Here is a 72,089-nt window from a genome sequence, read left to right as displayed (position 1 = left end):
AGTTCTTCTCCCTTCTAATAAGTGAAAGTAGGGGTCTAAAGCTTGGAGTATCTTAGTTCGCCCTAGGTGTGTGGTCTGGTGTAATTGGTGGAGGAGAGTCCTTCCAAGGGCCGTGAGAGCCCAATTTTTCCATCTGGGGTCGTCCACCACCCCTGTTGGTTCCTAGTGGCTCCCTTATCTTGAAAATATATGTTCTCTTCCACCATATAGGTTGGAGACGGAGGTAGTTCTGGGTAAGGGACAACAGTCAGTAGATGTGATAGGGGCCCCACTGGCCTTGTGGCCGCTGTTCTTGTCTCTGCATCGGCTTGTCGGTTTCCCTCAGCCTCAGGACTATTCCCTTTTTGATGCCCTTTACAAAGAACAATAGCAAGAGTCTTAGGCATCTATATGGCTTCAGGTAAGGCTAAGATCTCCCCCTTGTTCTTGATGTCCTTCCCAGCTGAAGTCAGAAGCCCTCTTTCCTTGTAGATGGCTCCATATACATGTGCAGTGGCAAAGGCGTATCGGCTGTCAGTGTATATTGTGACTGCCTTATCCTTTCCCCACTTAGTGCCTCAGTGAGGGCGATGAGTTCTGCCTTTTGAGCAGAAGTCCTATGGGGAAGAGCTTGTGACCAGATGGTGCCAGTTAGAGTTACGACCACTGCCCCAGCATACCTTCTTCCTTCCTGCATGAAGCTGCTCCCGTCCATGAACAGAACTTCATCGACCTCAGGCAGAGGGGAGTATTTGAGGTCTGGCCGCGAGGAACACAAAGCATCAGTGAAATCTATGCAGTCATGAATGGCGGTCTCGGGTTCTGGGTCTGGCAACAGATTGGCTGGGTTGATGACAGTAGCTTTGGATTTTAGGCATATATTTGGGGTCATCCGGTGCCTCCCTGTTGTTGAACACCTTCTGAGCTATCTCAACAAGTTGGGACAAGTTCATCCCTGCAAAACCTTCTAATTTTTGTAATTTACACTGGATATCAGGGGCTGCCTGAGTAACAAAGGCTATATTAATTGCTTGTTGGTTCTCAGGGGCCTCAGGATCAGTGGGAGTGTATACCTGGTATGCCTCATTCAAGAAATGCTTTAGGAGATTCCTGATGTCCCTCCCTGTATAACTTCAGTTACCTTAGAAAGGTTAGTTGGCTGAGGAGCAGCCATCCTAATTCCCCCAATTAGAATCTGGTGGTACCGATCTAACGCCATTCTCCCTGCCTAAGAATTGTGTCCCCAGTCTGGGCGGGTGGAGGGAAATTCCTCCTTGATCTGTTCCCCTGCTTCCTCAACTCTCCTCCCTCCCACAGCTATCTTTTATGTTTCAGTCTGAATGCGCCCGCGTTCTTCCTCTGTGAAGAGAGTAAAGTTGTTGGCAATCGTCCCAGGTGAGGCAGTGAGTCTGAAAGACACTTTCTAAGAGTCCCGTTAACGCTTAGGGTTTCTCAGAGAAAGGTGGATTTTGTGCCTTCCCATTGTACAGGTAACTAGTCGAGAAAGGCATGTAAACTATCAAGGGCCTGTCTGTGTGATGCCCCTGGGGTGGTGTTATTGGCTGGTGCCCCACCATGAGCGGGAGCAGGAGGCTCATAGGGGTTACCTGCCCGCTTCTGAGGAGCTGAGCCGGTGCTATTTGGCCTCTGTTGTCCTGGATTATAGGATGGGGGAAGGTCACTGTCCTCCAGTGGAGATTGGAGGACTGAGGGACTGGGCTGTCTTGGAAATTCAGTTGCTGCATGTTTCGGGGGGCCCACAACTAAGACTCGCGCCCCTACAGAAAGGGCACACCGGGGGTGTCTCAACAAGGTTTAACCATTGATTGATGTAGGGAAACTGATCAGGATGTCCTGGGTCTCCCGTGACAATCTTCCAAACATTCCTTACTAAACTCCTGTCAAAAGAACCCTCCAGAGACTAGTTTATATCAAAAAACAGCCACTCAACTTTACACAATGTTTTTAGTCTGCCTGGAGAAAACTTTATGCCATAGTCGGCTCCTTCTACAAATCCTTCTTTGAAATGTCTCAGGAGACAGCCCAAGGGTGTCTTCTGTGAACTCAGGCTTCTCCCCATTACTTGCGCAGCAAACACAAAACAGACACTCAGACAAGAACAATTAGACACTCAGACAAGAACAATTACTGGGGTGTAGGTGGACCCAGAGAAGTCCGCTACTTACAACCTAGACAAGACCAGAGACAATAAACAGAACCTGACAACAGGGCACAGGAGGCGGCATCCCGCTGCCTGGCCATGGTCTGGGAGAGATGACTGCGTCCAGTCTCTCCACAGACCCCCCACTGACCGGTCAACAGAAACAGGAAGGTAGCTTTTATCCAGACACCGAGGCCTCGGAGATTCCAGATTCGCATCGGGACCAGGAACAAAGAGCGTGTCCTAAAGGTTGCGTCCTTGACAATTGTACTGACCCGTCACAGCATTCAAGGGCCCTGGAACGTCTCAGGTTGGCCACCCCTTTGAATCCGTAACAGGGACGGCAACCGCTTCAGAGGCCCGTCCGGTCTTAGATCCCTGGGCCACTCCCTGAGATCTCGCTGGGGCCTCCAAATGTAGCCGCCAGCTCCCGAAAGACACACGGACCACCAGAAATCAGTGAGTTATAGGAAACACACTCTTTATTCAGCCAGCTGGGTCTGCCAGGGGTACGCAGACCCCAAATTAAGCAGCCCCGAAATGTAGAAGTACAGAGTTGTTAAGCCCTAAATCCCATTCCTCATTCTGTCTTAAACACAAAGGTCTATTTTTCTCCTATTCACTACCTGTCAACCCACAGGTCAGTTGTGCAAGCCGGGGTACAGAAGCAGAAAGCTTATTGTTAGAATGTTATATTCTCATGGGTGATAGCCTATGTTCCTATGGGCGATAGCCAAGCAGTAATTTTCCAGCCAGCACAAAGCAAAGCAGGGAAATCTCTGAGACTGGATAAAAAGTAAAACTGAGAAACACATATGTCTTTTACATTGGTGAGTACAAGATAGTTAATTAACATTTACGGCACTCAGAGATGGCATGTAGGCAACAAGATAACAGTGAGGTGTTCTGTGGTCTTCTGCTCTGGAGGGAGGCTGTGCCCTGAGGGGTCTGGATAAAGATTACTCTGACGTTTCAAATGTATGTTATCTTAGATGCAAAAAGACAATAGACAGGCTCACTTAACATAAAGAAGAACCTTTGTCAAGGAAGCTACAGGGCCATGACTTGCTTTTAGTTAAAAATTTTTGTGTTCAAATCATCCTACATGGTGTGATGACGCACTACTGAAAAGGTCACAGAAATGTGAAAGGGTTAAAGGATAATTAAAACCTGAAACTGGACAAAGGAAGTCTATACCTTAGGCCTAGTTTCTGGAACCCCTAACCGCATTCTGTTAATCATGAAACTTGTAACAATGAGCTCATACGCTAACTGCCAATTTTAGCCTGTGTAACCCTGCTTGCTTGTGTGGCATGAAAAATAATCAATTGTATATAAGCTGAAAATTACTGTTTGGCCATCGCCCGTGGGAACACTGGCTATTGCCCATGGGAACATAGGCAATCACCCATAGGAACATAACATTCTAACAACAAGCTTTCTGCTTCTGTACTCCCCGCTTGCACACCTGACCAGTGGGTTGACAGGTAGTGAATAGGAGAAAGATAGACCTTTGTGTTTAAGACAGAATGAGGAATGGGATTTAGGGCTTAAAAACCTTGTATCTTGGCATTTCGGGGCTGCTCCTTTGGAAGGACAGCCGCCGGCTAATAAACTGCCTCTATAATCAAAGCACTCAGGTTGAGTCTGGTTATTCCGGTCACAACAATGGTTACTTTTGGTCTTTGAGTTTGTAAGACTCACTATGCAGGCCTCTCCTGAGCTTGTCAGATTTATTATGTGGCTCCTTTTTTGCCCACATTAAAAATTCTGCATGGTTGGTCACTGCATTCATATTGTATTTTAAGTGGAAAATGGTCTCAATTGTTATATGAAATCCTCTCTTTTATACACTCATAAAAGTTGCTGCCCGGATTCCCAGGAGGGTGAGCAAATATTTAATGGTCCTTGTGTGACTTCCCTATATCCTTTTAGATTAAAAAAAAGTGGAAGAGACAAATAGAAATCATCCAGAACACAAATTTCCCAGTGAAAAATAGGAAAATATAATATTTTCCCAGGTCTAAGTGACAGTTATAAAAATTGGCTTTTTCTGCACTCAAGATTGCTTCTTGTCTAACCTATTTCACAATGAATCTTGGGTCTTCTTTCCTTTGTTGGATGACCTCAGCACAGATAGTGCTGGCCAAAATTTTGAAGTAGGCCATGTTTGTGTTTGGTAATCTTGCTCTTTCTTTTTTGAATCTGATTTTTGTTTATCTTTTAAACATTTCCTCCCACCCCTTTCAGGAAACCAGTTACCTCTTGTTTTTTCCTTTGACATCCTCATTACATCTTAGAGTGAATATAGACCATTTCACATTTTTTTCACTAGGCTTAATGCACTTTATAGGGAAACAAAATTTGCCACCCAAAAATATGTCTCCCTGGCATGAGGATTATTTTATTTTCAAGAAACAAAAGACTCAGGAAGAATCATTGTGCTTACCCAAAAAGTCCTAAAAGAATTTAAGATAAAAGGCCTGTCCCAGGAAGAACTACCATAATAAATAATAAATATGAACTAGGTATGGTAGACAGAGAGGAAGTTAGTAGGCCCCTTGCGATCAAAATCCCCTCAGTGACTCATTGTCTCAAGATGATCCAGGAAACAATCGTTTACTAAACATTAACTCTTTTCAACTCCTTGTGAATTGCTTATTTCCCTTTGAAGTCCTATACTGTTATCTCCTTCTCCTTAGTCTAGACTGACATGTAATGCCTCATTTTGCCTTAATGTTTGGAATTTTCATGCGTATGTGAATTCTCTGTGCATATGTATTAAAACTTGATTTTCTCCTGTTAATCTGCCTTTTGTCATTTTAATTATTCTACCAGCCATAAGAACCAAGATAAGAAGAGGGAGAATGTCCCCTTCCCCCACAACTTCTGAATGTGGAATGTAAGACTTTGTTCCATGTTAAAGGAATTTCAGTCATCAACAAGGAGTTGGAGATATAACGTTTTTCTGATTACAAAAGTAATACATGTTCATGGTAGACATTGTGGGGGTTCAGAACCAGCCACTTTAAGATGTGTCTCAGTGGTATGCAGAGTATTTTGAGCTAAAGGCAACTGCATTTGCAGGCTCTAAAGAAACTTCTGCCCCTCCCTTTACCTAAAAGAACTTGAAGAGGCTTTACTCACAATAAGCTATTATCAGAGATAACTTCTTTTAACTTATCTATAGAGCTGGGCAAACTTCTATTTACAAAACATGTATTCTTCTGTATCATCCTTGTAATGATCCTTTGAAGGTCCATTACCTCATCTCTAGCTCAGGAGGTCTTATGTTACTTAATCACTCTTTATATTTCTGAATCTTTCCTGCAAGTGGGGTCTCTGATTCAGTTATTTTCTCTTGCTAATCTGTCCCATGTCTATTTTATTATTAGCCCAGCCAGAAGAACCTTGAAGGTAGAGGAAAGTTTGTTCTTTTTTTCATTTATTAAAAATTTGTTTTAAATAGTGGTAAAATACCTATAACATAAACTTACTATCTTAACCATATTAAATGTACAGTTCTATAGTTTTAAGTATATTCATATTATTGTACGACCAATTTCCAGAACTTTTTCATCTTACAATACTGAACCTCTATACCCACTAAACAATTACTCCTCATCTCTCCCTCCCTCCCTCCAGCCCCTGACAACCACCATTTTATTTTTCATTTCTATGGCTTTAATCATTCTAGATCATAAATTTTTTTTAAGTCTTTATTTTTAACTGATACAGAAGAAAAAAATGAATATTTAAAAATATTAGGTGTGGCTCCATAGCGTAGTGGTTAGCATGTCCGCTTTACACCCAGAAGGTCCTGGGTTCGCTCCCCAGGTGGAGCCACGAACCACACCCCAGGTGTGCCAGGCCCCCCCCAAGTGCAATGGGGATGCCAGGCCCAGGGTGCAGGCCTCGAGCCTGTGGGAGGAGACTCCCTGCCTTCAGAGATCCAATTCTTAAGCGGAGACGGTAACATCTGTAGATCAGGGGTGGAAGTTGGAGGATGGTAATTAAAGAGGGGAAAAAAATTAAATATTCTACCACGTAATTTCAAATGGCTGCTTAATGTTCTATTCTGTAAACATATCACAACTTATTTAATCAATGCCCTAGTGATAGGCATTGAGATTGTTTCAATTTTTTTGCCATTATAACTATATTGCTTTAAAAATACTCATAGTCAACCCTGGAATCAGTTCAATTTCTAAGTCAGACCCAGCCTGACTCCAGCAGTTTCTAGACCCTGTCTGGAAAAAGAAATGCTCAAATAAAGATTGGAAGTTCATAATGCAAAAGCTGCAGAGCTATAAGGGTCTTACCCACCCCCTCCTGTGGCAGCGAGAAAAGAAGGAGCGCAAGGGTTCAGAAGTCCTTGGTAGATACGTGACTTTTCAAAAGCTGTTGTAGTTCAGAGGTAAGATGGAGAGGCTGCACACCTGAAAAGATGATGACCCAGGTACAAATGGAAGGTGGAGCTCCTTCGTATGAGAATAAGAAGATGGCAGAGCTCAAGGCCTCAGATACGGTTAGAGTTAGCCAAAAGAGGAATTTGTACAAGAATGGAAGATGGAAATATAGCGGAAGCCATTTTGCTCTCAGAAGTTTGTGGCTTTCAGAAAAATATACATACCAGAAGGGAGTGGGGGAAGGGGAATGGAGAAAATAAAAAAATAAAATGTTAAAAAAAAAAAGAAAAATATACAGATGCCTGGCATTCTCTAGCTTCCGGATCATCTTCCCCAGTACCAATCTAGTCAAACAACAGTGGCCTCAAGCACTAGAATACATTTTCTATAGGAGATGACAGATTTTAAAGTGGGTCCACTTTAGCAGCCAGAAAAATTACAGCTGCAGAAATTTTCCTGCAAGCTCTGAGTTGCCCAATCAAGTCAATGTGCTGACTGTGATGGAGAGTAACTTTCTACATTTCTCAAATTCCTATCTCCCAGACCTCAACTTCTCCAGCAATAATTTCCCTTCTCCATAATGGTTTTAACTCTCTCTTTTCCTGACTGAACATTGACTATATAATTAGTATTTTAATAATATATAATGATACTAGATTTATTATATATGTGGTTATGCTATGAAGTAATTTCTATATGAACCATCATCATCATGTGCATCAGTCGTGAAATGCAATGGATAATAAAGCTGTGCCCTAAAAGTGGTCACCAATCAAAAACACACTTGTTGGCAAGTAGAAAAATATATTGTTAATGTAAATTATATCTATATTTTATAGATTATGATTTTCTTAGTGACATCCTGCAAATATCAACTACATTATTAACAATTGATTGACATTTAAAAATCCACTAGTAAACCTTTTACTACTTTTACAAATGCTATATAATTCCAGATTTTTTTTTCTAGTCATATCAAAGGTGTATCAGTTTGAAGGCAAAATTTTCATTTCCAAGGTTGTGAATTATGATAAAATTCAATGGTAGATTTTACTTACTCATAAGCTCTATTTCTAATTCTTTTGAATGTTTGAAAATCACCCTACCACCACCATCTGACTATTCAATAGAAGAGTCGCTAAAAAAAGAAAAGCATTAACTATTTCTGCAATAAACAAATAAGCAAACAAGAAAAAAAATCCTCAGAGAAATCCTGCTTACATTCATAATTACTTTTCTTTTTCTAAGATGAATTACTAGAAGTAGAATTGCTGAGTCAAAGAGAATGCCCATTTTTAAGGTCTGTGTTACTTATTTCCAAATTGGCCAACCAAATTATAGAAAGGTTTTATCAGTTTATATTATCAGTAGTATCCATTTTTTTTTCTCATCTTAACATTAGGAGCATTTTTAAAAAATATCTATTTTATATATAAAAATAGTAATTCACTGTTCCTTAATTTGCATTTCTTTGATTGCTATTTGCCTTGAGCTTCAAAATATTATTGTATTTTTCTTTTAAAAGTCCTTGATGTGTTTAGGATATTAAATGTTTTCATGTTTTCTGTTTTGTTTGTTATATATGTTGTAAAAATTTTAAAACAGATTTAAGAAAATATTTTTTAACAGCATGAAAAGTTTTATGAAATAGACCTATGTTGTCTAAAGCAGTAGACACTAGCCACATTAAATTTAGGCACTTGAAATGTAGCTAATATAACTAAGGGATTGAATTCTTAATCTTATTTCCTTTTAAATTTTTCTTGCAGTTTTAAAAATCTTTATTGAGATATATTTTACATGTGTCCCTTTCAGGTGTAAAATACAATGTGTGTTTTTTTTTTTTTTGTAACTTCACTGACTATTGCAACCATCACCATAAGACAGTTTTAGGACATTTTCACGCCCCGATTTTATTTGCTTTAAATTTCAATTTGAAAACTGATACTTGATTCAGTTATTGGAAATCTTTACTTATACAAGCTTAATATGGTTTTCTTTTGGCTTTTCAGGATTTATTAGAAGGGAAGGGACTTAAATTGTCTCTCATTGTTTGAATCTCCAATTCGAATGTATGCTACCATGTAACTTACATTTTTTTTGTGATATTATTGTCCTAATTCATTATTTGCTCACATTCCCCAAATTTACCGTTCTTCGACCCCCTGCTATTCTGTTGTTACCACTCCCCGGAAGGGAATGGTAGTCAGGGTTCTTTTGACAATAAGGAAGTGAACAAGAGAGTAAATTCTGAGGTTTTAGGTTTCTGAATATAAATTGAGATGACTAAAAGGCAGCATTCTGGGGTAGAGTTGTGGAACAAGTTAACAAAAGATAAGAGGTACTCTATTGGAAATGTTCCTCAGACATTAAGAGAAGTTTCCAAAATTGCATATAAAAAAGGCCCTGAGTAAATTGTATAATGGTCAGTCATGTGAAAGATAATTACTACATGAAATATAATTTCATATTTGAAAGAATCTGGGCCAGGCAGGCCATATAGTATTTTATAACATTTAGAGTTTTGCTCAAAAGGTCAATTTCTACCATAATAGTAAAATAAACACTAATTATGAAATGTAAGACTTGTCAACTGAAAAGCACTTTGTAACTTGTACAAAGATTAGCATTATAAAAAAATTACCACAGGATAAAATCTTGCACTTCAGAGCCAGAAGGAGAACAGATGGTAAGTGTGTTAAAGAAGGCTTAACCTATAAGAAACCAGATTTAGGTCATTGCTAAGATGAAAATTAGAAGAGAAGCAAAGCATACAAAGAAAAAGGTGGAGAAAAATATTTTATAGGAGGGGGAAAAAAGAAATTGAGGAAATAAGAAATAAGAAGTCTTTTTAATTAAGTCACTTATTTTCACAATATCTCTTTGAAGGGGCTGGGGCCTCTATTATATAGATCTCAAAACATTGTATATTATTTGTAGTAGCACTTAATACAATTTATTAAACAATTGATGGAGTAACTATTTATTTAATATTTAACTCTGTTCTGAAGGTCAGGGGCCATGTCTATTTTGTTTACTTCTATGTTCTTGTAACCTGGCATAGTACTTGGTACAATGCTCAACATATAGCATGTATTTCATAAATATTTAATAAATGGGTAGGATTTTTCCACCTGGGCAAACCTTATATTATTAATAATTGTATAATGGGTACATGTACACACTCTAAAATCAGACCTCCTAATGTCAGAATATTAGCTCCATCAAAAACTATATGCACCACCTTGGGCAAATTACTTCATTGTGCTTTAGTTCCCTCATTTTTAAAATGGGATAATAAAATATCTAATGAACTAATTAGTTTTTAAGCTCCAAGTTTTGGTTACTAAGAAAAAGAAATAAATGCTAGTATTGTCCAAAGCTCTTATGCCTTGCTGAAGGCTGTTTCGAGAAATTCTGGTAACATCTAGTCAATTTTTAGCATTCCCAGGTACAGTTATACAGGCCATGCATAGATCACTGGCCCCAAACTATCGATTGATAGGAATATTTAATACTTCCAGAAAGGAGTCTACTTTTCCATTTAAGAGTCATTGAAATGGTTAAAAAACAAAATTCAACTGAGTAAATCTGAAGATCTAATTGGCTTTGTTAAACAATTCGTGAATTGGGCAGCATCCCATCTAACAACTAAAAGGGCACAGGGAGGAGTTGTACAAAATGGAAAGTTTTTATAGTAAGAAGGGTGGGCAAGGGAGCTATTAACCAAAAGAAAATAAGAGATAATATTTAGGCCAAACATCTTTTCTTTAGAGGAAGAGAGGGAAGGGTTTTTATCATGCAGATTTTCTCTTCTTTCCATGGGGGATGGGAGAGGAACCATGTGACAGATTACCTTACTGGTGCTTGACTAGGAAATTCCATGCTGGTTGATTGATATTATGTTTCTAGGAGAGGTTGAAATTCCAATTAGATCAGGTGTTAAATCTAAATTTGCTATCATGAGCTTTTAGCATAAGTGATACCATTTTGGGCCTGTGGATTTCTCTGTAACAAGAAAATAATACTGAAAAACCAGAAACAACCTCAATGTCCATGAACAGAGGATTGGTTTTTAAAAAAATTATCTTGTCCATAGATTTTGATGCTGTTATAAATCAGGATGAGGTTGATCTTTACATATCAATATAGACAAAAATGTACTATATAACTAACTTTAAAGATTATAGATTACGATACTATTTAAATAAAAATAAACCCCTATATATATATTTTTAAATCTGTAAAGACCTATACCAAATTGTTAAGAATGGGCGTTTTTGAAGGAGGGCTCATCCGGAAACTTTCAGTTTTTCTGTATTTCAAATTTTTACGATAATCACTTTATCAGGAAAAAAACTGAATGGGATATTTCTATTTGGAAAGCTTTAAAATGAGAGGAGAAAAAAAGAAAAAACACTAGAAGGTGCACAGCCAACCAAAGTGACCAATATATTTATTAGCAGCAGTATGTAAAATATACTTTGGAGAATTTGTACTCTAGAAACCAGATCACCAATAATCTATTGACTGGACGCTGTATTCCAAATTCCCCTACTATTTTAACTACTGCCAAGGCTTTGGGGGATGAAAAGAGACATGGTATAATAAAATATTATGTCAGATAGCTAGTCAAACAATCTATCAAATGTTGTGATTCACACACATACACCAAACTCAAAATAGTGTCCATAAATAAAAGGATTACAGAATAAAACTGTGCTATATTGTTTTAGGGCCAATAATGACTATGAAATGAGTTTGAGAAGGAATGTGAAGCTTCAGGCCTCGAACTATGTTATATTCAGTTTTGTGATGTTTAGGTCAGTGTCTTGAGTATATAAATCACTTAAAGTGTATGTTGATTGAATAAGCAATTGAATGAAGCATCATATATATTCCTTAAAAGAATTAATTGGGACTTGAGTTGGATTTTAAAGAATGGTTGGACTATGGGGAAAGAATAGCAGTGTGGCCTGTTGGAGTGAGGACTATAGGGATGATTAAGTGTAGGGTCTTGTAAAGGGGATAACACTGATAGGTAAGAGAGGCCAGTCAGGAAAGAGGTGTGAATGAAACAAAGAAAAAGACTGAAATAGAGAGATATTTTAGTTATTTTATTGTGGGAGTCACAAGATAAAAATGAATGCTTTCGGATGATTACCATAACAGCAGTTTGCAAGATCAGCTTGGGGGGAAGATTAAATGTGGGAGAAACAGGATGCAGTAAAAGAGTAAGGGCCTTGAAAGCGGTGTGTAATATCTTTATCATGTTATTGTCCAGGTAAAATATGGTTGCCTGTAGTAGATACATTGTAAACAATCAGAAAAGTCTCCAAATTAGTGTGAAGAAGTATAGTGTTGGGTAAATTAGAGAGCTCTGTGAGGTTTTAACTAAGTGTTTTGTCTGGGTTCATCAAAGACCACCTCCTCACACTTCAGTGGAAGGTGCTTATGTCATCCTTGGATGATGGAGGATGCAGAGGGAGAGAGGCGATGATGATTGTACCAGTAAAGTCTTATTTGACTTGTTGAATGGATAAAGTAGATGGCTAGGTAGGCTGAGGTTATGTAGGGTGATAGATATTGAAGGCAGTATTCAGCTAATAACTTAGGTAAAAAGTAAATGAGGCATTTCACAGCTGTTAACTGCTGTTTTTCTTCTCCTTTTCAACAAATGGCTTGGATTTGGGAGGAGGTAAGGTAGCAGGGGGCACTTTATCCCAATAATACCTCCAAGCACATAAAGCTTTCTTCAAGAAGTATTGCTTCTTGAATTAGAAACAAAATTTCAGTTTCGTTGTTTTCAGTTCTTTGTTTAGCCTTAGGTAAAGAGTTTCCTTACCTCTTCTCCCACTCCCGCTCCATTACTGGAGTCTGACTCATGGCTTTCTAATTATACACAGCCACCCAATAGAAGTATTCAACTTTAAAACTGAGAGGTTGTTTAAAGTAGGAAGAAGAGATCAAGGGAACATCCCACTCTCCATCTCATCCACCAAAGGTTATAGAACCTTAAAACCAGATAATCATAAATGTTTATCATCAATATGCTATTTAGTATTCTGACTTGTATTATGATATTTCTGCACTGGTTTTCTCACCTTTAGTAAGTTCTAATTTACTTGATGGAGGAACTGGTTGTTAATTATTCTTGTATCCTCCACCTCCACCCCAGTTAACATAGGGGTGAACTATTGGAAACATAAATAAGTAGTTCATGACAAAGATCATGCAATTAAACTGATTTCTGGTAAAATGAAAATAAGTAGTTTTCATTAACATTTTATAAACTTTTTTCTATGAGAACGAGTAATAAAACATTTAAGGTGTTTATTGTTGGTTACTTAAGTCAAGAATTACAGGTCAACCAAGCCTCTGGGTCCTTCTGAGTAAGTGCTATATAAAATATATAATAAAGAAAAGACGGTCTACCTGTTTGTCCTGAGAAAATAGTAATTTCCCCTATAAATAACTTAATGATTAATTTAATACAAAAGACACTTTCTGTTTAAGGCCCTGTGATATGTAATAAGCAAGGGGAATACTGAGAGGAATAAGAATGAAACTCTGCCATCAAAAAACTTACCACCCAAGAGGGAGAAGGGATGAGTGTAAAATTAACCAGTGCTATGAGGTAGTTTTAAGTAAACTGTAATGTGGCAACTGAGCTGAGCTTTAAGCTCATAGAGGATATTTTCCCTCTGATTATTTGTTCAAAGTTGACAATTTGGAAATATAGAAAAGTACAAGGAAGTGGGGCGGGGGGGAGCACATGCCCCACAAGGAGAAAACCACTATTGACATTTTAGTATATTTCTTCTTACATGCTTTTCATTTTTGCTTTTTAAATTAGTCTAAAGCAACACATGCATGCATATGGCAAAAAATTCAGTGTAGAAAGGCATACTATTGAAAACGTTTGTCAACCACAGTTCTCTGGCTCTAATCCAATGCCAACAGAAGTCCCCAGTTTGAGGTTTGGTAAAGGGAGACTTTATTCAAGTGAAGCAGCTTAAGTGTTAACCTAAGGTATTATAGCCCAAATAGGGGAAAAGCAGCTGAAAGTGTATGCCTCACCAAGACTGAGGGGAGGCTGGTTTATATAAAGAGGTGCCTGCCTCTTGGTCTATTTCTATGCAAATGAGAACTCCAAATCCAAATGTTTGATTGGCCCAATTAGCACTGAACTGATTGGTTGGAATTACCCATTCTGATTGGTCATTATGGAGCTGCTCTAACTAGTGTGTAAAGATGAAAATGAGAATATAGCTATGTAGCTCTGATTGGACAGAGAAAATCTCAGTCATTCGTCCAAATATAATACCAGGAGCTTCTTTATAAGGGTGGACTCATATGGCAGGAACACAGTGCAAGAGAGTTGGCAGCTCAAACGGTGGCTTTTCTATGAAATGCAGTGTGTGTGAGAGGCCCCTAGTAAATAATGGCTGCTAGACTTTTATTATAAACTTGGGCCCAGTTAACCATGAGTCCTTTTTGATAGGTACATTCCTTCTTGGGGTCAACATGGTAAAAGTTTCACTCCCCAAAAGTATATTGAAATAAATTTCTAGGCTCCAGATAGAACCATTCCTGCCAGGTGAACTGAATTTCCATGTTCCTGTGAAAGCTCTACTTGACTAGAAACGCAGTATATCCAGTCATCCAATTACCAAACACCTTGCCAACTATGGGCTCTATACTTCCTTCCTTATTCCTTGATCTTTCTAAATAAGGTCAGGTAACTAACCCCAGGCAATCATGCTATTTCTGCTTTGCTGTTTCAAACACTGTAAAAGTCTCTCTTGCCGGAAATCTCTCAAGAAGAGTGCTCCACTGCCTGTGAGGCACTATCCTCCTCCAATCCATGGATTGTTTTCCCTTGAAGGACATCAAACTCATTAAGAAATGGTTTAAGTTTTGTCATTTGACAGGTAACTGCATGCTTCCTTTTGAATCAGTAATTCAGAACTAATTTAAAACTAATGCATAAAACTACATTCACATATATATATATAGCCCTTAAAATGTATACAGATAAAATTACATTATTTAGTGTTCTGCACCTTGGTTTCCCTGACAGCACAGAGAAATTTCCCTCATTGTTAGTACAGTGTCGTGGCCGCCAACCTCCAATAGACACACGGACCACCAGAAACCAGTGAGTTATAGGAAGCACATTCTTTATTCAGCCAGCTGGGTCTGCCAGGGGTACGCAGACCCCAAATTAAGCAGCCCTGAAATGTAGAGGTACAGAGTTGTTAAGCCCTAAATCCCATTCCTCATTCTGTCTTAACATGAAAGTCTATTTTTCTTCTATTTACTAACTGTCAACCCACAGGTAGGTTGTGCAAACTGGGGTACAGAAGCAGAAAGCTTATTGTTAGAATGTTATGTTCCCATGGGTGATAACTATGTTCCAATGGGTGATAGCCTATGTTCCCATGGGCGATAGCCAAGCAGTAATTTTCCAGCCAGCACATTCCCCACTGGCCTTAGCAAAAAATCAAATCCTTGATTCTTCATGCAGAATTTGCTCATAGCCTTTATTTCGTAATACTAAAAGTTTAATAGAATTAATTCTCTTCTTTATATATGCAAACAAGAAATTAAAGAAACATGGGCCAAAAGTTAATGAGAGGAGGAGGAGGATTAAAGGTCTAGCTACAGCAGATAGGAGGTTTCTTAGCTATGGTGACCAATTGAACATCCTATGAAACCAGTTATCTGATTCTAGTTTTTGTTTTTCCCTGGCATCTAAATTTCTCTGTACTAGTAATAAACTTTCTCTAATTATTCCAGAGTTTTTGGCATAGAAGCAACAGGTTTCACCTAGAGCCATACATAATCTGTCTTGTTCTAAGAATAATAAATCTAAATCTCTTCTATTTTGGAGGACTACTTCTGCTAGTGAATCGACTTGAAGTTCTAGCCTGCTGAGGTCAGTTAAGTTTAGGGGAGCTCCTACCCTGACATAGTAAGGGGGTTTTGGGTTTAGGCACAATCAGCAATCTTGTCTTATGTCTGGGGTGGTCTTATTTAAGACCTTGTGTATTGTCGTTAGCAAAGTTATTAATGCTCCTTCTGGTTTTGGTTGTGGCTGGTCGAATGCCTGGGCTAAAGAGGAAAAAAGGAAGAAACAGAGGGTTAGACTTATGTATGCTTGAGTCTTAGTTTTAAGGGCCCGTCTTCCTGAGCTGTCCACTCTCGTGCTGCCTTCACGTGGGAGTGATGAATCCATGATGGGATGCCGTCTACTTTAACTGCAGTGGACGTCGTCAGGTTGACAGTGAAGAGTTCTTTCCATTTGGGTTCTAGTCCCTTGGAAGAGAACTTCTGGATCCACACAGAGTCCCCAGGCTGAAACTAATGGGGAAGTCCGTCCCCGGGGCCGAGTGGGCAGCACGAATCCGGGACTAAATCTCCTTCTGTACACTTTGAAGGGCCTGTAGAGACTTAAGTGAGACAAGGTTACATAGTTCTGCCTTTTTCTTATCTTCTATTCTAAGTACTAAAGGTGGGGGTTTTCTAAAGAAACTTTCAAATGGGGTGAATCCATTAATATATGGAGTATACCTGGCTCGGAGAAGAGCAAAGGGGAGAAGTTCTATCCAGGTCCCACAAATTTCTAATCCTAACTTGACTAATGTCTCTTTTAGGGTCCGATTCATTTGCTGTACTTGGCCTGAACTTTGGGGCCGGTAGGCTCAGTGGAGTTTCCATTGCAAATTTAGGTAGCTAGGCAATTGTTATGATATGTTTACTACGAAGGCTGGCCCATCATCCGACCCTAAAGTTCTGGGGAGACCAAATCAAGGGAGAATTTCATTTAGTAGTTTCTTAGTAACTACTAAGGCAGTCTCTTTCCTGGGAGGGAAGGCCTCTACCCATCCTGAAAATGTGTCTATAAAAACAAGTAAATATTTGTAGCCCCCCACTTCAGTGAAATCTACTTCCCAGTGGTCCCCGGATAAGTTTCTCTTTCCCTATGCCTAGGTTCTTCTATCTTCTCCTTCTTTGGATTAACTTGGGCACAAGCTGGGCATCGTGAGGCAATCTCCTCTGCAGTTCTTCTCCCTTCTAATAAGTGAAAGTAGGAGTCTAAAGCTTGGAGCATTTTAGTTCGCCCTAGTTGTGTGGTCTGGTGTAGTTGGTGGAGAAGAGTCCTTCCAAGGGCCGTGAGAGCCCAATTTTTCCATCTGGGGTCGTCCACCACCCCTGTTGGTTCCTAGTGGCTCCCTTATCTTGAAAATATATGTTCTTTTCCACCGTATAGGTCGGAGATGGAGGCAGTTCTGGGTAAGGGGCAACAGTCAGTAGATGTGATAGGGGCCCCATTGGCCTTGTGGCCACTGTTCTTGTCTCTGCATCAGCTCGTCGATTTCCCTCAGTCTCGGGACTATTCCCTTTTTGATGCCCTTTACAAAGAACAATAGCAAGAGTCTTAGGCATCTATATGGCTTCAGGTAAGGCTAAGATCTCCCCTTTGTTCTTGATGTCCTTCCCAGCTGAAGTCAGAAGCCCTCTTTCCTTGTAGATGGCTCCATATACATGTGCAGTGGCAAAGGCGTATCGGCTGTCAGTGTATATTGTGACTGCCTTATCCTTTCCCCACTTAGTGCCTCAGTGAGGGCGATGAGTTCTGCCTTTTGAGCAGAAGTCCTATGGGGAAGAGCTTGTGACCAGATGGTGCCAGTTAGAGTTACGACCACTGCCCCAGCAATCATGCTATTTCTGCTTTGCTGTTTCAAACACTGTAAAAGTCTCTCTTGCCGGAAATCTCTCAAGAAGAGTGCTCCACTGCCTGTGAGGCACTATCCTCCTCCAATCCATGGATTGTTTTCCCTTGAAGGACATCAAACTCATTAAGAAATGGTTTAAGTTTTGTCATTTGACAGGTAACTGCATGCTTCCTTTTGAATCAGTAATTCAGAACTAATTTAAAACTAATGCATAAAACTACATTCACATATATATATATAGCCCTTAAAATGTATACAGATAAAATTACATTATTTAGTGTTCTGCACCTTGGTTTCCCTGACAGCACAGAGAAATTTCCCTCATTGTTAGTACAGTGTCGTGGCCGCCAACCTCCAATAGACACACGGACCACCAGAAACCAGTGAGTTATAGGAAGCACATTCTTTATTCAGCCAGCTGGGTCTGCCAGGGGTACGCAGACCCCAAATTAAGCAGCCCTGAAATGTAGAGGTACAGAGTTGTTAAGCCCTAAATCCCATTCCTCATTCTGTCTTAACACGAAAGTCTATTTTTCTTCTATTTACTGTCAACCCACAGGTAGGTTGTGCAAGTGGGGGTACAGAAGCAGAAAGCTTATTGTTAGAATGTTATGTTCCCATGGGTGATAGGCAAACAGTAATTTTTCAGCCAGCACAACAGCTGGTCCTATTCCATTCAGTGCACAGCTACTATAATATAACCAGGACTGGCATGCGATGATTTGAGTGAATAGATCCAAGAGCCATTTCAGGATGAGGAGAATTAAGGGGCTAGATTGTGGCGGGGAGAGGGGTAGGCAGATGGCTAGGCCAATTCGGTTGGAAGGCATAGGGTATTAGAAGGTGAGATGACTTGGAGCCTTAGGATGAGTATTTCAGGTCAACAGTTTAGACTTCCTTTACTTTTTGTAGTTAAGAGAAATAGGGAAGTTAGTTGGTTTGGATAAAATATGGATTGTCTAAAGAAGGGTTGACAGGCTAAGAAAAGTTGTCCAGGAGGGAACTGTCATTGGCGTCTGGAAATGAGAAGCGATTTACGGTTGGAAAAACTGCAGGGCTAGTTAGTTTCCACACACAGCTTATTCTTTACTGTTCCCTCTCCATTCTAAGCCCTTTCTTTTACCCACACCACACAATGGAGGAATCATTAGCGCTTCTCCTTTTTCCTAGGCCTGGGGGTAGGGCAGATACTGCTTGAGCCCGCTACCTACCAAACTCCCGCCCTTCCTCCCTCCCCCACGCGCCGCGGGAATTCCAAGATTTAGGCGGTCCTTCCATTAGGCGATCTAAGGAGCGGAGATAGGATATGGCGGCCGCCAATCAGACCACTCGGATACCCGGATGTGAAGCTGTGAGCGATACAAAGGCAAGTTTCTACCCAGAGCTTCGTCAGGTACAGTGGCCAATAAGCGTTTCTCAGGGGATAAGTGACAGGAAAAGTAACCAGTTACAAACTAGTTTTTCCCACGCATGTGGAAATTCTTTTGCTTAGTCTAACCCACTACTGATTATGATTGGGCAAAAATTTGAAGAGCGGTAGAATACCCCAATTAGAAGCGGGAGCGAGAAAAATCTCAGCCAATAGGAAGATGCCCAGGAATGGGGCGGGGGATAGGCCTTCGCCTCGGCGGCAGAGGAGATACGGGGGCCATTTTGTGAAGAGACCAGCGCTGAGCGGTTGCGGCCGCGTTGCCGACCTCGAGCAGCAGTCGGCTTCTCCACGTAGAACCTGGGAGTAGGAGATTCAGAATCGAATCTCTTCTCCCTTCCCCCTCCAGGTAAGTGGAGGAGGCGGAAGCAGGGGAGGCGCTGGGTTCCTCCGGGAGCGCGAGGGGATGTGGGAGAGAAGACGAGGGAACCCTCCCCTCGGTAGAATAACCAGGCCCCCCATTTATTCTGTTTTGCACTGGGGTATTAGGATTTATGGGGGAGAGAGTTTTATAGGCCTCAGCCCTTGCGTAGATTTAACCTAGTGTCTTCTAAGCCATGATCGGCAGGGAAAACGTCTTTTTCGTTCTTTCTGTGTTAACGGCTGCTTTCCTTTCGTTTTCTACGACCATGAGGACTCGGAGAGATAATGAAAGGGAAGATCGAGATGCTGATTAATGTAGTTCAAGTTAACATAGTGCTAATGCCTACTGTGAAATTTTAAAATTGGGCGGGGGATGGGGAAGGGTTACCAAGTAGACATTGTACCGCAGGACATAAAAATAATAAATATTGCAACAGTAGATTTAGTATTTTACTGATTACTTTTTATTATTTTTCTGAGAAAATGATGGACCCGGAATGGAAGTATTTTCAGTTTTTTAAAATTGTAATCCACTTACATATTAACAGTAATTAAATCTGGCTTGCTTTTCATCTGCAGGTTACAAATCATTTGAAATATATAAGTTAGTGGAACTTTGCTTGAGGTAGGTATTACTATTTTTCTCAGAAAGAAACTGAGACATGATAGTGTTGGTTGTCAGAGTCTTACTAGCTATTGGCATACTAGGCACTAAAAGCACTAAATTTGAATCTTTAAAGGAACTTAATTAAAGCAACCCTAGCAGTAACTGGAAATTCCCAACTGCACTTGGGAAAGAAAATTAATTACGAGAATTGCATTTGTTTTTGCTATAACGTCCAAAGGTGATAAAGTTTAATTGTCAAGATATTCTGGAATTAATTCTCCAGACAATCTTAACTGGCAAAAATGTATAACTTCATACTTTTTAATAAGCAAGTATTATGTGCCTACTATTTGCGAGGTCCTGAACCATTAAAAATTTTTGCCAAATTTATAAAAATTACATAGCTTTTTCGGTGGTATCAAATTCCTTTATCCAAGAAATCGCTTTTTTATTCTCATGTAAGATTTAATTGCTTTTAATTTCCATAATGTTTTTCTCACAAAAATAATGTTATTTACCAATACTGCAGGGGAAATTCATCCTTTAAGAAACCTATTCGATAGGAAATACTCTTTTTCTAGATTGATAAGCATTTGTCGATTCTTCACTATGTAGATAATGATAGGAATTGAAAATATCGCCTTTTTAATAAAATCCTAAACATGTCTATTTATCACATGGCCTTAAAACTAAAGTCGTTGTGAAGAATTGTTAGAAATGAGATAAGGGCACTGATTGATGAATTTAGGAAATCCTTTACCTAGTTAGAAATGTTGTTGGCAAAGAGAAATCCAAGATTTATATTTAAAAACAATTATTAGCGAATTGAAATTAATCGAAGGGCACTTTTCTTGCTTTGAGTGTTAGAAATATGGCTTCCTTGGGATCAGCATATACCAAGGTAAACAATTCTTTGAGTTAATATTCATCTGGAATGATTTGGCACCGGAATTAATATCTGAAACAGTTCTGGATGTGTCTTCAAATAGGTAGTCATTAGGAGCATTTGCGTGTTGGCTAGAGAGGAAGGATTTAAGAAGGATGATTTAGTTGCAGGTCTTCTCACCTTGTTTCCTATGCTCATCTCACGGGAATGCTTGGTGGTTGCTATTTTCCTTCTGAAGAGAATTTAAACAGCTTATATTTGTATTAGGTCTCTAGAGGGTTCACGTAGTATGTGACCTTGTTTTGGATGAAATTTCTGTTAGAAACATGGAATAAACTCCAAAATAGCTATTCTAATCTCAAAGATTAACTATTTTAAATGGTGAATGTGTGAAATGTTAACGGGAGTCTAACAGTTAAAGGAATCTAGGCCTAGAAGTTAGAGAACTGGATTTTGTTCTCTCCATGCTGATTTTTAGCTGTGTCAGGCAACTCAAACATTTGATTTCTGTAACTCATTTGTTGCCAGAAGACTGGAAAGGGTACAGAAAGTTTTACTATCAAAAGCAGTTTCTGTATATTATCAATTAATGTTAACTGCCTTTAATAATATCATTTCATCTTCAAGTAATTTTAGTACTTGTCTTTGGGACACTTTTCCCTGTACTTACTATGTATACTCATTCATTCTCATTGGAGTCAGAGAAGATTATGTTTTGTACATAATTAGATTTATTGGCAAATTGGTGAGAACCAAAACTATTTGATATAGCGTAATTGCATGTGTTCTTGTAGATACTAGAAAGGTGGAAAGGATTACTATAGGGTTCTTTCAATAATTTTCTTGAATTTACTTAGTATACTGTCAAGATGAGGCACTTTGTTTATAAAGATCTTAACTAGGGGACTGCGATTCATCATTAAACTCAGCAGATAAGCTGACATCAGACTCAAGAGGGCTAGTTAAAACATTGCTGGGCTCTCCACCACTAGAGTTTTTAATTAAGTCAGTCTGGAGTGGGCCTTGATAATTTGCATTTCTTACAAGTACTGTGTGATCTGGTTGGCAGACCTCCCTTTGAGAATATCCCTTTAGAAGAAGAAATCCTAATCTCCCAGAGGATTGACAAAGTAGTGGAATTTAGATATACTATTATTAAAAAGCATTAGAATTACATGCTGAAGTAGTTTGGTCTATATTTTTATGAGTGATAACATCAATGTTTAACATCTTGGGAGACATCTTTAATTTGAAAGATGTAAATGCTTTCTATTAACTGCTTCTTTAAGCTATGTCTTGTGTGACATACAAAGGCTTTGTTAGGTGAGCCACAAAATTAACATAACCTGAAAATTTTAAGTGCCATGTTTAGGCTATGACTGCAAGAAAGAAAACAATGTTTCGCCATTACTGTACACCCCAAACACTAACTCAAAGGAGGTAACATTCAAAAGAATACATTTTCTATAACTTTTTTTTATAATTTATACATTGTACGATTTAACACATCAAGTGTAAAAGCAACATACATATCATGCCTAAACTTCTCTGCTACTTTTATAAAATTTTAGAGTTATACCTGTTCTGTTTCTGTAGTTATACATAATTGACTAATGAAACACTTAAAAAACTCAGCTTAAAATTTTTTAGTTTACTGACATTTGGAGATGAGAAAAAACCTCATAGCTAAATATTGAAATGCAAGTGCAACCAGTTTATATTTGCCCAAAGACCTACAGTCTAACTGCAGATCTTGTTTTAGCTGATAAGACAGGTAGTCTGTCATGTTTGTTTTTGGTGTTACGTATCAGATTCTTAGAATTCCTGTCTTGGAATTAACTACATATACTAGGTTATAAGTAGTGGGACCACAGAAACAAATTCCTTAAGAACCGTTTATTTATTTTTCATCTGTTTTATGACATTAAATATTCAGCAGCCATAATCTTTTTTTCCCCTTTATCTGTTTTTCATTCAGTCTGTGAGTGGAATAATGTGCTCCTTATTTAAAGCATCTTTACTCCTTATTGTAGAACTAATCAGGTCTTGTGGTTTGATCACTCCTTGGTTTTGAGAAATGATGCCATCTCTATTATGTATCTTCATGATAGAACATTCTCCTTCAATCTGTATTGTAGGAAAAACTACATGGACTTAAAATTTCAAAATCCATGAATTCACTTCATAATCTTGATATTTGACATTTGCTCACTTTATCTCTGTTGGCCTGGTTTTTCTATATTTTCCTTGCCCAAACTGCTGGTTATCAAGATGAATGTTTGAATTTAGACCTTTTTTTGAGACCCTTAAGGGAATACATGCACGTATTTTGTTAATTTTAGTTACCTACTTAATATTGAATTGTGAAGACAGTCACTGGTCAAAGTGATTGTGTAGAGGCTCTGCCCATCCCCTTGGAATGTTATGCTTTACCAAAATGTGTTAGATGCAATGGACAGACTTTCTGTCTTGGGGGTTTATGGCACAACATTTCTGAGGAACTCTGACTCAATCTGTCCCTTCTCCTTTCACAGGGCAGCAAGGCGAACCCCATCCCTCCTCACTGGAGCTCAGCTTTGATTTTTAACCTCCCTTCCCCACCCCTCCAGAACACACACATTCCCATTCCAAAACTGATTTTATAAAGACATTTTAAACATAATGATGCAACTTGGTGTGCACTACGGCAAATTTACAGGTGTTTTTTTTTAATTGTTTCCAAAAACGGGACTTGGATTTAAGATGTAATTTTTAAAATTTCTATTTCTATTTTTTCTGCAGCAGTTGGGTTAGAGGAGGAGGAGCCTTTTAGCCTCTCATAAACTGACCTCTCTATTTCCTCGTGTATTTTTAAGATTGATTGATGATGTGGAAAGGGCTTTGCTTGTCTGCTACTAAGAACTTTACCCTTGCGGTTTTTGTGGAAACTGCTTTTGGAAAGAGAAAAAAAATGAACTTTACTGACTTGACATTTTTGCACCTCCCGTTTTTCTAATCTGGGCTATTTTTATTTTTGTTTTTTTACAGTGAGATTTTTTTGATCTTCAGCTACAGTAAGTTATTCCAATTTTTTTTTTACATTTTTCCTGACTTTCCGCTGATTTCCTTTTTATTGTTGTTACTAGTTACTATTATTTATTATTATACTTATGATGGTGATGATGATGATGATAATGACACTGATGATTTTTAACCGGATTAAAATCGAGTTTTTCTGAATGTTCATAAGAATTTCTCCGGCCTCCTAATTGACTTTGGAGTTTTGCATCTTGGGAGAGAGTGAAGGCAATAGCATTTTTAAGTGGAATGATCACATAAACCTTTTCTCTCCCAACCCCCCCCTTGCCCTCATCCCCTTCCCCGCTCGAAAGAATTTTACTGGCTGTTAAGTCTGTGACCTTATTTTTCCTGATCTTTAACTTAACTGTTTTAGAGCATCTCTGGACGTCTGTATTTTTAATTTTTTTATTTTTGTTTTTTTTATTTTTAATCTTTCATTTGTTAAATTTTTAAACTGTGCTGCAATAAAATGTGTGTGGTACTACTTAACACCTATGACGATGGTGGCATTTTCCCAAAAAGCCATCTTCCTCCTGTTTCCCTTGAAATCCCATCCTGCTTTTCCTGTACACTACCCCTCACAAACCACAAGCTGCAGCAACATGGATGCCCAGCCTGGAGCAGCGGCAGCCAGGATGACCTGGAGCCAGGGGGGCCTTCGGAACAGATGCACACCCTTCCTGGGTGATGGTAAGAGGTGTGAGGTCCACTGGTTTCATTGCAAAGACTAGGAAATACACCAGTTAAAGTTTAGTTAATGAGAGGTGTAGCTGATAACTTCTGGAATTGCTAAGGTTAATCCTTTTTGTGTATCTTAGATGTTTCCCAAGGGAGGCCACTTCAGTTTTTTGTAAACTAATGAAATTAGTATCTAATTAACTTGGGCTGAGAATTTTTGGTAATTGAGAAAAGCAGCTGAAGTTTACATATACTTTAGAGTGAAAATGGCTTGTTTTAATGGTTAGCAACAAAGGTGGTCTTTTTTCTAACTATTGCAAATTAGTAAAAATTTTCTGTCATTTGGAATGGTCTTGCGTTTGTGACAATTTTGGATTTTATTCTAGACTTTATCATTAATACTGCACAAGACTCAAACCACAAGAAGCTTACTGTAATATTAAAATGCTGTCTCACTGGAAAGCTTTAAAAAAAAAAGGGTTGGTAGGCTTTTAACTTCACAAAGCAGAGAAATCTGCTTAATCTTTTGTATGCAAATGGAGAAGATCTAGGGTTGACCTCTTTCAATGACTTATGGCCCATCTAGATACTGGAAAATCCAGTGTGTTTCTAAGGGCGATATGCAGGAATGAATCTGCTCTATTTCTATTCACAATAACGTAGAGATTGATAAGGATATGGATAGTCAAATAGTTAAGACTTTTTGCAGTTGTAGTGTTTTATTCACAACAGTGAAATATCTTAACTCAACTCGTCTTAGAGTTGCTTTAATAAATTTTGATCTGGGGCAAAAAAAAATTTTTTTAAAGGCATATTCAGTGCTGTGGTACTAGGATAAATCACATACTTGACCCCTTATTGGCACTGAAATGGTAAAATCTAGTTAAAGTGAAACTGAAGGCAGCTTCAAAAGAAAACAGTGGGAAAGTTAAAATGTTCTGAGGTTATCTGGGAGAGAAATGAAAAATTTTATAGGACCAAGTTTTATTGATGCTCTCTAGTCTATGAAAGCTATTTCTACTTTGTTGCGCTGTGTCATTGTGAAGCTGCTGTTCACTATAGGTTTAATTTATTCCTTACTTGCTAATTCTACAAATTCATTACTTTATGGATCTTATTCTGGTTTTGGGGTAGCAAAAAGATACAGTAGTTCTAAAGGGATTTAGCCTCATGAGGGAGACAGTTGAATGAGATTGTGTCATGTAAGTAGAGGTAAGCACAACGTGTAGAAGCATGCAATTCTACAGGTACCTAATTGATTCCTGTAAGAGGTTGGGAAATGCTTCTAAGAGAAAGGGAGCTGAAGTGAACCTTAGGTAAGACCGGATTATAAAAATTTTAATGCCATGCTGAGGAGTTTGTATTTTATCCAGAAACCAGTGGTGAGCTATTGAAAAATTCTAAACTGGGTAGTGATGTCAGACTTTCCTTTTTAGTGATGTCTCTGATAGCAGTGTAGAGATGGCTTTGGAGGAGAATGAGCTTGGAAGTAGGTGATAAATAAGGAAGAATACGACCTGACCTTATCAAAAGAAATGGTATTGGGATTATAGAGGAAGAGAGTAAATTTAGGAGGATCTAGTGGTGGCTGTGATATGAAGAGTAAGGGATTTGGTTTGACCCCCTAGGTTTCTAGCTTCTGGGATGGGAATACATGGATAAACAAAAGGTTAGTGTTGAGAGTAGGAAAAAGAACTGTTTGGTCATGGAACATTCAAGTGGAGATGTTTATTCATTAAACATTTGAGTGCTTATTCTGAAATGACCATTAGGCTTGGGCATGAACAACTCATACTGTCCCCTGACATCTTGAGTATTATAAACCACAGAGGGGAGAAATAAAGTGAGCAAATTGCATTTTCGCAATCTAGATCTATGAAGTAAACAGGGTGAGATGATAGGGGAACCAAATTTAGACTATGGAGGTATGAGAATGCTGCTGGTGAAAAGACATTATGGGAACTGAGGTTGAAATTGAGATCTGTAAATTGTATCTGAAAGCAGATATTGAGGGAAATAAAACTAGGCCTCGGAGCAGGAAATACTACTGCAGGGTAGTCATTAAGAATGCATAGGATAGGAGACAAATGTGAAAGGTAGGTAAATACTAAGCATAGTATATAGGTCCTTATAAGGGCCCTGTTTAAGATTATCTATTGAAGGATTTGGGAGAAAGGAAAGATTTGATTGCTTTCTCTGGAATTTCCTTCTGGCTGTTTTGTGAAGAAGTTAAGTGCAAGTAGGACAATAAATGAGAAGCTGTATTAGAGTAGGCCACTATCTGTTAATCTCTTGGAAAAAAGTGGTAATCCTAGGCCTGAAGGTACTTGCCCTGGTTTTTCAAATGAGTTTTCTTTGTGTGTATTGAGTGTGTATAAACTAACATAATTAGTTTGAAGATAGGTTCCTCATCGATCTGGGAAATTATCTGGTTATTTCTCTAACATCCTTGTTGGATCAGACATGATGTAATACCTTTCCTATTTGACAGGAAAAATGGGGTAGAACCTGAATTCCTTTTGGATGTAATAATCTGGACACTTTACCATGTGTTCACTATCGAAGTTCTTATGTTATTTAATGATCATAACCTTGTGTAAATAACAAAATGCATGTTTTGGAGATATGAATATTGAAGCACAGGATTTAAATAATATGCTTATAGATAGATATACCTAGTAAATGGTGAAACATAGATTCAGCCCAGGCAGTTAAGCCTGCAGATTTCAACTCTTACTCATACTAGACTACTTGACATGTTTGGTATTCAGGAAAACAGAGCTTTAATTAATTTAAAGTACCCAAAAAAAAAACTGCTTTGGACTTTTGAGTTTTTAAAAATATTTTTTGAAAGGATTTTAAACTAAATGTTGTTATAGTTTGTTTAATTCACAGCACTTTAAATGGCATGAAGAAGTGTCCAAGGTAGTAAGTAGTTTATTTAGGTAGATGTGGCTTTGTGGTATAATGTGACAGCATTCTTTTAGGGAAGTAAAAACATTTAAAAACACTGAAAAAAAGTAATTGTATTTGAAGTATAATTGAGTTTTAAAAAATGTACGCCCCAGAAGGATATTGCTAAATCCAGCAGTCCTTTTTCAGTCCTCATCACACTTGATCTACTTGTGATTTAACCAGTCAAGCCACTTTCCTCCTTGAAACATTTTTTTACTTTTCAGGTTTTCTGGTTGATCTTTCACCCAGTTGGAGTGCTCTGTGGTTCAGTTCTTCCACTTTTCTGTTCACACTCTCTGGGTCACTTCATTTAGTCACATGGTTTTATATACCATCTCTAAGTTGATAGTATAACTTAAATACTATCTATAAGTTATCATCAGCCTGGACTTCTTTTGAATGACACCTTTCTATCCAGCTATGCACATGACAACTCCCTTGAACGTTAAGTATTAAAAGTCCAGAGCCTGGGACTCTTGCTATTCTTCCCTCAGACGACCAGTTTCTTCTGCATTGCCCATTTCATTTAATGAAACTCCAGTTTTCCTGTCATTTAGGCCAGACTTTGGCCTTGATTTTTCCCCTCATACCCCACCTTTGGTCTTGTAGAAAATCTCGTCAGCTTTTCCTTTAAAATATAACAAGAATTCACCACCCGTGCTGCCGTGGCTTGTTCCAGTTTCAAGCCACAGTTGTCCCTTGTACATTATTGCAATAGATTTGTTTCTTTTCCCCCTCCCCACCAGCGTAAGGCAGCTAGATAGAACCTATTAAAATGTAATACTAGAAAAATGTGTTGTTGAGTTTCTGTTTAAAACTCACCTAATAGCTGCCATTCAGCATCGAAGTCAAAATTCTCATTGTGATTTACAGAACACCCCATGTGATTTGTTGTGCCCCTCCCTAATATAGTCTCCAGCCACACTGGCCTCCTTAGTGTGTCTTGAACACTAGATGTTTCTACCTCAAACCTTTTCCTTGGAATTTAATTCCCTCATTCATAAGGTTAAGTTTCCAGTTCATTCAGGTTCTTACTTGACCTCAGTAATATTTTCCCTCACAGCCCTTCAAGTTCTTCCCCCCTTAAATACTCTAGCTCTTTCACTGGCTCACCTGTTATAGAACTTAATGTAAAGGCATAGAGAAATATTTGGAAAGATATGTGTGAAACAACATTGATTACCTCTGGGCAAGTGAGAGGAATTTAGGGTAGAAGGGAACTAGCTCTGTGTGCTTAAAGACAGTATAATGAGCAACACCATATTTCGATTCTAATTAAAAACTTAAAACTCCTTATTGTAGATATATTTCAACTTTAAAAGGTAGCCATTAACAGATTACAGGACATTAGACTTTTCTTCCTACCTAATTTGAATCACTTCACCAGTCTTAGTCTTCCTATTTCCCATTTAGATTAATCTATGGCTTTTGAGTTGATTTTAGAACTGATGTAACAGTCTTGGGCTTTTCTGGTGAATCTGGAAAACATTTACAAATAGTTTAGTGGAATACATGTTAAGTGGAATTTTTCCCCTAGCTTTTTTACTAAAATTCTGTATTCTGAAAATTATGTAACCATTCATAGTGCAGTATCATTCCTTATATTAATCCTTTAAACATAGTCATCTTCACTTAAGTGATTTTGGTGTTAACTTTAAAAACTTTAAGGCTAAAATTGATGTAGGAAAGTGTGCTTCCCAAAGAAACATATTTTGTCCTTGGAAGTTCGTTGGCTTCTTAAATGGGAGTTATGCATTCGTGCTTTGTTTAATATGTAGATTTACTGAAATAAAAAAAGAAAGACTAATCAAATGACTCATGATTGCTGTGGGTTAAGAGAAGATACTCTCTTTTACCTTGAATCTAAATTAAGTAAGCAGTGCATGCCCATATAACATTTAGAAAATGCAAACCAGCCCCCCTCCCCAAAAGACATATGTTAACCAGTCAAAAATAAGTTTGGTGTGTCCGTCCAGGCTTTTCATACATAAAGCACATAGATTTAAGTAGTAATATTTTTTTAACTTAACATGAACATAACATTAACATCAGATGTTAAGTAGGTAAAAGATCTAAAAATTTTAATAGCTACACAGTATTATATTGCATACTGGTATGATATTTGATATTTTACTTAATCAAAAAAAGTCTGTTGGGCCCTTAGGGTTTTCCCCAGTTTTCATTTTTGTAAACAGTTTCATAAACAATTGAAACTCTACAACTAAAATTTTGTAAATAGCATTATTTGTTTAGAATTAACCCCTAGAAATAGAATTGTCCAAGGGCATGCATGTTTTAAAAACTTTTAAATACAGGTTGCTCTCCAAAAAAGTAATAACATTTTATTTATTTATTGGCATTTAAGTGACTGCTACTAATTTCTTGTTTTGTGATTTATCTGGGTTTTTTGCTAATATTATATTTAAGCTTTGGACACTGAATTTCAGTGTCTATAGTATTTGATAAGTATAAATTGAATAAGAATGTTTATAAAGTTACAGGTTTGCTGAATGAAAAATTGCTATCATGTTGAGTATATTTCTATGTATAGTTTGAGGTTCATAAGTAAATTTTTTCAGATGTATATGCATATATTTGGTGCTGTCTTTAATTTCGTTGTGAAAAAATTCCAAATAAACACAAAAGAGAACTTGTCCATGCTTTACCAGTCCGTGGTAATCTTGTTTCTTCTATACCTGCATCCACCCTCCTCCTCGTTTATGTTGAAGAAAATCCTTGATCCATTTCATCTATATTTCAGTATTTCACAATGTATTTGTAACATTTAAGGACTTAGGAAAAAAAACAATCATCATCACACAAGAAAGCGTAAATATATTTTAAGACCCTAAAATGCTTTTCTGAGGACTAAGGCATTCCCGAATTGTTTTATTTCTGCAAGAGTAAAACAGATTGGATGATTGTTTTTGCTTACATGTTTTTCACTTCATCCTTTCTGGAATTTGGGAGGTTCTGTTTTCTAGAGATAAGTTTTTTAAAAAATTGAGAGACTCTTGGCATAGTTATCTTTATATTGGTGATAAAGTCAAGTTTAGGATTCCACTATATATGTATTTTATTATTTTCAAAATTTAGGGTATAATCATGTTTTAGTTGCTTAGGCCTGAGTGATAGAAAATATTAAAAATTATTTCCTTATAAATATTTTTGACTTACTGGTCCAAAATCTTTTATTCACAATTCAGAAATTTAAACATAACGACAGTTTTTTTAATTTGGCAGATTCATTTGGTGACAAAACTTGATATCAGTAGTGACTATGCATATGTATTACTGCAGAAATATTAGTGTATCTGATTTGATAGCTAGATGCTTCCCCAGATCTCATTGGGTTGTTATAGCCAAAAAGCACAGTATGCCTTTGTAAAATCTGAAAAATTCTAATGCTCCAAACACATACCTCCAAGGGGGGGACCATGCTAGACTTCGAAAAGTATACTTTATTGGAACTCAATACTTAGTTTGAGTTTACTGAGAGAATTGAAGCTTTCTACAAGACAGTAAGGAAATACAATTAACTCCCGCTGTTCAGAATATGTTTTGTGTTGCAGCAGCAGCAGCATCTGGAAGCTTCATAAACAATTTCATTCCCTATCCCAGAACTACCATGGGCACATTTAAAGAGAAGCACTGCTCTGTATCTCTTATTCCTTTTTATTGTTTGGGAATTAGAAATTTTTGTGGGCTTTCTGGCAAGAGTGTTTTTGATGTTTGGGGAGGGGAAGTTGAGCATAATGTAACCATATTTTATGTAAAATTGAAATACAGTATTTAAAATGACCATTTTATATGCAAGCTTTGAACTCATGACTCCTCAGATTACAAATCAAATTAAGAATCGAGTAATTTCAAACAGGCAGGCTGGATAAATGGTGATGCTACTTAATCTAGTAATTAGAACTACATGCCATCCTAAAATATGTATACTTTGAATGATATATGCTCTTAGGCACATATCTGGGGGTAATGTTACCAATCTATAATTACTTCTTGATTGTAAACAATAGCAAATGCTGGTTTAAGACAAAGACCCTGTAAATTCTTAAGCATGAATCTCTTAAGTATAAAGATACTCTCCTGAATAGGGGTTTATACACTAACCATTTTGTTAATATCCATTCACATAGGTTTTTATTTATATCAGAAATAGTAAGCCCTTTGTATAGTTTTTGTTTACTTATTTTTAATATATTGACTGTACCCTTGATGCTTTATTTCCCAGTCCAGATTTATTGGCCTAACTGAAGTAATTTTGAAATAATGATTTTAGTTTTTTTCCTCCTGTGAGAAGCATTTTTTTTACATATTTTCTAATGCTTGTTCGATACAAGATTCAGAAACCTTTTTTTTTTTTCAAGTGGTTTAAATGTTCCGAGAGTAAATAGCTGCTTGCTGATGGAGAGTTTTACTATGTGTAGAAGCTGCTCTAGTTAAGGATTTATTTGATGGGTTCTAAATGCTGAGTGGAAGGGTTTCCTTAAGTCTGATGCAACACTCACAGAAACAGACAATTCATGTTTAATAATAACAGTTGATTGTGAAGGTAGAGAGAAATGTCTATATCCTTTGTGACTTTTAATGACTGAGAGACCCTAAATTATCAAACACAATATTCAGTGATAATTTTGGTGCTTTGGAGATGCCCATTTCCTTGTTTTTCTATAGTTCTGAATTGCTCTTGAGGAAGAAGTGCTCAACTTTTCCAACTTCTGTTTAAGAGTTTATGAAAAAGCTTTGCTGTCTTTAGGCCAAGCTGTATATCATAATCATTACATTCCAGGGTAGCATTAAGCTATCCTTGCAGAATGGAAAAATTATAAAGATAATGTTATTAAAGAAAAAAGTTCTTAAAAACCTCACAATCTGTCTACGGCCATTCCACCTTGAACAAGCCCAATTCTGTCTGATCTTGAAAGCTAAGCAGGGTCGGGCCAACTTAGTACTTGGATAGGAGACCAACTAGGAAGACCAGGTGCTGTAGGCGTAAAAAAATAAGGGATTGTAAAATGACAAGGTCCTTGTAATCTGTGAGGTCAAGGGTTGCTTTGCCAAAAACAAAAAACAAAAAAAACACAACTTCACAATCCTACCGCATCCTGAGATTCTAACACTTTAGTGTGTATTCATCTAGATAACCTGGGTATTCTGTATGCTTTATAACATCTTGAACATATGTGTTAATACATCATTTAAAAATAGTTGTTGCTGCTTGTATTCAATTGGATTGATGTACTGAGATTCATTTAGCCAGTCTCATTGTCATGCACTCGTTTTCTCATTTTTTACTGTTAATATGTCTATATCCTTTTTTCCTTCAGATGAGTTCACAAAAGATTATTGGATTAAAGAATGCATAGCCCTAAAGCTTTTGATAAAGTAGTTCATTTGTCCTCTGAAAATACGGTAACTTCATAATGTCAGAAATAATGTATGAAAAGGGCTGTTTTGATATAAAATGTGGTTTGTTTTTTTTTTGTAGGTGAAAATGGTATTTGGTTTAATTTATATTTCCTTTATAGTGATATTGAGTTTATCACCCCTCCTCCCCCCACCACCATGTCTAGTAGTGCCTGGCATGAGCCTACTGAACCTGTGGTCACTGTTCTGGGCGAGGCTTCTAAGGTGCTGTGGTCCACAAGTGAAACCTGGCAATCTACAGTCTGACGGGCAGGGATTAAGATGGACAAGATATTGAATTTTTTAAATTTCTATAAACCTTTAATATTATTAATCACCTGGTTTTGTTCGGCCCAGTTTTTGTTGTATGTACCAATAATAGTAAATGATGTTGTAGTAGCTGCAGCTATAGCAGCAACACTTGAATGTGCCAGGCACAACGTCATTGTTTTTTTTAACCTTCCTTCATTTAGGCCTCATACCTACCCATGAGACAGATACTATTAATGAAACTCATTTTGTAGTTGAAACTGGTTTTTGATGGGATTGGCTTCCTGAAGGGAAGTGCATACATGAAATTGAAACAGGTCTATCTGACCCCAAAGCCTGTGAGCCCTTAACCATTAAGGTGTATTTATCTATTTTCATTTTTATATACAGTAATAAGGACTTAAATTGTGGACAAACGTGTTGCAGACATTCACCAGTTCTTAAGGGTATATTTAATGGGAATATTTTGTATTACGTTCTGTTTAGGAACTTCTCGTCTCAAGGTTAGTTACCATTTTAAATGAAATTTGGTCATGGTGGACATGGCTTGAATTTGTGGGGATAGGTATTTTTGTATCTACCTTTTCAGTTTAATTTTTTTAAATAGGCTTTACCTAAACTTTTGATTTACAGTTTTTTAAATATTAACCTGGGCCCTGCTCAAAACTACACCAGGGTAGATCTTTTCAGTGTACAGAAAATAGGCAGAAAGGCTTCTTAGTTGAGATTGACAATACTAATTATTGTTCCAAAAGTGAAATATAACCTGTAAAAGTCTTATGCTTTTGAAGGAAAATTGTGTTGACTTGTAGAGACTCCTCAGGATATGTTGAACAGATCAATGATGGATATATAATTGGGAGTGAGTGTTAACATTTCACAACAAAATCAAAGTCTGAAATTTCTTTCAGGCTGGAACTAAGTATAAGAGGATGAAATAGTATATGAAATGTAAAGCCTAATGCTCGATGTAGTTGTTCAAATAGAGGAAGTTAGCATTATATTAATGAATGAATAAGAATTTGGGGATTTTAGTAACAGTGAATTCTGCGTGTGTTGACAATGCCAAAGTTAGCAGGAACAATAGTGTCTGGGTAGCATGCAAAGTGTGTTCCAGTCTTGCAGGAGCAACCATATTTGGACTGCCGTGTTCAGATGGACATTGACAGATTAAGTTGTATTTGCTGTAAGGCACAATTTCTTATTTTCATAAAAGATGGTCAGGATAGTGAAAAATTTAAATAAGATGTTTTAAATCACAGAAAAAATGATCTGATTGCTAATGAATAATTGAAGAGAAGAGCTAAGGGAAGGAATTACTTAAAGAGCCAATTAAGTTTTAGAACTGAGTATCTTCAGGTTGTGAATTCTAGAGTCATGATCATTGGTGAGTGAACAACCATGATGTAGAGGAATTTTAACGTTCTTTGAAGAAATTGGGGGGGCATTAAGCTACATAATTGTTTTTTCCATCATTGAGATCCTGGGAGTGTTTTCTTAAAGACCTTCATTTAGAAACTTCATTTTTGTTGGCATTGCGTTACTCATTTATACTTTGACAGAAATTTTTTTATTATAAAATGCTTATTGAAGAAAACATAGGAAATATACAGATAAAATATTACAGCATCAGCCCTCAAAGATAATTACTATTAATATTTGATGTTTTGATTTGTTCTTTGTCTCATGGCTATCGGTTTTATATATATTTTAATATTTTTGTAATATATTTTATAATATTTATATTTTACCAACAAGGAGTCATTACTATATAGTTTTAGAGCTTCTGTATTATAGACATTTTCCACTTAGCTTTCTACAACATGTTTTTAAATGGCTTTCTAATATTTCTTGTCATGGGTTTACAAAACTTATGGATGGTCAAAGTTTCTCTTTCAGTTCTAAACATGGGTGACTTGAAATTTAACACTGTCAGTTGCATAATTAATACAAATATGTAGAACTACCCATTGCTTGGCACTTAAGGAATTTTCAAATGAACCTCCAGAAGCTTAGTGATATACTTAGAGCAGTGGAAGTGCCCCAGTGAGATTGTCATTTTTTTATTAACCAAATTTGACAGAAAAACAATGTCATTTTGCTTTTTATGGAAACTTGTTACATTGTATGACTTGGCATATATATCATTTTTCAATTTGCTATAATAGAATCTTTAAAAAAAACTTCGAACCGGTAATAATGTACATGTAGAAAATATATGTACATGTACCATGTCTGCTTCAACCTCCCCATTCTGGTAGCAACTGTCTAGATTATTACATTTTGTCCATATATGCTTTTTTCCCCTCCTGAATGAATTTAAAGTTAGAGGCATGATTCTTAAAAATAATAACTTCAGCATGGTTGCATCCTCTTAAGAATAAAGCTAATGTTATCAAAATACTTAAGAAAACAATGAAAATTAACAACTCAGTATTATCTCGTATAGTCTCATTAAAATTCTCTAGTTGTCACAATGTCTCTTATCCAGTATCCAGTCATAATTTCAAACACTGCTTTCTTAATCTAGAAAGGACCCCCTAGTTTTATTTTTGAGGCATTTCAGCCAGTTGTATAATGTCCCCCACAAATTCGAAGTGTGATTGTTTTCCTCTGTATATTCCAGGCAAATAATTTACCAGGAATATTGCATAGGTGACGTATGTTATTTTGTCAAGTCAGGAGACACATAATGTTAGATTACTTGGTTTAAGTGAAGACTTCATGTCTATTGTAAAGGTGCATTTTCCTCTTTATAATCATAGAGTAACCTGTTAGGTAAGATTTGAAGACCATATAATTTGTTTCCTACCCAACAAGCTTTCCCTCAGTGTTTTTAGCTTACATTGGCATTTGTCTGAATCAGTTATTACTGATGTAATCTTTACCAATCTAACCGTTTTAAAAAGTGGTATCTTTGAATTTCAATATCCTGTTTTCATGTTTCTGTTCATGTTTTTTGGGACTGCTGAGCTTTGTCTTAGGTTTTGACAATTGCATATGTAATTTTTTACACTTAAATTTTGATCCATCTATAATTTTGGTGTATAGCATGAGATTGGTCCCCAATTTTTGTTTTTAGATGTACTACCATTTATTATTGAATTTGGGCCCTATTTATAATGAGTATTGTCTTAGTTTTAAGTCTTAGAATTAGCATAGTTTATCTAGAATGGCCAATTTTGTTTACTCGTGGCCTGAAAATATCCTAAAAATACTATCATGTGCTATTTTCTCATGCCTAATAGTCTTTACATGATAGTCTTTATCTTGAGATCATGTCTGTGTTTTGATGTAGCAAATTGAAGTACCCTGTTTTGTAGACACATGGGCACTTCATTGTTGGCCACTGTGAAGAGTCCAGAAGGAAATAGTCGATAAATGCAAAGAAGAGATCTATAGGAGAGAACAAAGACTGGGCCAGGTAGAGTAATAAAGTAGTGTGGGATAGATTTCGAACCAAAAGGGACAAGGGCAAAATAGGAGCTCTTCAGTGTGTTAAAGGAAAAAACAGACCAGATGATGATGCTCTAAGTAGTCAGAAATTATAGTATCCAAAAGGTACTGAGAAACCGTTGACAAGAAATTGTGAAAGACAGTGTGAAATAGAAAATTTTTGGACTTGAAGATTTAGTCATCTTTTTAAAAATTGCCAACTCATTGCTGCCATCTAGTGACATTGTCTTCAGAATTCTTCAAAGACAGGAAATAGCATATTAAGCATGACAGTTGCCTCAAACTTGAATATAGAAGCTAGTTTAGGTTTTAAGGGGTAATAATAAAGTTCTAAGGTAGGGTTCTGAATTTCTCTGTCTGAGGTAAGTTATTTCTCTTGTTTTGTAGATAGTTTGATTTTAACATCTGATAAGCCATACTTGGTGGCATCTTTAATTTTTTTGGGGTGTGTGTGTGTGTGTGTGTGTGTGTGTGGGTGGGTGGACCAACAGATAATGTGATAAGAGTATAACGTGATTAACCTATGTGAATAGAGTGAACAGGGTAGAGGACTAGCTGAAATGCCTACTAGAAACATCTTGTGACTGGTTTACTTACTTTCCCCCACTCTGTGCCCACCTTTCTTTTGCAGTAAACGTGCCTTGATATGGTACTGAACGCAATCTGAGTGGCGCTATTTTGTCGAGTATTTATCTTCCATCCTCTCAATTTTTTGCACTAAAGGTGGTGTTCTAGTGGCCAGGACATAAAGGCAAGGGAGGCTGAGGCTTGATTCCAATTGTAAATTGATTTTGGCCCAATTCTCAGCAAATTCCTGTGTTTTTGGACCATTTGAACCTTGTATTTCTCATAATTGTCACTGCAATCTACCTTTACTACCTTGCTATTTCTCTTCGCGGCAGAATTTTCTTGAGATTTAATGTAAACTTAGAAATGGACTAGATGTAAACATTTCTCAGTTTTTTAGCTAGATTGACAATGCAAGATAGGTTGACTCTCTTAAGGGGGAATAGTCATGATAGCTCAATCTTTAGAATGAAACAGTTGGAAATTGACAGTTTGTTTGCATCCCAGCAAGATGTAGATTTTATTTTAGTTGTAGGATATGACTGGGATGATAGAAGTAGGAATCGAAACATTTCTATATCTGTGAATCTTAAGCATTTCCTGTCCTTTGTACTGCCATTAAAATTTCAAATTGGCATTTATTGGTTCACCATAAAACATATATGATCAAACAGACACGTTAGATCATTTGGTGTAATAAGGAAGTAAAAGTAACTCAATATTCCTGGTTTTGACTTTTACTCACCTGGTAAGACAAGCCTTAGTGATCTTTTGATGATAAAAATCCTGGGAATAAGAACCTGGGATGAAAAAAAAGCTAGGTACAGACACATGGAGTGCTGTTGCCCAATAACCTGTAGGAAATTTTTTTTTCCTTTCTGTTTGTTCTTTGGTGGCATTCTGTTTTTCCGGAAACTGATCACTAGGGAATGAAATAGAATGCAGAATTACCAGGCAACATAATCATTTCAGAAATCTTCCCTATTGGTTCTACTCTGAATCTACTTTTAAGGAAGAAGTTGATTGTTTTTTAATCCTGTGTACTTTATTTACTTAGATCTTTCGTAGCATTCAGTATTGAGTTTAAGAAACAGTGAATTTGTCTTAATGAATTTGACTTCAAAATGATTCTGCTGAGAAAACTTGTAAAGGCTGTGATTATAGTGCTTTCATCTTTGAGGAATTACAGAATATTTAGGATGTGCTGGAAACTTCTGATTTTCAAAAAGTAGAAGAAATTAGAATTTATAAACTGTAGATCCGTGAATTGGACATTATTCTCCATCAAGATACTAGACTAGGTTATTCAAGTTAAAACTAGTTCATGTAGATTAACATCACTTCATTATTTAACAGCATTATTAAGGCTATAAGTATGTATAATGGTACATTGATGCTCTCAAAATATTTGAGTGGTTTTATAAAACATTTTTAACACCTGAATTAACCAAAGGTACAGTACTTGCAGAACAACATTTAAAAATATTTCTGCCCTATCTTTTCTAAGCACATAATTTATATAGTTTATATATAATTCCTGTTACGTATTATACAACTATGTATACTGCTTTTTGGCTTAAACATTTTATAATTCCCACATCATTTAAAGAGATTTATAAATTTTCTAAAGACTGCAATCGATAATTAGGATATAGAGCTGTTAAAAGACTACTTTTTAAAAAATGTATGTAGGAAATAACCAAATACTACAGGTCTGTATGAGGTGAACAGCAAAAAATTGCCCCATTCCTTTTGCAGCCTTTACACTTAAAATCTGATGTATTTCTTGAAGACTGTATACCATTTGGATTAGATTTTTAAGCTCGTCGGAACGGTCTCTCATTTCTTTCTTCCCTAGTGCTTTAAAAACTTAAGAGAAATTGACCTATATTATGAAGGTAGATTATTTCCAAGTATAAATTTTTATGATCCATGAGGCAGCCTCACATCACTTATTTAGATCTGTTCCATTTCTATTAGGCTTTTTAAAAAAATAACTAATGAGTTATAAAGCAGAAACCCTTGTAATTACTCATTCGGGAAAAACAGAACTTTGCCAGCAAGATTTATAGCTTAGAACAATCCTGTGACCCTGTGACAGTCCAGAAATGAATGGCATGGCATATTTAAAGAAAGAAAATGTGATTCGATGATTTTATACCCAGCAAAACTGACTTACAAATATAAAGGGCACAAGCAAACTGTTAATAACATGCAAGAACCAAGAAATTATTCTCATTTCTTTCTAAATAATATATTAGAGATAAACTTGGAACATACCATAATACCTATAGAGATAAGGTAGAATTTAAACATTAGTAACATCACAAAAAGACAATGCCACCTACATATGGTCTTGTAACAGCATCACTGACAGGAATCTAATCAAGTATTTGGTCCCAGTTTCCAATTTCTGGAAATACAGAGAACAGAAGAATATGTGGAATTATACTAAGAGTATGAAATTTCAGAAAATCCAAACTGGGAAACAGTTGTCCTGGATTCTTCATGGGTGGAAGGGGAACTTAGCTAAAAAGAGCCTTATAAGATAACATTTGTTTTAATTGGTAAGGCTTGTACAGTGATAGAATTATTTTAAAAGTAAGAAAGCGACTAGAGTAAGTATAGTTGCTTTTGGGGAGAGGAAAGAAATTAAGAATGGAGTGGTATACATGGTACCTCTGAGTTTTGAGATTTTAAAGAGGCTAAGCTGCTCTAGCACCTTCAGTCCTTTATACCACAGTACCTTGTACTGCCCACCGTTGGATCAGGTAAAACCCTTACTGTTTCATCTGCTTTTCTTAATATTGGTTCTTTGCTTTCCAGTAAATGCTAGCTGGATGTTTTGGAATTCTTCAGTACTTAGCTCTTTTAGACTCTTGGTTGCTTCTTCCCCAGTTATACCATGTTTGTTGGCTATTGGTTTGCCCTTACTTAACCAGCTTGCATTTTGGGAGCTTGAGATATCTTGACACCAAGTTTTGTTGTAATTGTTGTCCATGAGACTTTGGCTTTAATATCTAGTTGCTTTTATGTGAGGATTCAGAAAGATTCAAAAACTACGCTGTTGTTTTCTTCCAGGAATCCCAGTTCTTTTCCAGTAATTTTGTACATTTAAGGTATTGATCATTTTTTCCCCTTTAACAGGGATTCCACTGGTATGGTAACTTCAGGTAGGGTGGAGTGTTGTGACCTGAGATCATTTGATTATTTCTAAAACTTTGAGAAGTCTGTTCCCTGTTAAATAAAATTTTAAATAGTACTGTTAGAGTCATATCTATTCCACTTTGCCCCCTAAAGTATCCCTGGTTCCCAGTACTTAGCAGATACTCAGGAAATGTTCGGTGAAGAAGTGTATTAATTTGTAGTAACCGTTAATGCTTTTTAAGAGGATGTGTTTCTAGAAATGAGATTAACGCATCTTCATGGGTTCACCTGTCTTGACAGTTGCTCATACCTTAATTAAATAAAGTATGGGCATTGAAAGCTATTCCATTGACCTTTAGCCAAACTTTTGAAGCTGGGGTCATTATATTATTTCTCTGTTAAAAATTCATGATTTTTGTATCATATTTAGAACCACACATAATAAAAGAAAATGAGAAAATCATATCCTTAAACTCAGGTGACAGGATGTTTCTCTACCAGTCTTTTCAAATGGAGTGTCTTGAGAGAAACCTGCATACACTATAGCATTCTTTGTACGTAGTGAATTCTTTGTATCTTGATTGGAATTAGCTATGTATCATCCTTGTGAAAATTGAGAAAATAGCCATTTAAATCCATTTCTTAAGGAGTATACGTGAAAGGGACATTAGTTTAATGTCTATTTGATGTTTTCACTTCATGTTCAGTATGCTGGTGACACATAGAAACTGTCCTCTTTCCCCCAACAGGTAATTTCTTCTCGTTAAACCCAGAGTTTCATATGTTGATTGTGAAAAACATTTGCTGAAAACTGGCTTATGTCCACACTTAAAATAATAGCAAGCCTTAATTGCCAGCAGTAATATTTAAAATCAGAGGTTTTAGTAGGTTTATGTTTTAATTCTTCCTGGTGTTCTAAGGATTTCTGGCATTCACACTTAGAATTGAAATGCTGTCAGTGATTCTCAGTGGCTACTGTTTATAAAAGATGATTTAGAAACCAAAACACAGACAGTATTTTTTGAATTTCAGAAAGGCTAGGCAGGAAAAGCAGTTACATCTTTAAAATCAGTACTGCTTATGAAATGACCATGGCGGTGGTCATACATAAATGAGGTGTCCTACCTGTTTTATTGCATATATGTCTTATATATGTGACATTTTAACATCCATGAGAATAATTTTGACATGATTCTCTTGTCATGAAACATGCTAGACACTGATCTTTTTTGATTTGAGGTTCTTCATTACCTTTAAAAGGGATGAATAGGAAATCTTAAGAATGTTACTCTAAATCATAACTTTAAGTTTGGCAGTTGGAATGGCAAGGGGCAGCAGGCAGATGAAAAAGCTAAACGAATGTCAAAATATTTTTACTTAGAAAAGACCTAAGATATCATGAAACTATGTAATATTAAAATAGGATTGTGTCTCTCCAGTATACATACAGAAAGATCATTTTTGTTTCAAAATAGTCTGAGGAAAGTTGTGTCTTGTCCTATTTTGATTCATGCAGTGTTCTACCTGCTAGTTTTATCATCATCACCATCCAGTATTATTAAATGTCCCAACTATATTTTAAGTAAAGAGTCATTGCATTCTGTAAAAATATAGTATTAAATTTAAGGTATCTGGCATATTATAAATCAATTGAAGGACCCGGGAATAGATAGTTCCAGAGTGAACGAATTGGTTCTATCTGTTGCTTTTGATTTAAAAGGGTAATTATACTTGAAGGGCACAGTGTTAGTTGTCCGCATTAATCTAGCTAAAAGAATGGTTTGTGGACAATTTGGAGTTTTTGTGTATCTTTGGGGGAACGAGTGAGACTCATTTTAGTAAAAGTATGCAAGAAGGTGCATAATTGATAGATGGCTAGCAGTGGTTGGGTTAGCACAACTGGAAAGGTGAAAAAAGAGAAATTGGTAGTAGAGAGCTTAAGGGGTTCTAATTTGCTTGAGGACTTTAAACCAGGTCACATGGAATTAATGTCGAAGAGTATTGTGTTGCCAGTAGTCTGTGAAGATTATTTTTTCCTCTTGAAACGATAGTCTAGTACTGTTGGAATAGACTAGAGAAGAGGAAATTGAATTTATAAGGATATATTCAGAGGCTCTGATCTCTTGCTCCTGTTGAGATCTATTTTAACTTGGCTGACATTACCACTCAAGGTAGTTAAAATGGTTCAAAATAAGAGTAGAAAAAGTTTTATCAAGGAATAAATGCTATTTTAGCATTTTTTCACCTGAGTTCCTTTTTTTCTTCCAGTTTTTTGGCTTTTGAGGAACCTTATCATCAAAGACAATGGCCAGCAATGTTACCAACAAGACAGATCCTCGCTCCATGAACTCCCGTGTATTCATCGGGAATCTCAATACTCTTGTGGTCAAGAAATCTGATGTGGAAGCGATCTTCTCAAAATACGGCAAAATCGTGGGGTGCTCTGTTCATAAGGGCTTTGCCTTCGTTCAGTATGTTAATGAGAGAAATGCCCGGGCTGCTGTGGCAGGAGAAGATGGCAGAATGATTGCTGGCCAGGTTTTAGGTAAGGTCTGGGTTGGGTTAATTTTTTCATTGATTATGTATGAGAATTTTTTTCTTTTAATGTTTCTCTCTCTCTCTCTCTCTCTCTCTCTCCATAAAGCTAATAGTAGTCTGAGATTTTCTGGATGTTGTAACTGACTTCAACCTAATAAAAATGTTAAGTTTATAGATATAATAGGCAAAATAAGGATTTTATTTATTATTTTGCATTGTATAGTTGAGACTGGATAATCCTCATTTGGCAGTCTTGAGTAAGGTTGAGGGAGAGGTAGGAATGATTTTGTAAGGTACAATTGCTGTCTGAATGGCAGTGCTAAGTTCACAGTGGACTGGGGGAAGACAATGTAGCCTAGTCACACTGGGCTTTGAAATCAGATATCTTGTCTCTGCATTGGGACTTCACAGTTGTGTGTGTTGGGTAGCCTGTGTAGCTTGCTGAGCCTTAAATTTTCTCACTTGTTACAATGGTAATAGTACTTAGGGTTGTCAAGAGAATTTAGTTAAATCGAGGATTAATTGAGATGATTCATGAAAAGCTTCTAGATGTTCATCCAGCATGTTATACTCAATAAAAGGAACTTATTAAATCTATTTTAGCAACATGAAGTCTGGTTCTGTTGGTTTAGACATTAGTTCTAATAATAGAGGTCTTTTCTGTGATCTAGCATGTTCAAATGTTGAGAAATAAGATCTGATTGAGCTCTGCTCAAATAATGGTTTATTTCTGAACTTTAGGAAATCTCATTATATATTATATTAAGACCATTAAAGCTCTTAAGTATGTTCCTGATTGCAGAATGCAATTTCCTTGAATAGTTTTGTAATTGCTTGTCGGTTTCTAAGATTTGCTGTCAGGGTCGTGTAATTTGATATAGTGTATATTTTCTGGGCTGTGAATATTATGGAAGCTGAAAGGTTTATAAGACAAATCCATTTCTTTTTACTTTTTTATGAATAAAAAAGAGTGAGTACACAGATGTCTTGAGTGCCAAGAATGCGTGGTTCTATTGATAATACATTGTTTACCAGTTTAACAAGATACTTTAGATTTATAAACATTTCATAATTGAATGAAATTTTTAAAGTTTTTAAAATGTTTCTTTGGCTTAAATTCTTGTTTTCAACATTTTCAGGAGTTTGTATTTTGTTTTTTAAAATGCATAATGTACAACATATTTGAAGTCCAACTTGTGCTTCAATACCTACTTGGTTTATTCTCTAGTTGGACTGGATTTTTTCCCCTTGTTTCCATATTGGTGTTTCCTTATAATAAAACTCAAAACTTGAGCTTTTCATGATTACAACATTTAAATAAATGTTTACAACAAAAAAAAAGTAAAGTTTCAGTGGCTTTTGAGACCATTTTTGATATTTGGTTATGGTTTCTCAGTGATTATTTCATTATAGCTCTTTCATTCTAGAATAAAAATGTTGTGTAATTTACATTTCATTTATGAACACATCTCAGATGCTAACATTTTTAAAGTCCCAATTCCAATGGATTGGGAGGGAAAAATATTGGAAGTTAGAGAATCTTATAATCCTTAACATTTAAGATATATAGAGCAGTTGTAATTGAGCGTACATAAGAAAATTTCATAACTTTTTGTCCTACACCCAAAGTACAGGAAAACTCAGAATATATAAGACTTTGGCATCTGTAAAATGGCTATAGCAAAAATGAACTAAAGAGTTCTGTGAGAGGTCTTGAAGCCAGGTTTTTTATTATACTTGTTATTTTCTATCATGGAAATTTTCTAACAAAAATAGAGAGAAGAATGTAATGATCCTGTATGTGATAAGCATCTCCCTTAGCTTAACAGACACCAACATTTAACTAGTCTCGTTTTTTTCTATCATAGCTTGTGTGTGTGTGTGTGTGTGTGTGTGTGGATATTTTTAGGACTTGGAGTGTATATGTGTAACAAAAGGACTTTTAACAAAATGCAAACCCCACTGCCCTTTTCACACATAAAAAAATTCATAGTAATTTCTTGATAACCACTAATAGTCTATATTCAGAATTCTGTCTTTGTTGTTTCAAACTTTTTTATAACTTGGCTTTATTCATATCAATGGCCATTCCATGTCCACATATGCTTGTGATTAATCACTTCTAACATGTCTTTAAATCCGAGTTTCTCCATTCCTTTTTTTTTTTTTAAAAAAAATTCATAACATTTAATTTGTTGGAGAAATCTTTAGTATTTTCCCATACGCTGTACTGATTGCTTGTATTATTTGTCCTATTTTATGTAATGATCTGGAACAGTGCAGTCAGAAATAGAATATGAGCTATTTATGTGATTTTAAATTTGTGCATAGCCATATTAAAAGAAGTAAAAAATAGATGAAATTACTTTTAATATATTTAACTCAGTATAAGCAAAATACTGTCATTTCAGTAGTAATCACATAAAAATATGATTGGGGTATTTTACATCCTTTTCGTACATAGTTTGAAATCCAATGCATGTGCTTCACTTAAAACGTACTTGGTTTTCAGACTCAATGCATTTAAAATGCTCAATAGCCACTTAATGGCTAGCAGCTTACTGTCTTGGTCTGTGCAGATCTGAAGACTTGATCCAATTCAGAGTCTATTTACTTTGGTGAAAATATTCTATAGATAGTGTTACGTACTTCATGCTATATCACATTACATGGCCTAAAGCGGTTGTCCCATTTTTAGTGATATTAAGAATAATTTGCGAGTTTAAGTTTTACATCCTAACCCATTTGTGATAAAGTTCTCCATTAATTTTTCACCTTGTGGCGATCATCTGTTGATGATCATTACTTACGTAGTGATTCATTAGGGGCTGCAAAAGAGTATATCGATACTCTTTGGAAACAAGTGACATCATTCTGTTAGTAGCATTCTGTTTTTAGTAGTGTTATTTCCATTTACAAAATAGAATAATTCTCGATCGCTGAAAATGTCATCCTTGAAAACGTAGCATTCTTATGCATGATGTTAAAGGAACTCTGGCAGCAAGCTCGACTTTGTTTTCCTAAATGGAAAAAGGGTTAAATATAATCTTTGCTTAATTTTAAACTGGTGTTTTTAGTCCATTGCAAATCATTTTTCAGAGCTCAAAATAATTTATCTTTAGCCTGTGAATCACCTTCAACTTGATTCCTGTGTCCTGATACCTTCCTAATGTAATATACTGCTTCCTTGCTTTTTTGATACCACAAGATGTCTCACGTCATTTGGTATACATCTTGATCTAAACCTGGAATTTGCCACTTTTTCCTAAGAGCCTTCCCTCCTTTTAATGGAGTTTGTTTGTTTATTAGGCGAGGCAACCCTTGGTTACCTCACAGATAGCAAGGACCTTGTCAGCTTACAATCCTTTATTTTTTATTTTTTATGTCTAAGCCACTTGATCTTCCTAGTGGTTTCCCATCCAAGTACTAACCAGGCCTGACCCTGTTTGGCTTCCGAGATCAGACAGGATTGGGATTGTTCAGAGTGGCATGGCTGTAGGCCATTAATGGGAATTATTTAGAAACCACTATTTGTATATGTGGAGGGTTTATTTAATTTTTATTCTATCTAGTTTCAAGAGACAGAATAGGGGGCACTTATTTTTTTTGAGGTAACAATTTTATGTGTGCTTTTGCCATAGTTTCAAAATAATCATACCTGTATTTTTACTAAAATGCAATTTTATCAATATATATTCCGTTCTGGGTATTAAACTCAGTCCTATAAAATCATGCAATAACTCTTCAAGTGTAATCAATTTTGATATAGTTTAGTTCTATCTTTCATACGTTTTTAAATTGCTTTTTAAAAAATTCTGTCTTTAGTTTTCTAAAATTTGATTCCAAAGTCAAAACTAAAAAGCAAGATTGTTACAAACATTAGATGTTAAGTACTAGAAATAAGTTTAGTGAACCAAGAACCCAAAGATTATTTATAGATGTAATGGTTTTTAGCAAATACACAATGTACTAAAAGTTTGTTTTTCAACCGCTCATTTAGTGAACTGAGTTTTGGAGGGGGCTAGTCTTTGTTTAATTGATTTTTGACACATGGACTCTTGTTACAAGAGAGAACATGGACTGTTGGTAGGCAATGGTAAATGGTAATGGTTAGGGTAAGTGGCTGGTCACTGGAGTAGGTGTTTTAAAAGTTAATGTTGTGAATGGAAACTATAGGATTTTATTTCCTTTGCTCCTTTATTTCCCTTTTCTTGGTGTGTGTATATGTAAAAAAAAAAGGTTGTTTACTTAAGAGATTCACAGTCCGAACAGTATCTAACAAGCCTTTTTACACACATCTTTACAGCTGATTCTGTATGTAAGAGGGATAAAAATTTACCTTTGTGGGTAATTTAAAGGTATCATACTTCAACCATATTACTTCGTGAATTGTATGTTTTTATTTCTGAGGTCAGTCACTCATTTCTAATATATTTGTGCTAATTTAAAGTGCACAGAATCATTCTTGGAAAGGCAGCTTTTTAGTCAGTGATACTTTTCTCCTATGATATTAACTGAATAAGCAGTTATTCAGTTAACTGCTGGGTGCTCTGAATGATAAGAGTTTCGTTGAAGTGGGAGCAGAGGCTAGAAGGTACTAAAGACAAACTCATTGTTTTCTATATAATAAACACTTTTTGAGTATAGAACAGAAGACAAAAGGAATGGAAGATTAAGTCCTTCCTAGCCTTTTAAAAATTATTGAGCTTTTTTTATATGAGGAAAGATGAGATACGGTGTTAGGCCTTTGTTGATTTACATGACTATGTACACCTTTAAAAGTTTGAAATTTCACTGCTACCCCTGATAGAGTTGTCACTAAAATTTTTGTTTTGTTTTTGTTTTTTCAGATATAAATCTGGCTGCAGAGCCAAAAGTGAACCGAGGAAAAGCAGGTGTGAAACGATCTGCAGCGGAGATGTACGGGTCAGTACCAGAACACCCTTCTCCGTCCCCTCTACTCAGGTCCGGAACTTTATTATTTATAACTGCATTGTGTCCATCAGTGGGCATCTTCTCTGTTTTCTGGATGGGGGGAGGGTTAACTATAGTATGTTTTATCTCTGTAAGAGTAATGCTTTATTAATTTTGTATTAATATACTGCTTTTGTGTCTGTTTCCCAGAGAATTATTAGAATTCCCTGAGATATTTACTATTAAAGGGCAGTTTGGTATTTATAGCATAAATTGAAATCTTTCAAGAGTTATTGTTTAGCTTTTAAGAAGTTGGGGTATAAGAAAGGGAAGGAGGATGGCATAAAAAATGTTTAGTGTACTGTTGTAATTTTCAGTGCTCTTATTTTAGCTGTTACGTTGTGTGTTGAAATTTTAGTAAGCTTTTCACCTAAATTTGCAATTTGGCACTGCATGCTCAGTGGCCTAAGGTGCTTGAATTTTAGTGATCTGTTATTTGAACGATTGAGGATTGATTATTCTGTTTGTCTATTTGTAGTGGTTGATTTGGCATGGGTTTTGGGGTTTTTTTTCCCCATCTGCTTTTGTGAGTTAACATTAACAGCGCCAAATTAATACCCTTTGGTATTTATTTTTCAGCTCCTCTTTTGACTTGGACTATGACTTTCAACGGGATTATTATGACAGGTATGTTAAAGTTGTTTTGTTTTGTCTTTTCCGGTAAAAAGCCGTCTAGTGAGAACCATTTTATTTTGTTTTGTGGTAATGAGCATTCCCTTTTGTAGAAATGAACAACAACACACAGTTTCAAACAAATTCCCCCATTTCTGCCAATACAAAGTGAAAAATACTTTCCTGCAAATCGTCAGAGGTAGATTAGGTAAGGTGACATTTATGTTAATTTCAAAGAATCAGTTTATATATCATTAGGGCATATGAGAACATATTCAATATTTTCTGGACTAATGGTTTTTCTTGAGACAAGTCACAAGTCAGTTTTCTCTTTATTTTAATATTTGTATGCCAAATAAAAGGGCTGACTTGCCTAATGATGAAATGGGGCTTGATTTGCAGTTCCATGGTCTCTTTATTTCTCTGTTGCATACTTTTACTTGACTTTGCATTTTATGGAATTACAACAAAACTAAAAAATGATGTCTAACCTCGAAAATCCTAGTCACCTTTAAGCAAACCAGCTAATACAAAATAGGATACAGGGGGTCGTTGCATAGTTCTAAAAGGCAAGGAGGTTGGAACAATGATTATGATTTCCTCTTGTGCCATCAGAACATTAGTCTGTTTTGGAGAGTCTTGAGAAATAAAATTGAAAGATTTGTGGATAGGGATAGGTTATGGATGGCTTTAAATTTTGGATTTAGAACTCATGTAGGAATTAGTCATTGGTGAATGGTATGATATGCAAAAAGTATTAGTATCACATTGGCATTCTGATAGTCTTTATAAATGTTAAGGAAACCTAGATCTATTTGGTTTGCTACATTTGAAATTATGCATTATATGGAAGTATTTGAGCATATTCATACATTGGACTTGAGAAATCAATATAAATTTTTGCCGTTTTTCATCTTAGAATTCAAGTATTCCAGTCATTAGTATTTTTATGTTAATATATATAAGAATTCCAGTTAGATCAATCCTGCTTTTGGAATAAAAGTAATTATCTTTCTTGATTTGGGAATATTTCACAGAAGAGAAACATTTGGACTTAGTTGATCAATTATATGAAGGGAGGTGAGTAAAGGAATGAAGTTAGCTAGTAGACAGTATGAGTGAAGACCTAAACATGTACATTGTGTTTGAGAAATACCATTTAGACTATGGTGGCTAGTCATTAAAAAGCCAAAAGAATAAGACTGGAAAAAATAGTTTAGATTTGCAATGTAAAAATCCTTGAATGCTATAACATAATATAAGGTTTTGTGATTTGAGTCTCTTTCACGCATCATCAAAATGACAATTTGTACTTAGAGATTTTTTTTCAGATACTGTTTGAAGACATTTTGAAAACTAATGATTTTTATACTTTGAAAATATTAAAATGGCAGACCGTAAACAGTTGAGAGAATAGATGTGGGAAAATTTGGTCACTGATTGAGTGACTTGAAGGCCCTGAAACCTAGTGAGTTTGTTTGAAGTAACTGTCCTTTACTTGTTCTGCACATAGAAATCTCTTGGCCACATTTAAAAGATATCCATACCTAACTACACCTATACAGGTTTTTATACAGTTGGTCTAGATAGACTTGTAAGCATTGATATAGTTATTTTTTATATTTTTAAATGAGGCAACCCTTGGTTGACCTCACAGATTGCAAGGACCTTCTCAGCTTACAATCCCTCATTTTTTTACGCCTACAGCACCTGGTCTTCCTAGGCGGTCTCCTATCCAAGTACTAACCAGGCCTGACCCTGCTTAGCTTCCGCGATCAGACGGGATTGGGCTTGTTCAGGGTGGCATAGCCATAGATGGTATATTATTTTAAAGCCTCCCAAGGAGCTCTAATGTCCAAGTAGGGTTGAGAAGAATCATTGATAACAAAGGATAAGGAAGTAGTTTTATTTCTGTAATTTTTATCCTGTTACTTTGTTGTGACTCCTTTTAAAAAAATTTTGACACATTTTCTTGGATATATTTTCTGGGCTATCATGGACTCTAGCATAAACTTCTATTTTAAATTGAGTGTATAAAAACTTTAATAGTGTATAATTCTACCTTCAAGTTTTAGAGGAGTTCTCTAAAACTTTTAGTTGTCTTGGCGAGGCAGCAAAACTTTGACCATCGCTATCTCGCTATAAATATTTTTGGAAAAAATTGTTTTAAATGAGGAATTTTGCAGGGCTAAATTGATAAGAGATACAGACAGCAAGGAATAGTGAAAAAATTAGATTGTAAAAATTTTTTTTTTTTTTACAATCTAATTTTGTTTGCAGAACAGGCTCCCTTTTTAATAGTTACTTCAATTTTTTTTTGCTTTATATTATGGATCATTTCAAATATGTATAAAGAATGGTATATCAGTAAAAGACAAATAGTGCTTTTATAAACATAACCATAATACTATTTATACATAAAATAATAGAATTCCTTAATTTCATCAGTTTTTGCAGACTTGGTTTTGTGGGTTGTATTTTGTGTTCTTTAGCATGTTCCTCTACCAACTATATTTCCTGTGTATTGGTAGGTAGATTAGGAGGCTTGATTGGAGGATTTGGGTTGTTGTTTTTTCTTTTTTCTTTCTTTTTTTTTCTTCTTTTTTTCTCTATGATTGGGTGGGAGATAGACCAGACTATTTCATTACAAGATATGTACTTCAAACATGATTAGCCTGACTTGACAGAAATTTCAAGAATGTAAATAGGCATTGTGTGTTTTATAAGGAGAAACATTTCAAGTATCAGGAAGTAGGTGATTGACAATGTTTTGTTCGGATTAAGTGATTTGTAATTTTGCTTGGGTATTCACGGGTGTTAGTGATCAAGTCCCAAAGATTGTAAATACTTTACCTTTAAAACTGGAGGATAATCAGATGATAAAAACTGAGTCACTTACGTATTAATATATTGTCTTCTGAGAAAGACAACAGATGATTGGATTCTGTGGCCTTAATGCTGCTGCCTCCACTGCAGTAAGATTAACTGACTTTCAGGTGGGGGTGGGGAAGAGAGTTAAAAACCTGCAACCATTAAATCATTGCTTTAGTTTGGAAGAATTTTTTATGCAAGTTTTTGCTATTGCCATTTTGTTCTTGTAGAATTTTGGATTCTACTTGTTTGTAAGGCCATTCCTGATGTTAAAGATATGGAAGTTCTTAGATGAATTAACATAAATTGTCAGTGTATGTGAAACCACCATTTTAGATAATTTATTAATATCTGACACTGATACACTGTTATTTTTGTTTCAGATATACTGTAAACTCTATCATACATGGTTTATGATTACCCAAAGATTCCTTAACAAACCTTTTTTTCTGGTAGGAAAATAAGCCCCAAAGTAGCTTTATCTTTCAAGATGAATGTTTATGCAAGGTCTATTTATAAAACCAGGGGACTACATAAGTTACCCTTGTGTGCATAACATATTCTTTGTTAATGATGAAAGTTTGATAAACCTATAAGATCCTGACAAAGATGCAGTTCCATTTGAGTCCTCTTGAGAATCTTGTTGCTTCTAGGAAAATTGTAGCTGGAGCTGTTCTTTGTAATGATTTCTTTTTCAAATTCTAAAATTTCTGTAATTTATTTAAAATCTCTTTCCACATTGATTTTCATTCATTCACTTTTGAAATTATTGTTAGATGTAGTATAATAGGCAGTATGGTGTTAAGTAAATATGCCAGTACACCATGATTAAGGAATGAAGTGCATCCACTCACTGATCAAACACAACTCGTGTATGACAATATAGTGTACAGTGAAGAAAGTGCTGTGAAATTAACAGGTTCCTATGTGTCCTGCACTGAACAGGATTAGCTCTTAGAAAGATGAGTTGTGTTGCCCTTTAGGGAGCTCTAAGTTCCATTTTTAAGATTTAAAGAGCCCCATTTTGTTTCACAAAGGGCTATATTTTAACTTGCCTTTGATAGTAAGTAGGTTTTTAGGCAGATAAAGGGAACAGCTCTAATAAAGATGCAGAGTTGTGCGTATCTGGTGTATTTGGGTAAGCCGCCAACTGTAATTGGAAAGATAGTAAGGGGCTTTGTATGGCGTGTTAAGGGATTGTGTCCTGTAGGCAGAGAAAGCTTAGAAATACCCCCATGGCTAGAAAAGAGAAACCGAAGGGGCAAAAAGATATAAGTAGTTATCATTGTGTGAATGTTGGAATATAGAGGTAGTCTGGGCTTGGTGTATAATGTATTGGGTTAAAGTTAGGAAAGTAGGTGCTTTGTGGGAAGAGAGTCAAGTATTGTGAGATTTTATCTTCTTTTTTTTTTTTACACCTACAGCACCTGGTATTCCTAGGTGAGATTTTATCTTTTTTGACTAGAATTATTCGTTTAAAGGTTGTAATTAGAGTTTAGAGGTTTGAGTTGAGTTTTGGGAAACAAGCAGTTTCGTTGTTGATTTCTTATTCTACACATCTTTTCCAGGAAGGTGTGCTGCTCAATAGTAAAGGAACGTAGTTGATGTGTGCAGTGGTGGCAGTCTATTGAAATGCAGGATGTGCAAAAGAGGCTATCATATTCAGTATTTGAGCCATTATTTTGTTCTAGGCACACAAAGATTTAGGTTTTTGATTACAAATCAAAAAATATAAAATATCGTTTGAAGGACACCCCACCTTATAGGGTTTAGAGGAGTTGTCATATTGCTTCCCTCCTTTTCTTCCATTTTCCTCATATTCCTGAGCAGTGCTGGACCTGAGAGATGGGCTTTGTATATGTGTGTAAAGGGACATTATATGAAATACTCAGGTTTAGGATAATTGGTTAGGCTGTTTGTGTGAAACGGGACGTGGTTCAGAGAGAGCAAGAGGTTCTGGGCTATTGGAAAAGCTAAGAGATGCCTCTTCAGGTGTCACCTAAAGTGACATTTTAGATGTCATTTTAGGCATGAGGTAGTAAGATTTTGCATTTGCTCAGAGCCCCCTTGTATTGATTGTATTTTTCTTGTGGGAACCTGACTTGTGTTATAGTTGCCAGGAGGATTTTGAATGAGGGTATAGATAAGTAAAAATATCCTTTAAACATAAACTTGATTGTTAGGAGACTTAAAATATTTATTTTACTTAGCAGGGCTATTTTCTTGTTTCCTGGACTCTTGTTGAGTAGTTGGGAGATTTTTTTTGAAAGATAAAGAAGCATTTGAACATGGATCAGGGAATGCCATATGGCTCTGAATTAAGTGGTATTTTGGTTATATTATTATCTAATCCAAAGGTAGTCCCTGCTGTTTCAGCAATCTACTTCTGGACAGTCTTTCATTCAGGTCAATGTTATTACCCTTCCTTCCACCCTTTTTAAAAACTGAGCTTTATTGAGATATAATTCACATACTCCAAAATTCATTATAAAGTGTGCAATTCAATTTAGTATATTCAGAGTTGTACAACTGTGATCATGATTTTAATTTTAGAACATTTCATCACTCCCAACATAAATTTTACCTTATTAGCAATCATTTCCTATTACTTTGTCCCCAGACCCAGCACCCAGAAATGTACTTTCTCGCTATAGATATGCCTATTCAGGACATTTCATATCAATAGAATCACACAATGTGTCTTGTGACTGATTTCTTCCACTTAGAGTAATATTTCACAGTGATCCATTTTGTACCATGTAGTAATACTACATTCCTTTTTATTGCTGAATTATGTTCTATAGTATGGATAATACCACATTTTGTTTATTCAGTCATTAGTCGTTGGACATTTGAGATGTTTCCACATTTTAAGTAACAGTGCTATGAACATTTGTATACATGTATGCATGGACATATATTTTTATTTCTCTTGGGTATATATCTAGGACTATATTGCCAGGTCTTAACCTTGAGGAACTGTCATTCTGTCTTACAGTGCAGCTGTATCATTTTTACATTCCCATCAGCCATGTATGAGGGTTTCAATTACTCCACATCCTTGTCAACATTTGTTTTATTATCTTTTTTATTTAAGCCATTCGAGAGGATTAGAAATATTATGCCATTGTGGTTTTTGTTTGCCTTTGCTTAACTTAATATTGAACATTAATGTGCTCATTGGCTGTTTATCTTCAGAAAAATGTTTGTTGCCCATTTTTAATGGAGTTGCTTTTTTGTCATTATTGAGTTGTAAGGTTTCTTTATATATTCTGGATATATGTCTCTATAGATATATGTGAAATGGACAATTGAAGTTTATTACTGTTTTTTTTTTATAGCTTTGCCATTCTGTTTTGTGATTATAGCGATATTAACTTGCCAATTTTCTAAGGACATTTAACAGGTTTATAAGGATTATGGTTTTGTTATAAACTGAAAAATATAGACTTCTCGGCTCTCTTTGGAAATTTTTTATAGGAAGTAGATAGATGTCTGTGGAAGCAACAAACCAAAACAGTGCTATCCAAAAAAACTTTGTGGTGGTATAAAAATTCTATATCTACACTATTAGTATGGTAGACATTATCCACATTTGGCTGGTTAGCATTTGAAATGTGGCTAGTAGAACTGAGGAACTGAATTTTCAGTTTAATTTAACTGCATGTGGCTAGTGAGTTCACTGAGTTGGACAGTGCAGGCCTAGAATGCTGCAAAATTAGTCTTGCTGGGTTGGATGAATTTTGCAGTGTTCAGTATGAGAATGCTAATAACTAAAGATTGCTCTTAGGCAAGAAATTAGAGAACCTGTATGTATTTTGGAACTAAGCTAACAAGAACTATTGACAGAATATTCAGGAAACTTATTTTTCAAGGAAAGAAAGAGCAGGTATGCTTTTGATAAATAAAGGATGAGATTACATTTTGATACCCTTTTCATAACTAATCCAAGGAATAAGAAAGTCCACTAAATAGAATTTGACTTGTTCAGGCAGATAAACCTTTTTTTCAGGACCTTATTTTACAGTGACCAATATGTTATTATTGTGAGATTATTGGAGTTCAGCAAGGGGAACAGATTATTCGAATACAAAAATATACAAGCAGGAGAAACTCGTAGAAATTTGTGTTTTTGATTTCCTCACAGGGGAGCATGACATGATAGTGTGAATTCACATCCGTTATAGGCACAAGATTTGGAGTTTATTTTATGATAAATAGCTTGAAAACAATTCAATTTTTGGTAGATTATTCAAATTTTGTTTGATTTTTCTTGGGCTAAAACTCCCAATAGTCTTTACAATAGAAAGAGGCAGACCAGTCCTGATTTTCCAGCTATAAGGGTAGTTTTGGTTTGTTATCTGTTGCTGGTAATGTGATTTATGATAAATTCTTTCCTAGAAGCCAGTTTAGGAGACTCATTTATTTTCTCAGCAAGTATTTGTTAAGATCTTACTGTGAGATGTTGTTGTATATACCAGGGATACTATAGTGGAAAATAGGTGGCTTAAGAGAAGATGGTTGGATTGAACACATCACACAGAGCATGTTAAGGCATCGCATATCTTTAGCTTTTACTCTGAATGAGATGGGAAGCCATTGAAGAGTTTTGAGCATTGGATGAGGTTCTTATTTGTATTTTAACAAGATTACTCTGGAAATAGAATAGTGGCCAATGAAATTATCTAGGCAAGCATCATTTGGGGAAGGACCAGGGAACTGGAAGTGGGAGTGGTGAGGAGTATTTGAATTTTGAAGTTAATTGCAGATAGATTTGCTTACAGATCAATATGAGGGCTGAGAAGAACAATCAAAGATGTCACCAAAGCTTTGGCCTGGACAACTAGAGACTTGGTTTTTATAGACACTGGCGATGGAAGAACATTGGAGGAACTAGAGTGAAAGGTGGACCAGTTGTGGACAGAGTGCCAATTTAAGCTCCTTATACACATCTACTTTGAGAGATGTTAAGTAGTAAGCAGTTGTTTCTGCTTACAAGTCATAAAATCATGATACTAGATGAGTGGAAATAGAAAGGAGAGATCCCTGGAGCACAGCAACTTTTAAAGAAAGACCTGGGAGATGAGGAATGAACAAAAATGATTGAGAATGCTGTAAAGAAAAAAATTAGAAACCAGAAGCGTGAAGTATCCTGAAAACTGAATGTCAAAAGGGTAAAGGGGTGAACCGACAAGTATTGATAATTTCATAAATGAAGGTTTAGAAATGTCCGTTTGATTTATCAATATGGAGAACATTGGTGACTTTGACAGGGGTAGGTTTTGATAATGGTAGGGGCATACACTTTAAAGGAGATTCAAGAGAAGAGAATGGAAAGGTAGAAGTTGGAGACGGCATAGAAAACTTTTGCCTTCGGTGTACAATTTTGACATGAACAGCCATGTGCCTACCAGAACAGTTAAAATACAGATAGTTCTATATCTCCCAAAAATTCACCATGAAGTTCTTTTGTTGTAGTCAGTTACCTCCCTCCACCCTGTCCCCTAGCAACCACAAATCTGTTTTCTCAGACAGCACCTTGAAATAAATTTTATCATAAGTGAAACGAGAAGTGTATGAGAATATAGGAATGAATGGGCCTACAAGTTCTTAATGTATGGTCTATAAACAATATTCTTCATAAATATTGTTTTAATAATTTTAGCGTTTTAAAACTAAAAATCAGACCACACTGACAGTTTAAAGACATTATCTTCAAAAAAGATCTGAAGCGTGATATTTTGGAGTATGTGTTGAGAACATCATGACAAATCATTAATGTTATAAATCTTTGGTGAGGAGTCTAGAAGAGATTATCACCTGAATGGAAAGCTTTATAAACAGAAGCAAAGTCAGATTAAACATCATGCTTCTTAACATAGTCTTGGATCCAGTCCTGTTACTGAAAAGATTGAAAGATTGATCCAAGACTCAAAGCAATCTGCTTATTATTGCTCAGATTTCTTTTTTATTAAGAAGGTTTTTGGGTGAGTTTTCAAATTGTCTTCCAGTGAAACATCTAGTTTCGTGTTAACATAGCTTCCCAATGAATCCATCAAGACACATCACTGTCTTAATTTTAAGATGCAGTTTTCATATTTTAAAATTTGTAAAGTTGTATACATTTTAAAATAACTATGCATACTTAATTTTTCCCCCCTTGGAAAACTGTTATAAAAATAAATCAGTGGGGCAGTTTTCAATCCAAAGTGTCTTTGAATTTGTAAAAATACCCCTCAATACTAATATCAACAATTCTTGCTGAAAGATTGCAGAACTCATTGTTAATGGGCACCTTTGATGCTACATATACAGGGGCTATTGATTCCTGTTCATGAAGGAATGCATGTGGTGTATCTCAGTCTTGATCATTATTCTTTGGGTAAGGTTCTTAAACATGCCAAGATAGTAATAACAGTTTTCTTTCTTTTTTCTTTTCTTTCCTTTCCTTTCTTTCTTTGTTACAAAATTGTTTGGTTTTTTTTCCACACAGTTTATTAAATGTATATTGAATGATTCTGTACATCATACTGGTTTATCATGCTGATTGAGCAGTGTTTGCTGTTTTTAATTTGACTGTTATACAAATAATCTATTTTCTTAATGGATCATTGGATAAAGGCAACAGGAAGAAAGTTAAGGAACATCAAGTGCAACTATACACATTTACCTTGGTAATTGGCACTCCATCCATAAATTACCTGAGCACAAGTGTAAATTAACAGTTGTATCCAGTTTGGCTTCTCCCAGACTTACCAAGACAGCATATTTGTGAAGGAGTGCCTGCAGATAACATTAGAGACAGACAAAAATTATAAAAATTTAGCTAGTTGATTTATTTTTAAACTCAAAAGCAAGAATTCCAACTATGTCATGAAAATGGGGGTTTGGCGTTCTTTTTTAACATGTAATTTCATATTTACATTTTAACATACACATAAGTTAAACATGTTACATAGTCATTTTTAGGACTTTTTTTCTTACATAATTAAAGTCAGTAGTTACTCATAAAATATAGCTTTGACATTTAAAGAAATACTATAAAAATTACAGTAGCTAGAACTTTTAAATTTCTGACTTTTAATAGATATTTGTCTATGTTGAATTTTATTTCATAATCCTTGATAATAACATTTAAGATAATTTCATTTCGTTAGTTAACCATGTTAAAACAGATTAGATTTTAAAAGTCTTCTGAGGGGGTTGTGCCAGCTATACAGTTAGTGGGAAATGTTTTGGTTGTTTTAAAAGATATTGGAAAATAGTTATCTAAATCATTTCAACATAGTTTCACAGAAGCTTTTACGAAGACTGGGAAATAAATATTTAGAAATATATTTTATAATGTTTAAAGATATCAGTTATTGAAGGCCTTAATTCTTGAGCAGTTTTAGAAATTCTGGTATTCATGAATACCAGATACTCTGTTCATGCACTATAACTGCTTAGCTTAAATCCACACAAGGCCAAAGATAAAACAAATTTTGTAAGGTCCTTTTCTATAATGTTATGTATAGGATATGTTGTATAGGAAGGTTTACTCTGGTGACATGTTGGGAAACCTATAAATGAAGTTGTAGATTGTCACAGGTTAGAACACACTGATAGGAATTAAACTTTTATAAAACAAATAATAGCAGAAGATCTTTACTCAGTGCTTTAGTTCAGTTTCAACTTTTTCAGTGACTTGTTAAAGTGTAGCTATAGAGTTTGAGGTGGGATCTATTATTAATTGAGAATTTAATTACTGGAGCTAGGTTGGCTCTTAAAGTTTATAATTTTTGCAGTTGTGTCACATTGTTTTTTATGGTTCTTTGTATATGTCCCACAGACTACATTTTACTGATATTTATTAATTGGGATCTTGTTCATTTCCACTTTCTTAAAATCATCTTGTGAATCTTAGGGATTTGTACCTATTTTTCTCTGTATCTCTAACTATAAAGCATATTTCTCAGATATGGGCACATAATATTCTAGATTTGGTCCTGATTAGCTCAAATAGAGTGGAATATTTTATTTCTAAATCAGTGGTTTTTAACTTTTTGCGAATGGGTGCATTCACAGAATGTTAGCAATTTCAGGGATTCTCAGACATTCTAAAGCCCAATTAGAGTAGCCTGTAAAATCAGTCTCTCTTCTAGGAAAATCAAAGGCAAGCAGGAATAAAATTCATCTTGAAATTTTCCATTGTAGATAAAAAAGAATGAAGTGGAAGGAAATGATAACCTCCTGACACTTTATTGAAATTATAATGGGATTGCATATTTAAACTGAATTATATAAATCAATATTGTACTGGGGGAGGTGATTTTACTATAGTGCTCTCATCTTTAAATTATTTCATGTTGTATTTGTTTTTTTGTGGGCAACAATATCTGACAACTAGTTGGTTATCAGGTTACCTTTTTGGTAATTGATATGCTTTAAATTATTTTTAGTCTAAATTTTTAAGACAGGAAACATCTATGGTACATTAAATAAATGAATTTAAGAGAATGTAGATTTTTACTAATATATTAATTCTAGTTGTCTCTACTTTGGTAGTGATTGAATGAAATGTTATTTTCTCTTTAAAACTATTTTAGAGGAGTTTTATTATTTTTCTATTAGAATTGGCATTCAGTATTTTATTAGTTTCAGGTATATGACATAGTACTTTGACATTTATATAATTTATTAAGCAACCCCCCTGATTAGTCAAGTACCCACCTGCAACTGTATGTACTTACTACAATATTAAGACTACATTCCCTATGCCTGGTTCTTTACATCCCCATGACCGTTTTGTAACTATCAGTTTGTACTTAATCCCTTCACCCAACCCCCCACCCCCAATCCCTCTCCCATCTGGCAACCATCAGTTTTGTTCTATGTATCTATGAGCCTGTTTGTTTTGTTTGAGATCATAGCATTTGTCTGACTTCTTTCACTTAGTATAATATCCTCTAGGTATTATGTTAAGTGTTTGTTAACATGTGTTGTCACATCAAATTTATTATTATTATTATTATTATTATTAGTTGTTGTTGTTGTTGTTATGACCTAAAGATCATTATGTGTTAAGAAGCTTGCCTTTGAAAACCTGTGTTTTTAATAAGTGCCTTGTAATGCTTATGTTTTAGCTTGGGGGTTAGGATAAAGATTCTTTGTCTTATCTGTTCAGATGAGTAGTTAGCTAATGTGTATCCATAAATGTTTTGTTTTCTTTAAAATGGTGTTTTAATTATCTTTATTCTGACTAGATTTTAATACCAACACTTACTGTGTAGATTTCTGATTTAGGTAGCAGTCATAATTCTTTCAGTTGTTAGTATTTGTTCCTTTGGTAATAATGAAACTTCATGAAGACTTTAATGACTTGGGCTTTATTGGTAGGGGATCAGCAGCTGTTGCCTTATGTGATTTACTGTACATGGAGTAAATGATTAATTTGTAACTAGTTCTTAAAGCTGTCATGCTTAGCTTCCTATTATCTGTCCCTTAAGGGATATGGTAGTAGGTATGAGTTTTCTCTTCATGTTTTCTTTACTTTGTTTCACAGCCATGCACTTTGACATTTTTGAAGCAAGATCAGCTTAAACTTCCTTAGAGGAGTTTTTCAAGAGTCCATTTTTGCTTGAACAGCACTTAAGTTCTATGGCACTAAAAGCCCTTTGGGATTATCAGTTGATCTTTTTAAAATATATTTTTCTTTTAAGAACTAGAGCATTTGACTCCCATTTGTGTTCATGAGGCCATTACACAGATTCAAAACAAATTGCATTTCTTGCTTCATTTTCATTGTGGCCATTTTCCTGGATCAGATGAAATAGTATGGTTCAAAGGGAATTCAGTGCCATAAAGTATAGGGAATCTGGAATGGCTAACTCATTGGTTTGGAGACTGGTGCCATTGAGAGTGAGTGGTTTGGGAGGTAGGTTAGATCTCTTAATTCTGCCGGGCTGGGGCATGAGCTTTTTCATGCCCAGAGGTACAGATAACTCGCCTTTATTTACTTCCAAAAATTATTTTAAAAGTATCATAAGTGTCGTCATCTTGCACAGAAGAGAGTAGTTTCTGAACACTGATATTTTATAGTTTCTTAATCATTATACTTAGGAAAATTTGGGGCCAAAAGAGGAAGAGTTTTATGTAAAAATGGAAAATAGTGGTAATAAAAGTATCTTTCTCTACGTTAATTCCCATAAATGGGTTAAATATAACATAAAGTAACAGTTCAGTTAATAACTCGTCTACTGAGAAGAGACCACTGTAGAAATGCTAAGGCCTTCCTGATTTTGAATCATAAATTTTATTTTCTGGGGCTCAAACTTCAAAGTGCTCTTATTGTAGCTTAGAAAAAAGACATAAGGCTTTACTAACTAGTACAACATGATTGATTCTTTGGCATATGGCAATTACTACATTTCAAGGGGAAAAGTTGTAGGTGACCAGTGACTAAAAACTGCTTCAGTAAATATTAGTCATTCCCCATCTTGTTTGGCAGTGTGTATATGCGCTTATTAATTTAGGAAAATTTTTCTATCATAGGGAAAGATAAAAAATATCTTGTTAAAATAGGATGAAAACATTTTAGGTTAAGATTGGTTGAGCAGAAGAATTATCTGTGAGAGCCTATAAAATCGGTGTTTTCACTTCTAGGAGGATTGGAGGCTGTTATAAACTTGGAGAAGACTAGCCATTAATGAATAACGTACATAAAAAGGAGAGACTCAGCATCAGATTATATTCGAATTATAAGATTTCAAAGCTGTTTAATACATCACATTAGTTCCTTAAAACCTTTGAACTAAGAGCAGCAGTTAGGTTGTTATTTATAGAAGACTGTCTGGGCCTCAGAGTTCAGTTGGTTGCTAGAAAGGTACAGATCTAGAATTTTAAGGTCTCCCCACCCCACTGCTCCACCCCCCCCCCATCCTACTGGTGTGTCTTACACTGCCACAGGCTTTTGTAAAAATAGCAGCATGGAATCTAGAGTCTTTCTAGAACTGATCCATGTAAGAAGTTTTTGGTTGTATTTTGAATTTCTTCTTTGCCTTACCTATCTTTAGGAATCACTGGGACACTTATCCAATGGAAGCAGCAGTTATCAACCAGTGATTTTTGAGAGCTGAATGTGTGTGTGCTGGGCAGTGGTTTTAAGCACTAGTGAATAGTGAGCAAGATAGACAATATTCTCTGTCCTTTTGGAGCTCTGAGTAGAGCTTATGCATAAATGTTGTTAGAATTGGTCATGGTATTTTATACACAGCTAACACATGAAATGGCTGTTTGTTTTTATAGGCCCAGCATGATTAATATTGGCAAGCTTATGTGGTTCAACCTAGTAATCACTAACTAGTAGCGATGATTTTGTATGTTTCTGTGGGCGAAAAAAATCAGAATTTAGCTAACAATGAATATTTCTTTGGTTTATATGAATTGTGTATGTTATAGCATATATATAAAAAGAATAAGGTCAAGATAAAAGCCATTCATTATTAAAAAATACTGTTTACCAATACTACCATAGTATATAGTAACCTTTTAGTCCAGTGCTTAAGGCCAGCCAACCCTATCTTTGGATGTGTTTGTGTATATGTAGTATTTTCTTGAAGAAAAGTGGCAGGCTTAAAAATTTTAAAGAGTGAAAATTTTTACTGGCTTTTTTAATGAAATTGGAAAATAAATGATTAAGAGACTGGACATTTGTTTTATGAGGTCACTGTTGTTTGGATCTTGCTGACTTTATTTTAGTGTGAAGGAATTCTGTTTTCTTATTTATAGGATGTACAGTTACCCAGCACGTGTTCCTCCTCCTCCTCCTATTGCTCGGGCTGTAGTGCCCTCCAAACGCCAGCGTGTGTCAGGAAACACCTCACGAAGGGGCAAAAGTGGCTTCAATTCTAAGAGTGGACAACGAGGATCTTCTTCCAAGTCTGGAAAATGTATGTATTATTATTGCAGTTTTGTGATTCTCATATTTCTTGTGTGTTGAAATAGGGAAATTAATACAGTTAATAATGTTCAGTTTTTGCACAAATACCTTTGCATAATCAAAATAATGAAAGAGAAGAAGATAGGGATTAGAGATTAAGGGGTGAACTCTAGACTGTCTTCTATCCTTAAGACCTTGGTAATTTGGATAAAGTTGTTAGACTTTAGGGAGTTGAGGCACCCGTTAAATTTATGAAATACATATCAGTAAATCAGTACAGAAAGTGCTTTAAAAAGGAACTAAGGTCTTTAGCAGGCCTACAAAAGTCAGAATGCTACTCTACTGCTAATTGAGTAGGCACATTGGGTTCAGTTTTCAGCTACCAACTAAAAGATCAAAAGTCCCCATTACTAGGACAATCTATTATTGACTCCATTTCTCCCTGTGGATCTTCCGTTGGCTACTAGTGCATAGTCTACTAGGATTGTATTTGGTAACTGGTAGCTTCTGGTACATTTGATTCTCATTTAGGGTTTTGTTTATATTAAAAGTGAAAGGAGATGACCTTCAGACCATTAAGAAGGAATTGACACAGATAAAACAAAAAGTGGATTCTCTACTGGAAAGCCTGGAAAAAATTGAAAAGGAACAGAGCAAACAAGGAGGTAAATAGTCCTGCTGCTTGTTGTGTGTAGTTTTGGGTTAGTTACCTAAGATAGTTGAAAATATTTGTTGGAATAGTGGGATATAAAGCAACTGACTATGGGAATTTGAATTGGGAAGGTCATTTGTGTGGGAGGATTTAGACTTGTGCTGCAGTTCTACAATTATTAGTGGGGATTGTCTACATCCTGTGGACATTACTTGCCCCTAGACAGACTTGTCCTTCTCATCCCCAGTAGAGATGAAGAATGATAAGTCAGAAGAGGAGCAGAGCAGCAGCTCCCTGAAGAAAGATGAGACTAATGTGAAGATGGAGTCTGAGGGGGGTGCAGATGACTCTGCTGAGGAGGGGGACCTACTGGATGATGATGATAATGAAGATCGGGGGGATGACCAGGTGAAAACTACGGGAAAGGAAAGAAAGAGGTGGTGGAGGGGGGATCAGGGACACATGGAGTGCCTCTAACTCCATCCTATTTGTGTCTGTTTCTCACAGCTGGAGTTGATCAAGGATGATGAAAAAGAGGCTGAGGAAGGAGAGGATGACAGAGACAGCGCCAATGGCGAGGATGACTCTTAAGCACATAGTGGGGTTTAGAAATCTTGTCCCATTATTTCTTTACCTAGGCGCTTGTCTAAGATCAAAATTTTCACCAGATCCTCTCCCCTAGTATCTTCAGCACATACTCACTGTTCTCCCCGTCCTGTCCTTCCCATGTTCATTAATTCATATTGCCCTGCGCCTAGTCCCATTTCACTTCCTTTGATGCTCCTAGTAGTTACGTTAAGTCTTACCCTGTAATTTTTGCTTTTAATTTTGATACCTCTTTATGACTTAACAATAAAAAGGATGTATGGTTTTTATCAACTGTCTCCAAAATAATCTCTTGTTAATACAGGGAGAACAGTTCTTTCCATTCATACATGAGTTCAGTAGTTGCTTCCCTAACTGCAAAGGCAGTCTCATTAGTTGAGTAGTACCTGAGAGCAGCTTTGAGTTAGAGGTATGTGTGTTATACCCCACATAAGAGTGCTATGTGGGGCTGTTCAACACAAATGTAACAATGTATTTTTGTGAATGAGAGTTGGCATGTCAGATGCATCCTCTAGGAAAATAATTAGTGTAATAGTCTTAAGATTTGTTTTCTAAAGTTGATACTGTGGGTTATTTTTGTGAACAGCCTGATGTTTGGGACCTTTTTTTCTCAAAATAAACACATCCTTATTAAACCAGGAATTTGAAGAAAAAAACCCTGGTTTTTTATTTTTGTATTTTATAATTGTTTATTTCAAATTCTTTGTTTCACAGCGGCCTCCACAAAACCCTTAAAATGTACTAGATAAATTTTTCTCTGAGTCATAATCATTATGCATATCAACATACACTACTCAAATTACATTTCATTAGGGTAGGTATTGAATTAAGGAGACAAGTAACTTTGTGGAGTGGAGAGTCCTTCATACTCCTAATGAAAACATTTGGGAAATACATTAAGCCTTTTCATCAATGCTTTGTGGTCTACTTGGCACCCTTTTGAGATTGTTGTTTTGTCCATATATAGAAAAGGCTCAAACATGTCAAGATTTTAGGAAAATTGAAACAACTGGATAACGAAACCTGTTTTCTTCCATTTTGTCCTTTAATTGCTATTTATAGACTCAGCTACCTTCTGGATTCTGAGTCTGTGCCTCATTGTTATTGAAAATAGCTCTTTCCTGGTCTTCTATAGTCTGCTTTCCCAGATAACTGATAACATAGTAAAGGTTATACATTTATTTTACTTTCAATTAGTTTAAGCCATACGAACTCATTTTTAGGGCACACCCCCCCCCTTGATTAATTGCGATGATTTTAGCTATAGTTAGCACCCAAATTTCTAAGGATGGATTTATTAAACCGCTCCCAGATTTATGATGGCTTGCCTAGTCCTGGAAGGTCCAATTGATTTGTTTTATACATTAGTTTTTCCAGCACAGCAGGACAAAAATATGGTTATTTTGGACTGTTATCATTCACACAAACCTTGGATTCCCTGGAAAGTTGCTATGTATTTCATTGCTTTCAGCAAAGGCATTTTTATATCCCACCCAGTAGGTTCAGACTTCATGTCTTATTTATTTATAAGGATCTCATACACCATCTTATATAACAGGTGACAGTAAAAAGAGGCTGAACTATGGATTACCCTTGGATCTCAGATCAAGAGTATAAAAGTAGCTTTTGTGTGTTAATTTGGTCAAAAATACTTCTATCCACCCTGTTTCTGATCACATGAGGTTTCCTATGTTACAAACTCACTTTAAGCACATAACTTATGATAAAATAAACTTTTTAAGAGGCTAGTATTTTAAAAGACCAGTGATCAGATGATAGGCTTATAATCACTTATATTATGTAACCCTGGGCCCCAGGAAATGAAATAAGAGTAAGTTCAATAGAAATTATAGAGGCACAAGTGTAGGCTTGACAGTTTTAGAGTAAGCTAATTTTTATAAAGGGAATTCTGGGTAATGACAATCTCAGTGACAACCTTACCCTCACTGTTCAGTGGAAGTAAGATTTTAAGTAAAATATAGTGATGCACTTGTTGGATGTAAAATTCAGAGCAGTCGGTTTTCTCAATTTGCAATGAAATCTAAGAAAATTCTGTGGAAGCTTTTAAGAATGCAATTTCCAACCATGTTTGGAAAGCAAGAGAAAAGGTGAATGATTTAAAAAGAAATTCCTCTGAAACATTTCTGTTGCTACATCATTTTTCATTGGGGAACTTTATAATCCTGAAGCCTGCAGGATTATAAAATTAGTGCTAGTGTGTGTTTTAAAGCCTCTTACAGAAGGAACTATGTGTAACAACAGAAAAGGAAAATAATGCAAATAGGAACAATAAGGTGGTAAATTGGAAGGGAATAAGTCAAATGAGGATTGAGAATGAATGGAAGGAGTGGAGGAAAAATAACCATTGTTTGAGCCATACATGAACCATAAAATATCAATAAAGCAATCTGCTAGACAATTTTAACAGCAGTTTCTCAAGAAAATAAGTTGCTAGGGGGAAACAAAGCCCAAGGGGTATAATACAGAAAGCAGAGAAACAGCAGATGACAAACTATACTTCACAAATACTAGTGTATTTAGGTAATAGATGAAATGATGGGGGTGTGTTACGGAAGTAGAGAATAGGAAATCACTGTGTAATGAAATCAGTTGAGAGACATGTACTTTGTTCTGAGAATATGTGGCTGGCCTGTGATGGACCACTAATAAAACTAAATTTTGTTTTCGGGAGAGTGCCAGGAAGCATCGTTACTGACTGGCCTGAGAGAAGGAAAGACTTGGCCACAAACTTTCCTACTGACACGTGACCTTTTTATTTAATATGAGGAAAATTCAGCTATACCAGTGTCAAATGGGATTTGAACCCTATCAGATCACCTTGACCAAGAAAATGCATTTCAGTTGAATTTAGAGGGATAGAAGAATAAGCACCCTCATTATTCAAGAAAACCAGATAACTAGCAAAACAGCTACACAGCTATGACAAATGATAGTAACCAGTAAATGAGTTACACGTAACGTGCAGAGTATGAACTACTAAGTAACTTAAAAACTTCACGTGCTTTATCAATGCTCTACCTCACAGGGAACAGGTATCATTTGCACTATGGTGTTTATTTGACTAATAAGGGGCACTGTTGGAGAATTTTTAGTGTTATAAAAGCTTGGGACAAAGTAAAAATTTAAGCTGGTTATAGATAGATACCTGACTGCGATGAAACAATTACCAGTTTTAGGAGACTTAAAATTAGGGGTGTTGGAAAATTCCAAATTTGCGTTATTAAATTAATCCTAATGAAGTAAAGTAAATCAAGGAGAAGGCCTCAAGACAATGCAGTGGTATTAATAACTCAGGTTAATAAAACATGTTTTCCCCATTTATGAAAAGCAGACCTGTTTAAAGTGTGGTAGTCCTATTGTCTATGCCGGGACTCTTCTCCCACTAAACTAGAAGTACAAAATAGGAAGAAGAGATGGTGTAATGGGGTTAATACCAAAAAGACAAGGTAGTTAACAAGACGAGTGGAAGCCTAAGAAGAATGGGGGGATAAGGCATTTTGCTGTCAGTTCCAGTCCTGAGCATGCTAGACTATTTTTAAGGTGTCACACAGGAATTTAAGAGCTTGAGAGGAAGTAAGATGTTTTGAAGGTTTGACAAAATTTTACTTATGCAAAAATAACTCCTACAAGGCCTTTCACAAAAGAAGTCATTAGAATGTTAGATCAGTTGAATCGTTCTTAACATTGGTTGTGTGATGAAAGTTACCAAGGAAGTTTTAAAATCCTGGTTTTTAGGTGTGCACTCCAAACCAGTTAAATCTCAGCCACTGGGACTCTGGCATCAACATTTCTCAAGATGCTATAATTTCACTATGCTGCTATATGGGGAGCCCACAGTACCAAGAGGCAAAAAGTGCCCTTTATTTGGTAAATAAAGTGAAAGGAAAGGATTAGGAAAAGATGGGGCTTTCAGAGAGCGTGTCTCTAGGTGAGTGACTGGCAAATAAGTTAGTAAAGAAAATGCTCATGTAATAGGTTGAATAGGTTAAGACAAGTGCTTGAAGTAATTTAATAAAACTGATGAAATGGTACCTGTATTGAAAGCTATGGTCAATGTATAGACATCACCGAGGGAGTCATCTGGGTAGAATTAAAAGGAGAAAAGCTAGGGTTGAGGGAGAGACAAATCCTTTTTCTCTGAGGTTGCAGGAAAGCATGGTAAGGTAAGCCCAACTTGATTGGCCCACCACTTAAAACTACTTCAGTGTTGAGTAGAATTTTCTATGATGGACATGTTTCATAATACATCGACCAATATAGTATTCCAGTGGCTAGTGTGACTGAGGGATAGGATTTTTAAATTTTAATTTAAATAGCCACATGTAGCATGTGGCTTACCTTAGTGTACTAGAGAATACTGATCAGTTTCTAAGCACAGACACTGATTACTAATTCAAGCTTAAATGAACAAATGTAATTGTTTTTACAAGATAATTTATGTGCTGAGTTCACAGAACATAACATTTCTAGGCCCTAGACCCTAACATTGAAGATTTCTTTAGTATGAGAACATCTACAACTGTAGACCTAGTACATGTTGGTCACACCTTTATTTAGCAATGCCTCTTGCAGGATAAAATATATTTTTATTGAGAATCCATCTTGTCAGTTGGGTGTCTGAAGGCCAAGGCAGATAGTATTTATAGAAGGTTTTACATACATCTAGCATGATGCTGCACAAGCATTTAACTAATGTACATATAGTCTCAATTCTCACACAGTCCTATTACATGTGTATGGAAATAGTAGTTCCTATGTTTCAGAGTTTCAGAGATATGAAGTACCTTGTTTAAAGCCCCGTAGTTATTAAATGGAAAAGCCAACATTTCAACCTGTGATCTGACAACATCCGTGGATTTTGGACCCTAGGAGAGGAAGTGGTGTCTTTGAACCCAAATTCTGAATCCTAGAAAATGATAAAATGATTTCCAAACTATGGTAACAGACTAAAATCCCCACACCTCAAAATTGACGAAAGAGGAAAGATTCTCACCATTTTTCTTCATTCTTTACTAGAATGGTTTGTAGACTTAACAGTTGCAAAAACATTATTGAAAATTGCCTGCCTAACACCTGAAATGCTGTTTCATACAACATTGGGCTTCATAACTAGCAAAAATACAGAAAATACTGTCTCCTACCCATTTTCCTGGAGCACCCAGAACCCCTATTTTAAACCATTTCTTTTAGTTCAAACAACAAGCTTTCCAAATATTTTGTAAAAATCACTGTCAGGACAATGATTGTAGACGACTTTGGCCATGTACCTAGATGCCTACGTGGCCCATTAGAAGCACCTGGTAGTGTCACTGCAAGTGCTTCCTAGAAAAAAAAAAAGACTGGTCTTTACCAAAAGGATTAATATGAAAGAGACTCAGTGACACAGATTGAGTCACCTTTGCATACCCACACAAGCCATAATAAGGAATTTCTGGTGTGAATTTAAGACATAAGAAAAAAATGGGAAGAAAAAAAGATGAGCCTGGAAATTACCATCCATTGGTCCTTAAAGTCTTTAATTGTTCCCATCTAGACTTGGAAATCTTCCTAAAGAAAAAGTCATGTATTTTTTTTTTTTTTTTTTTACCTGTTTTGTCCCTGACCTAAAGGATACTTGCTCCAGAGAAGTATGAATGAGATACTTCAAAGCCCCTCTTGGCCCTGCTGTGGGAAATTATCCCAACTAGAGGACTTGTACCTTGATGGGACCAAGTAATCTGCTAGGGCGCTAGCTAGAGCCAACTGCCAGCCCAGCCTCACCCCCAATATTTCTCTCCCTACTTGGAACTCGTGTTGTTACTTTTAGTTTCCTCATCCAGCCAAACCTCCCCTTTTCCAGAACTCTGTGCACTCTCCACAAAAGTTGTTTTGTAGCAGCACCCAGGTCATTCCCACAGTCCCAGGAGCCACTGGGGTTTAGTTGCCAGAAAGTTGTCTGCATAAGTGTTGGAAATGCTGTGATGACTTTCTCTGTCCTTTCCAGGTCCCCCATCCTGAACAGACCTTAGTGATTTTCCAGCTAGAGATGTTCCAGCCCTCTGCTTTAGGCAGAGGGAGAAGTAGCCCTTGGTAGAATCTACTCCCCCAGGGGAAGTCTAGAAGCATCCTCACTTTTTTTTTCATTCCCTCTCACCTAGACATATAATCTTGATCGATACTTGGGCCCAGCAACTACCTGGGTACATACGCTGGGCTCTACTATATCCCCCTCAGCCTGTGGATGAAGCACATGGCAGCACTCTGAAGTTTATGCTGACTTGTCCTATTAAGCACCCACCTGAGTGTAAGGATATATATCTTTCTTCAAAACAATACACAGTCCCCAGCAGAGTTCCCCATTTTGCCAAGAAGTCTACAGTCTTCACACAAACGACTTGAAGGATCATTTTCCCTAGATCTCTACAGACCTTGGAAAGCATTGTCTTAGCTTTGCTGTATCTTAGGAGTCCTGTTTACCTTTTTAATACCAAAATGGCAGCCTCCTGCCTGCCCTCTGTACACTGGTTTTTCATTTTGCCTTCCTCGCAATGCACTTTGTGTGTTTTTTCTTCACTGGTGGTTCCCTAGCCATGATCCCCCCCTTTTAGGGTTCAACTTTATGGCAATTTTCAGTTCTGTCCCTTAGCAATTTGGCACTTAGCAGCTTAAGAATATCCCAGACAGATTCAGTTGCAACATGGCCACACACCGTTTTCCTAAGAAAAAATTTGCTAGTGAAACAACACTGAAGCCAAGGTTAACAAAGTGCATTCTCCTGTATCTAGCTGATATAAACATATGACTATATTTGATCAGATCAGGAATAAAGACTGTATCATATTTTATAGCTATGGTTAAAGCTTAAGTGCCTCTTAACTATCTGTTCAATTGTTCTATTTCGCTCCATCTTGACTGCCACCAACCCAGTCCAAGCTACCATCACCTTCCTCCTGGCTTACTGCAGTATCCTCCTGCATACCCACAAATACTGTGATGCTTTTCCAGTCACTTCACACAACAACTATAACGATCTTTTCAAAACACATATAATCTCGGCCTAAAAGCCTTCCGCCTTTACTTGCCCATTAGGATAATGACAAAACTTTTTAACACAATTTACACAGCCATAAATGGCATCCCTTGCCCATCTGTCCAGCCTCTCTGGCATATGCTCCCTCACTTTCCCTGTTCCGACTAAATCAGACTTTTTTTTGTCTCACTTACTCTCCATTCTCTTCTTCACCTTTGCCCATTTGATTTCCTACTATATATATATTCATCCTTAGAGTCGAGCTCAAGTGCCGCTTCCTCCAGGAAGCCTACCCTGCCTCTCTTAAATAAGCCAATAGGCTCTCATAGAACCAGGAATCTTGTCTGTAGCACTTACAGTCACACATCAATTTGTATGATTATTTGATTAATAGGTTTTTCTTATTAGAGTAGAACTCAGTGAGAGCAGGAACCACATCTAATACTGTTCATCAATATATCCCAAGCAGTTAACATAGTGTCCCAAACAAATATATGTTGAATGAATGGGAAAGGAAAAGGAAGAAGTTGGAAAAGGTTAATCTTGGCCAAGGCCATCTTGGAAATGGGCAGCAAGAATGCCAAGAAAGATTGAAGAACTGACTTTTCACAACACACCTGGAGAAGTATTTTAATGCCTTGTGCCTGTCTCAAGGGCATGCATTCTTACAGGCGAGTGTCAGGGGTCATACTTTTAGTATAGTGTAATTTCACAATCCTCTCCCATTGTCAGCCTCCAACAAATCCCTCAATAATCTGT

The 72,089-nt window shown here is 36.1% G+C and overlaps 1 protein-coding gene, 1 non-coding gene and 2 pseudogenes across 15 annotated transcripts; 2 read left to right on the top strand and 2 right to left on the bottom strand.

Moving 5' to 3' along the window:
* The first annotated feature begins 18,915 nt into the window (after window positions 1-18,915).
* Window positions 18,916-64,956, top strand: HNRNPC (heterogeneous nuclear ribonucleoprotein C). 14 transcript variants are annotated; one of them, XM_039869861.1, is made up of 11 exons: window positions 18,917-19,069; window positions 19,663-19,708; window positions 23,111-23,274; window positions 23,604-23,629; window positions 42,396-42,672; window positions 47,516-47,630; window positions 48,219-48,266; window positions 62,892-63,052; window positions 63,594-63,707; window positions 63,942-64,102; window positions 64,202-64,956. In XM_039869861.1, exons 5-11 carry the CDS (start codon window positions 42,432-42,434, stop codon window positions 64,283-64,285), a joined length of 924 nt encoding a protein of 307 aa, XP_039725795.1. In that variant the 5' UTR covers window positions 18,917-19,069; window positions 19,663-19,708; window positions 23,111-23,274; window positions 23,604-23,629; window positions 42,396-42,431; the 3' UTR covers window positions 64,286-64,956. The 14 variants fall into 14 exon arrangements, with proteins under 14 accessions (XP_039725807.1, XP_039725800.1, XP_039725795.1 ...); XM_039869869.1 differs by lacking the exon at window positions 23,111-23,274 and having other exon boundaries at window positions 47,516-47,591; XM_039869860.1 differs by lacking the exon at window positions 23,111-23,274.
* Window positions 32,156-32,274, top strand: LOC120608113 (uncharacterized; annotated as a pseudogene).
* LOC120608121 (small nucleolar RNA SNORA52) lies at window positions 32,845-32,977 on the bottom strand. The gene has a single exon (XR_005654312.1). It is a non-coding gene; the product is annotated as a small nucleolar RNA SNORA52 (small nucleolar RNA).
* On the bottom strand, window positions 49,950-50,068 carry LOC120608111 (uncharacterized; annotated as a pseudogene).
* Window positions 64,957-72,089: the final 7,133 nt, after the last annotated feature.

The sequence above is a fragment of the Pteropus medius genome, unplaced genomic scaffold (genome assembly GCF_902729225.1).
Source record: "Pteropus medius unplaced genomic scaffold, Ma_sr-lr_union100, whole genome shotgun sequence".
Classification (NCBI taxonomy): Eukaryota; Metazoa; Chordata; class Mammalia; order Chiroptera; family Pteropodidae; genus Pteropus; species Pteropus medius.
This window is presented reverse-complemented; position numbering and strand designations above follow the sequence as displayed.

Coding starts and splice junctions, on each gene's coding strand:
- HNRNPC (XM_039869859.1), top strand. CDS start 42,432: ATGGCCAGCAATGTTACCAACAAGACAGATCCTCGCTCCATGAACTCC. Junction 48,267..62,891: donor CAACGGGATTATTATGACAG/GTATGTTAAAGT, acceptor TCTTATTTATAG/GATGTACAGTTACCCAGCAC. Junction 64,103..64,201: donor AAGATCGGGGGGATGACCAG/GTGAAAACTACG, acceptor TGTTTCTCACAG/CTGGAGTTGATCAAGGATGA.